This window comes from Molothrus ater, chromosome 12, assembly GCF_012460135.2.
Source record: "Molothrus ater isolate BHLD 08-10-18 breed brown headed cowbird chromosome 12, BPBGC_Mater_1.1, whole genome shotgun sequence".
In the NCBI taxonomy this organism is placed as follows: domain Eukaryota; kingdom Metazoa; phylum Chordata; class Aves; order Passeriformes; family Icteridae; genus Molothrus; species Molothrus ater.
Window position 1 is genome coordinate 11,129,710 of NC_050489.2, and position 72,089 is coordinate 11,201,798.

General features: G+C 44.7%; 1 protein-coding gene and 1 long non-coding RNA gene across 3 annotated transcripts; one reads left to right on the plus strand and one right to left on the minus strand.

Moving 5' to 3' along the window:
* Positions 1 to 32,249: 32,249 nt before the first annotated feature.
* LOC118691464 (uncharacterized) lies at positions 32,250 to 46,187 on the minus strand. 2 transcript variants are annotated; one of them, XR_004981003.2, is made up of 7 exons: positions 45,915 to 46,187; positions 45,215 to 45,270; positions 44,618 to 44,744; positions 40,907 to 41,011; positions 40,020 to 40,184; positions 39,687 to 39,818; positions 32,250 to 32,460 (listed from the first exon to the last, which is right to left on the minus strand). It is a non-coding gene; the product is annotated as an uncharacterized LOC118691464 (long non-coding RNA). The 2 variants fall into 2 exon arrangements; XR_008508586.1 differs by having other exon boundaries at positions 44,602 to 44,744.
* A 1,877-nt stretch (positions 46,188 to 48,064) lies between these two features.
* IRX5 (iroquois homeobox 5) lies at positions 48,065 to 51,361 on the plus strand. Its single transcript, XM_036390381.1, has 3 exons — positions 48,065 to 48,319; positions 49,510 to 49,915; positions 50,163 to 51,361. Exons 1-3 carry the CDS (start codon positions 48,071 to 48,073, stop codon positions 50,927 to 50,929), a joined length of 1,422 nt encoding a protein of 473 aa, XP_036246274.1. The 5' UTR covers positions 48,065 to 48,070; the 3' UTR covers positions 50,930 to 51,361.
* Positions 51,362 to 72,089: the final 20,728 nt, after the last annotated feature.

Below are 72,089 nucleotides of genomic sequence, written 5' to 3' on the forward strand. Positions count from 1 at the left end.
GGTCCTGTCCAACTCAAGCCATTCTATGATTCTCTGATATTCCTTAATGAAAAATACCTTGTATTACATACACAGCACATAAAACAAGGAAGCAGGTAATTTTTACATCTTTTGCTAAACAAAGAAAACCACTGGAACCCAAGTTCTATTTGGGAAAATAAAAAGAAAAAAGGAAAGAATCCATATTAATCAGTGCAACATTAAACAAGTTTTACATATGGCCCCACCCTCAACACTTCTCAGCCATCACTACATCAGTATAAACCTTACTCATTACTGATAGCAACCCTAAAGAATGTTTATTTCTTAAAAAATAACAATAAAAAGCAAATTAAAATGTAGCAGCCATTGACCAGCTGGCAAAGAAAAATGCTGCAATCTGTCAAAGGGGAAAAAAATATATGAAAAAAGAAGGGAGATATTAGGGCTGCAGAAAATAGATTTGCCAAAATTAAGGGGCCAGCTGTAAAAAAAGCATGCTGGAAAAACAATTACATTATCAGAGTGTCCCCAAACAAGGGAGGGAGAACACACTCAGAAATGAGTTCACTTCACTGTAGCCTCTCAAAGAGGCCTCTTCCTTTCAATGCAAGTTGTTAAAATTACAGCAATGTACCAAAACGTTCAAAATCCAAATAACAAAATGCAGAAAGAGCTGTGAAGACATTTGTGAGACCATTCTCTTATTCTCAGTCTGATCCATGTGTTAACACTTCCAAAAGCACCCAGTACCAGGCTGAGGCACTCCTGCTCCATGGGAACCAAAGCCCAGCACTTCTAGAGGCCCCATGCTCACTTAAGAAAAGTGGTCATCAGCTTGTGCCTTGGGAAAATAAACCAAAACCAAAACCCAACCAACCAGCCTTAACCCTGACCTCTCAAAATGCACTGCCCAGAACAAGGATTCCTGTGGTCCTGGCACAGAAAGCCCAGAGGTGCCTGAATTCAGGACACAGATCAGGGCTCTGGACTCAGAGAGATGCAGAGGCTTCCTTACAACATGGAGTAAGATGTCTCTTCTTGTCTTCAGGATTTTGTACCATCAAGGCAGGGGGACTTCTTTTGCCTCGAGTGAGACCAAAGACACAAGGAAGTTGCCTCTACAGTTTAGTAGAGCTTGTGGGGTTTTTTTCCAGATGTACTTATGTTTGATATATCTGGGGATCAATGTGTCTTTATGATCCAGAATTAGAGCATTCTTGGAGTTACTCTTATCTATGAAAAAGCAGCAAAGCAATTTAAAAAGTGACAGTCTTCAATGCTTGCTTAATATTCTACTTTTCTTTCTAATTGAGTGGGGAAAAGTACCTTCAGCTTTAATACTTCTTTCTATGGATTTTCATTCTCCACATTCCTAATATTTGAGGCACATTCTACAATCCTGTGAGAGGCTGCTGATTTTAGCCAAAGATGATAACATCTGTTACAAACTGAGCGATGGAGAAGGAGGTGTCAGCTTTCCTGCAGGTGAAGCATAAAGGCAGCGTCACCAGCTGACCACAGAAAAAGAGAAGGATTTGAAAGTGACAGAGATCTGCACAACCAGAGGCCTGAGAGGCAAAACTCTCTGGCAAAACTGCTTTGAGTTTAGTGGAATATGGAGCATCATGTTGTATGGTCATTGAGACCATGATCTCAGAAGGCTGAGTGAGGGTATTTTATGCAGAGTGCCATTGAAAGTCAATGCACAGTATGTAAAATTAAACAAGAGTAATCCTTTGCAGAACTGGGGCCATGTTTAGTTAACCTTTTGCAGAAAAAAAGAGAAATCTTAAGGTTATTTTCTAAGATTCTATTAAGTCCTGCTGTATTTTAATAGAAATGAGGATTTTGTTTCATTTTTGCTGCTCAATATTTACACAGTTGAAAAGAAAACAAAATATTAATCCAGTCTAATCTTTTTAGGATCAAAATCCCAAACAACACGTGTGAGAAATGCTGAGGAAGAGATAAGCAAGAGGGAAGGTCTCTTATATACAGCCTTGCATGGAGGCAAATAAATTTTAAGAGTTTAATGAGAGCTTTAGAGATTAAAAAAAAGACAAAAATATATTTTTTGCATGTAGAACACTTTGAAGAACAAGTTGCCTTCAAATTTCTGTCACTGATGACAAGTCAAGGATAGCATTAGGGAATCATGACCATAGAGATGCCAGAAAAATTAGTCAGAATGGATCATGCTGCCAGATCGATCTGCTTCCCCAAACCAAGAACGTGGTCTGGACAGCAGAGAAAAGGAAAAACACAAACCACATTTTTAGGATAAGGAACCAGCAAAAAAGAGAGTTGTTTTTATTAAAAAAAAAAAAAAGGAAAGAAAGAAAGAAAATGCTAGCCTAGAAATAAATACCAAAGTTTAAAAAAAGAAATAAGAAATGTGCGTTTCACCTCAACTGGCTGTACTGGAGCCTCAGAGCCAAGACCTCCATCTACAGCACCTCGACTTTGGCCACAAAGTACAAATCTGATCCCATCTTCTGAGGACATAATTGTGGCTTTTCCCTAAGAAAAGAATCCTTTCTGGATGCAGAGTCCATTTTCTCTTCATCATTGAACAACCTTTTGAAAACAAAGAAGTTGGCCAACAAACTGTCGAACTCTAAAGCTACAATATTTTATTTTTCAACTTTTATTCAACTACAAACGATAATGAAAACTCCAAAAGAAGTGGAACCACAAAGACAGCAGCATTCCAACCATCTATGGAAATCTTTGACAGACAGACATGAGCTGAAAGAGTCCAATGAGGCCTCTAGGGAGAAAACTAATTGTGTGTAGGTAAAGGGAGACTTTAGGAGAAAAAAACATCCTTTTCCATTTTGACCATCCATTGTGTTATGTCAGTTCAGTAAATGATGCTCGGGGTGAAAAGATATGTAGGAAGAATACTGTGCATTATTTTTCAAAATACAGAGAAAGAAATGTTACCAGGAAGCCACGAAAAGCAATATCAAGCAGAAGGAATATGTAAAAATTGATCAATGAAAGGAAATATTAATTAAGCTACTTCAGACAACAGAATGGAAACGTCCCGAACCCCCATGTTCACACAAAGGGACTGCAAATGATCAAGACAGCAAGGGAATCCTGGCCAGGACAGCCACAGCTGAAGCAGTTCTGTGTCTCAGCCTGTCCCTGTACCATCAGCAATTCCACTTCTTCAAACCAAGGCTTTTGGGACAATAGATGAGGCTGAATTCATCCCCACCCTCACCTTTTTCTAAGGCAAAGCAGCTTCAGAAGCAGCTTAAAGAAGGTTCAGCCCAAATCTCCCTTGTCATGTGGGAAATGATGCACAATTTTAAGCTTGGCATCCCAAGAGAGTGGCAGGAAAATGGATATCTGCCTTTGTCCCTGCTACCACGCTCCTTGTCATACACTCTTCCTGAGAAAGGAGCTTTCAGCAGCTTTCTGACAACGGGTTCTGAAAAGAAATGTGTGATCTAAAGCAAACCAAATGGGGTGCTGTTCTTGGCAGAAAGGGATCAAATCCCATGTCAGTCAGAGCACAGCAAACTGTCTTCCACTCTGTCAGCTACAATTTGCCCATTTCCTTCCAGCCAACTGTCCTCAAAAAGTAAACATCACTACACAAAAAGCAATTCAAGCTGCATCACCAAGTCAGATTTAGCTTATTCCCAAGTCACCTCTCCCAGATTCACTGGACTAGATCACTGCATTCAGGGTAATATGGTAGAAGAGAGCACACACAAACACCACACAGAAGATAACTGCACCCACACAGCCTCCTGCAATCAACAAAATTATGTATGGCAAGTTTTTAACTCAAGAAATTAGTTCTCTTTATCTTCTGACACAATGAGTTAGACACTGTCTCTAAATTCCCTTCTAAAATAATTAACTTTGCAAATTACATTTCTCAAGTTATCCGAACATGGCTAATTATGTGTCTTTCAGAAACACACACACGTAGAATGGCCTGGTGGATTATATGGCATTGGTTTTCTATAAACTTCCCTCTTGACTGGTAGGCAGAAGAGGAAAAGTCATGAGAGCTACTAAAAACTCCCAGCAAGACAGAACCAAGACCTGACAAAGACACAAGGATTTGTTTAAACCTTCTCTTGGACAAGAGTGGACACACGCAATTCATGAGACTTTCCTGGGACAATCAAGAGGAATTTAATTCCTTGTTACCTCTATGACAGCACAGTGAGTGTGTACAGACAAAGTTCTGGTTGCAAGGTTTGACATTTTCCCTGTTTAAGTGCTTCCTCACAGGGAGCAGGGCAGGAGCCTTGCGACTCTGACCCTTCTTTGTCACAGAGCATCCCTACAGAGTCCAGCTAATCCCAGTATGAATGGTCCAGGGCAGAGAAGTGCATGCAGTCCTGGGAGCACAGTTCTCACATGTTCACAAGCACAGCCACAGCAGAAGCATTCTCAGCTTTAGGAGAAAATGCAAGGGGATGCTCATTTATTTGTGTAGAACTCATCCCAGCATCCCATATTGCTTTTGTTTTCTCATTTTTACCTATGACACCACAGCCCTAATCAATGCCACAGAAATATGTATAAATCATGGCTAGCCTATGGTAAATTGTCATGGTAAGAACCCACATCAGAGACTACCAAGCTGTTTCTGTGCATCAGCTGAAGCAGGAGGGTCCAGTTCCTGTAACATCCAAACACTCCCAGAACTGCAAAGCTCAGGCATTGCTTTGGTGGCAAACAGAAAATGCTTCCCAGAAGTAATGGGGTTTATCCAAAGAGAGTTACTTGAGCTTGTGAAATCAACATTAAGAAATACTTTCTAGGAAAAACCCTGAACAATTCTGATAGTTTATGATGGGAGAAACATTATTTATTTGCCATGAGTCAGAACATGTATAATTAACACACTCACACACGTGCCCCAAATAACACACATGATTAAAATGGTCTTTCTTATTAAGAGCAAAATCATCATCCAAATTTATCTGTCACCTCACATGCAAACTGACTTACGTTCAGTAAGAATATATTGTCTGAGAGTAAAATATATTGCATAGAACATGGCCCACTTCAATCCCCAGTCCCTCCAAAAAATGAGCATTGTCAGTCCATTTCAGGTGGCCACATTAATGCTTACATATATATCTAAAACACAGTGCCAGTGCCCAAGAAGCTCTCTGTTTAATCACAGTCCTATTTCATGCATCACTGTTGCAATTCAACTAGAAATACATCCTTATGCAACACAAATACATGTATGGTTATTATCTGGATAAGTATCCGATACTGAGATGCTGACCTGTTTCTTTGTGGACTCTCCACTATGCTCAGGACCTTTGTCCTTTGTCCATTCTCAGTAGATAAATAGCTAGGAATCAGAGGAGACACCAGTCTCCTTCCACCTGTCCATTCAACTGGAAAGGTTCACAAAGTCTGCAATCAATTCCTACATTCAAATCATCACCAACATCGACAAGATGCTGAAAATTTATTTGGAGTGACCAACCTAACTGCTCTCTTTTACTTTGTCATTCTCATATGACTCACTGTTTTTGCCATGATTCCCATTTGGCAATGGGTACTCAACAGGAGTGCTCCATTTTTATTTTTTTCAAATTTGCACTTTTTATAGCATGGTAATGTCTCACTGGCATTTGAAAAAAATGTTCTTTTCCCAGATACCAAATATACTCAGCTGTCTGTGCGCAAAGATTGTAAGGTATCTGAGTAGATCAGCTATTTTACTTTTCCCTGCTGCATTAAGGGGAAAAAAAAAGGCAACTACAACATATTAAACACTAAAGCAGACTGCAAGGAGTAAGTTCAAAAGTGAAATGTTCCCAAAATCCAGTAGGTATCTGTAACAGCAGGTTTCACTTAAAGTGGCTATCACTTTACTAGTTTTAACAAACTTCAAAGTAAGTGTCCTAATGCTACTCATTTTGTGTGTCTGTTTTACATCAGTCACAATTCTGTATCATGGTTTCACTTCTGCCTGGTGCTTATAATGAATTTTTGTAACTGGAAAGCACATTTAGTGTATGGATTAAATTAAGAATGGTTTTACAAAGCAGCATGATAGCAGACATTTATGTTATTAACTCACTTTTTTACATATCTGCTGATATGTTGTTGGGGCATGTTAAAATATGGTATGGTAATCCATACCACATCCATCAGCAAGATAAATATACTTAACTGAAATAAAATCAGAGAATCAGAAATCAGTTTCACGAGGCTCTGTTTCATGTCACTGAAATGTGGGAACATTTTTCAAATAGAACTATTAATTTTTAATTCATTATACCACTTCAATTCAACGCAAAATGGCTAATTTTAATAAACCAAAGTGTCAGTGCTGATGGTGAAATCTTATACAGATGGAAAGCTATTCTCCTAGGAATGCAGCCTGGGAGTGATACCTTGCATACCAAAAAGGTATTCTCCAACATGGAATTTTTAGGCTATATTTGCCAGCACGTGGAGCATGCTGGATGATTTCACAGCCCTTGGTCTTTCCCACTCTGAGCTGTGGCAGCACCTACAGGGCAGCTCAGGGAGTTAAAGTCTCCTAAAATGAACCCAAGAGCACTGGGCGCCACACTTTCTACATTCCCTTAGAAGAAGTCAATCCTAAAAGAAACGTTGTGGCTCTACTTTCTGTAAGTAAAACAGCAAATAAAGAAGGAGCTCCTGATTCTCACTTACAACTTATTTTGCCTCAAGCTTCTTTCAAAGCCAACACTGTTGTGTGCCTGCAGTGACCCTTCTGCTTTGGGATAGAGAACGGCCAGCACAACAAGTGCAGACTGGGGTTCAGTAGGAGTTCATTGGAGACAAGTGGGTTGGCACATCTGGCCCACAAGACACTTGGAGTTCAGACACAGCCCTGAAGCAGTGATAACAACACAGTGAGCAAGGAGAAAAGATGTCCCATATGCTCTGTTAAAGGGGCAAAATGTCATCTTATCTTTTCAGTCTGTTCCATCAGGCATTAGTGTCCCTCAGTGCATACTCATCCAGTGCCAGGGGAGAGCTGTGAAGGTACATTTTAGTCCATTTCCTGTGCCTTCAATTCAGTCTGGATAGGATATTCATGAAAAAATTTCTCATTTCATCCCAAAACTGACATGTCCCATCATATTTCAGAGGCTAAGGTCACTCTAAGCAGTTGTTCATAAAAACTTTTAACCTGAAGAATTTCTTTTCCCCAATCACTTCCCAAAAAGTAGACTCATTAAGAGATGGTGTAATTAAGTCTATTTTTACACCTTTCATTTTACTAGAAATACTTGACTCTGCCTGGGCCAGTTACCCTGTTTCTGAGTCCTCTAGGACATGCACACAGTCTACACACAACTGCTGGTCACCAAAGATCACCAGCACTCATTTGTTGAAGGGAAGGCAAAAATCTTACAGATCCCAGGAGCAAATGGCCATATCAGATGCATTTCTAAGGCAAAATTAAACTATTCCTTAAGGCTGTAATAAAAACCAGCCATTGGAGCTTATTTTAGGAGCATTTCATTGATCCAACAGTATGAAAAAGAAAGGCTGAACTCCATTAGCAGGAAGAATTTTATCAGGCACACATGTATTTATGCTGCAGGACTGAAACTTGTATTCCCCTCTCCTCTTCTCCCTCACTACACAGATCTCGTCCCTGGAAGCGGAGAGCAGTCTTGGAAAGGCTGAGCCCTCTGTCCAAACACACACACATATTTGCCTGCCTTTTATCATAGAAGTTAGGTCTCTAAAGCCTTGTGTGGACTTATTTTCATTAAGGACACACAATGCCTGGCAGAACGCACTGAGGCAGCAGAACCTGACCCCAGGCCAGTCCTACTCCCTCCTTCGTGTCCAACTAAGTGGTGGTGGTGAGGGTGAGAATAGAAAATACACTTCATCTTTGCAGGATAAGTGGAATAAGGGGTGTTTATCTTTGATTTCAGATGCTAACAGAACCTCCCAGGCAGCTGTTGCTGCTGTTTGCCTCCATCCAGCCTTAGCTGAGGCTGCTGCTGATGGCCCAACACCAGAACTCAGCCAGCCACAGTGTGAATATACAGAATGCACAATAGCTACAATTGCCCATATTTTCCTGTGCCCTCCTCCAGGTACATGCAAGTGTGGTATTTAAAACTCTCAGACATCAGCAGTTTTGCATATCCAGACATCATAGCTGCCTCCATCCAGGAGGAATTATGATTTATTGTAATTTTGAGATTATACAACAGTTTAGTAACTTTAGAGTACAAACAGCTACTTTAATAAGCTTACAGATAAGTTATTAGTGTGGTGGAGAACTCCTTTGAAACAGTAATTTAATTACTCCCTCTCTTGGAGGATCTACAACATCTAGCACACATAAAAGGAGCCATCTCACGTAGTAACTTGTCCAACAGTTATAAAGATGTAGGGAGACATGAAAAGAAGATACTGAAATATGTATAATCACAGAGTTCAACAATAAGAGGAGTCAAAATGATAAGATATCAAGGATCTTTGCAGTCTTTAAATACTGCTAGAGGCCACATTAAAAAAACCCACCAAAATTATTTTCAACTGTCTGTATCAGTAGTTGAGTCCTATTAAATCAGTGTTTTTTTGGAGCCAGAATCCTCTGTCTCAGATGCACACAGCTCCACGCACCCTGATCCTAACCTACAGCTATCAGCACACACAAAGAGCAAAAGCAGGACTAGATGTGGATTTTAGCAAATCCCACGAGGGACAGAGGGCTGGACAATAACAGCCAAGCTACCCAAACACTACAGAGAAAAGAAAGGAAGGTTACCCCAAGGGAGGCATAGCAAATATTTTCATGGTATTTTTATATTTCAAGTTTATGGTGATGAAATGGAGAGTTTATTCAATTCATCTGGATTCTGGGCCTTGATTGTCCCAGAGACAAGAGCTCCATTTAGCAGTACCTTGCAAGTTTAGGTACTTGCAAAATCATTTCAAAGAAATTCTTGACAAATGTTTTGTCAACTTTTCTGAATGCAATATTCAAAATGAACCCTCTGTAGAAACAATATATAAACAAAGAAACCTGCTAAGAGGAGGAAACATCTTAACACTTAATTATTAAGTGAAGCCATAAATCTTGGATCTTTTTCAAACAACCAAACATGTTGCAAATATTTTATGCTCCAGATGAATTTTATAGAATTTTTATGAATTTTACTAGAATTTTATGAATTTACAGTTTTCAAAAGCCTGCACAAATAAAAGACTGGTGAAAGCTGAGCATTTGATACACATTTAAGTTCCTCTTCTTTTTTTTTTAAACTCAAGTAGGATAGTTCACTGACTGTGTAATAGTTCCTCCCAAGGTAATTTGCTATGATGCTAAAAATGTTCCCATAATACTAGAGCCAAGATTTTATTTTATGATAAAATTAAAAAGCGTATAAATTATGGGTTGCAAAATAACCAAGGATAACAATAATTTACGTAAATGTGTACTGTACAATACAAAGAAATATTCATTTTTGAGCAGCATATAATAAGATTAAAAAATCCTGCTGATTAAACAAATAGCCTTTTAAATGCATTTGGGGTTAGATGGAGAACCTTTCCAACATGAAATAGAATTCTGCTAAATTCAAAATACGAAAAAAAGAAAATTAAAGAATTAATTAGAAACAACAAGCTGTATTTCTGATCATGGCCAAGAATACAAACCAGGTAAGACAAAAGAGAATTGTATATGAAGTATTGTCTATCACCCACCTCATCTGCCTGTGTGATCAGAACCTCTGGCATGCTGCTGCTGTTGTCACCTTTTCATCTTCATGCCAAGCTGCTTCTGTTCCTCCATGATGCAGGAGATGCAAAGATGCACAGTCTAGCACTTGAGCAGCAGCCTCCTCATCCTCTGGAGCATCAGTGCTGGCTGAAGGCTCAGTGCCTGCTCCAAGGGCTGACAGGGCCCCTTTGTTGGCACCCTGCACACCTGAGAGCTTACCTGAGCCTCCTCAGAGGTCTGGTGTCTCACCATGACAAACTTTGTTCCCTGCAGAACAAAGAAAAGACAAGACATGAAGGCCCTTTCAATAGGACACTGACTCCTTTAGCTTTGCCATGAACTGTATTTGATATACAAGGGATCCTAAGCATGTGTGATATAGAGAGACTGCAACATTTTAAAGCCTGTGTAGAATCTTTCTCAGGGAAGGATTCTGCTAAACAAAAATTATTACAGCAACATTCTTCTGTTTCACAGATAAATCCCTCATGCACACAAAAAGACACCTGCACACATTCTGCATCAAATAAACAAGCAAGTCTCAGCAAGAGGAAGAGGTTTTTCTGAATGCACTCACTGCTACCACAACAGTCAGACTACCCTCCCTAGTCAGAGCACTGTGAGGTTTTCTTGCAAACACCAAACACCTGGTGCAGGCTGCTGCTCCCAGCAGCCTCTGAGCTCTGGAACCCATCAGAGAGCTGAGTGCAGCTCTCCAGGAGGGATGCCAGAGTGGTATTGGCACCACAGTAAAACTCCTCTTATTAGCAATGTGTTTATATACAAAATACAACACATTACACATCCAAGTAATTTAAGCTCGGGGCATTGTTGAACTCCTTCCTTTCCCACATATGTGATATTCCAGCTCCCACTAAATTCCAAGTTTCATCATTGTGAGGATTCTCACCTAGAGCATCCAGCACACATCTCTTCAGCCTGCAAGCATTTATTGCTGGACATGTGAGAATACACAACCCCTCCTTTTAAAAGCTATCCACAGACATATGCTATGCAACATAGAATTATTAAGAAAAATTCTTTCATTTACAATTATTAATCTAATTGTTTTTACTTTGGTCTCTGACTAAACATAACTTGACATTACTTCCTCGCCCCCCCCCAAAAAAAAAATGGTCAGAGTATCACTTTCCAAATGACACATGACATAATTTACTACAAAAGGGAAATGTTCTGTGACTAAAATGACATAATGTTGATTTCCATGCAAAGCATGGTCTCAAGGATTTACAGATAAGACAAAAATGACCACATATAAGTCTTGAGTTTCACTTAATAAATCTGTGTAGCAGATTTACACCAGCCATTTACACCCCAGTGAAGCCATGATGATCCCTGCTCACTCAGACACCAAAATTGATATCTGCATTTGGGGACAGTCCAGGTCTTTGGAAACCACAGTATGGCCTCAAATGCACACAAAACTCATCCTGGAGGAGCACCACCACAAAATAAGAAGTAACCTTCCATAACAGTAAATTCACAAGGTATATATGTTCAGTCTTTTATATGTGCTGCCCAGTATCAAGGTTACTGGGCAGAGAGCAGCTGTGTTGATTAAAATCTGAACACCAGATACCACTGATTTACTACTACATACTTTCATGGTACAACTTGCAATTACATCATATCTTGACCCACAAATGGAGCAGGAACTCAGATACTCCATTCATTATTTCCTGAGAATGCTGCACATGCCCAAACACTTCCAACAGCTTCAGAAAACCAACAGACAAATTGCAGGACCAGCTCAACTTCTGAGAAACAGGTCCAGCTCAGTTCCTGCCCTTACATCTCCATGAACAATCCCATTTGCTGTCAGTTGTGTTAAATGGGCAACTTTCTTACTAGTCAAGCAGAAAAGATGGGGTGGGGAGGGGTAATCCTGCACACCCAGTGGGACACGGCACCGGAGGAGCGAGCATTAAATTAGAGTGAGAGGTTATAAGTCTGACAGAAATCTGATCTGTATTCCCTAATTATGGAGGCTCACTTCCACAAAACTGACACAAATGTTAAGCCAAATTAAATGTTGTCTAATTAACTATCATACACAAGCCTTCAGAGCGGGATGTCTTCATGTTATTTAGCGAAGGAACACGAGCACTCGCAGATTATCAGCCGAGGCAGAGCTGCCACCCCAGCTAACTGTTACAAGGTGAAGCCATGCCAGTCCCTCACATCCCTTCCATGAGTCCTGCTTGTAATGTTTACAGGAAAAGGCACATCAGTAAACAGGGCTAACCAGGGAGGCAGGGCAGCTGCGATTCAGTGGCACCGGTGTCCCCAGCCAGGTGCCACAAGCTGTTATGAAAGGCTTGGCTGATGGGCTGAGGGCAGATTAAGAGAAAAAAAATCCACCAGTGCTGGTAATTCATGAAAAACTACACACTGCAGTGACAGCTACAAGTGCCAAGTGACAGCTGTCAAGGTAAATGGAGTTTGGGAAGCCTTTCTTAAAGGATCATCTACATGTACATGTGATTTTGGGGGGAGGGAAGAATTAAGTGTGAAGATTTTCATATCTATTTCCTCCATGGGGACCCAGGTGAAAAAGCTAATTTATGATGCTTTTGATTTCAGCATAATCATTCTGCTTTTTGACTGGAAAGGATAGAAAGGTATTTACTTCCTTCCTTTCAGATCTTGCATGGTGCTAAGCCCTTCCTGTGTCATCAATACCAGGAAGAACAGTCTTGAGCACGGGTGAGGCTGGAGGGAAGAAGGTGCTGAGGCTGGAGGAGCCTTGGGTGTGGGAAGGGAGAGAAGTGAAGGGAAACCATGCTATGACATGGTATGGGAGAGCAGCAAGAGATGCCCCTCACAAGGGCTGCATTATCTGCAAGAGAGACATCACCCAGATTAGTCTCAGTACTAATCCATAGTCTAGAACGGGGAGGAGCTGAGCAAGACAAAGCAGCATCTCAGCATGGGTCAGGCTGCCTTGGCACAACTGCTTTCCCAGCAGAGCTGGAAGGGCTGGGCTGCCCTGGCTCTGCGTGGGTAGCAGGGCTCGGCCAACATGGATCTGATTGATTTGAAGGGGTTTTGTTCCTACCACAGGAGGAAACAGCTGCAGCAGCCCGAGCAAATCAGCCACCATTTCCCATACAAATCACTTCTTATCCTGTCTTAGCTTCCTGAAAACATGATTTTGTTTGTTTAGGAGCAGCCACATTAAAATGCAATAGCCAAAGCACTGGAAAATTGATTAGTGAAAATTTTAGAAGATCTACATCCAGCCATGGTTTAATGGCTAACACTGACCATGCACAATGCAAACACACAGAGCTCTACTGTTTACATGCTCTCAGAGCATGGTAGGAAAGGCACCTCACAAAAAAAAAGGAAAATTGGGCAAGGAAAGTGCGAACAAAGCCTGCTATTAGCATAATTCTCTCTAATTGTTTTATAACTGTTAAATTGACAGCATAAAAGGCTCTACTATTATTACCAGCTGTAGTCTATCTCTCTCTATCCACCCTAAGCTTCCAAACACTCTAGTTACTCAAAACAAATGGAGCCAAACATTCAAGCTGAAGTCAAACAAAAAGGAGGATCTTGGAAGTTTAACACCCACTCACACCCAAGAACAAATAAAACCTTGCAAGGACCTATTCTTTCCTGCTGTCTCCAGTAACAAATCCATCTAAGCTGATGAAATTTTGCATTGAGCATCTTCTTGAACTGCTATTCACACCATTCCCAGGGCCTCACCCATAACAGATTGCTGCCAGTGTTTCCATGTCACTGTTTCCAGGAGATGTGTGTTGGGAGCTCATTCTCATTCCTGACTAACCACCCTGTATAGCCTGGCAAGAAACAACAGCACCTTGCTTTAAAACCAAGCACCTGGCCTTGCCCTCAGCTTCTGCCCTGCACAGATCCTCACCTGCAGCTGCTCTGCTTCCCCAGCAAGGCAGCCAGGGGGGCAGATCCTCACACTTACCCCAGGACAGGGGGTGGTGTCCAAGGTCCACTGCTGCCACATGACTTCTTCACAGAAAACAATGACATCATATTAAAAGCATTAACGTTGAAGGAAAAGTGGTTGAGCAAAAGCTATTAATAGAAGAGAGTCCACCAGCTGATTACAGCATCACAGAATGTGCTGAGTGGGAAGGGTCCCACAAGGATCATTGAATGCAAATCTGGCCCTGCACAGGGCCATCCCAAGAGTCCCACCATGAGCCTGAGAGCACTACACAAAACTGCCTTGAACTCTGTCAGGCTGGTGCTTCCCTGCTTCAGACCGCTTCCCTGGGGACCCTGTTCAGTGCTGACCGGCCTCTGGGAAAAGAACTTTTTTCTAACACCCAACCCAATTACAAGAGGTGAAGCCTGGCTCCCTTTGCAATCCAAATGATTAAGGAGCCCTGTCTGAATGGGATGATGCTGACAGCTCATGGGTGAGACTAGCCTGTGGAGCAGCTGAAGGGGTTTTCATTCTCTTATGCCTCCCAAAATAGTTATTTCCCAATTGCTGGAAATACCAGGATAAAGAAGAAGTGGTGCAGGTCTGGACATTTCTGTTTATGCTTTCTATTATCCAACACACCATGCTTCCCAAAAATAAATAAACTATAACCACTTTTGCTTTTGAACAGATATTCTAAACCCCAGTGTCTGACTGTGCACAGTGGAGTGAGACAGGAATAAGGAGAATACACTTATTTAGGGAAGGGGAAAAACAGTGGAGAAACAGGGTAAAAATGAAAGCAGGATTCCATTTTTCCAGTTAAGATGCAGTTTGCCTCCACTCTTACAGGTCTGATCCTTCCAAGATCAACACAAGCACTCAAGCTTCTCACACCTGAGTATCAGCATACATGACCTGACTTGTCAAACAAAAAAAACATTAAAAAAATAAAAGCATTTTCTCAAGGGAATCCAACACGCCCTGTTTCCCCTTTCACCACAGCCCTGTGTTGAACTTCTGAGCCTTGCCACAGGCACCTCTCCTTCCCTCCTGTCTCACACAGCTCCTCTGTCCCAGCCCAGGTGAGCTCTGCCCTCCCTGGCCTGCAGTGTCCCACAGCTGAGAGCCCATCCCACACCCTCAGCCTCCCTCCCTGACACAAGGGGGTCTGAGCACCTTCCTCTGTTGTGGGTTTGCCAACCATGGCATCACTTAAACCCTGTTAAAGCAGGGAGAGCACACAGACTCTCCCATTGTCCTCATCCCCATGCTGGAGGTCCTACACCTACACAGGATTGGATTTGCTCAGGACAATGGCAAATAATGCATAATTAAAGGCATAGCCCAAGGCCCCAATTGCTCTGGAAGGCAAACCACTGGCAACTCTCAAAATCCTTCTGAAGCCATCAAATACCTTTCATGTTATGACTGAAAACACCATTTGTAGCTCAGTGAGCAACTCCCTGACTGTGTGGAGTTCCCTGGATGGGCTTCATTTTCCTTCACAGGAAACTTTCTGTGCTTTCTAGCAAGATAAATGGAGATTCCCCAGATATCCAGAATCCTGGTCTGGACCCAATCAGATCCAGACCAACCCTCTCACATCCCCATAGTGCCTAGAGCATTCTAGAAACACAGCACTCACTATAATGCTTCCTGACAAAACAAATAGGTATTTTTCTGCCTAGCAAACAAATGTGGCTGATCTGCAGGTTATGGTTGGCAATGATGAGAATAATGTTCTTGTAATGAAGGTCCCTTCCCCACTTGTAGGTAACATCTTGTGAATTATATTCCAGTTTAAAATTATTTGCATCAGTGCAAAATTAGTAACAAAGTACTTGGAAGATATTGCCAATTATTCACATTGTGGTGTAAGAAACTCAGAGAAGTAAAGAATATATTCTGATCATTTTAAAAGAAGTGCTTTTAAGCAAAAATAAACCCCTTAGAAATATATAACTGAGTTTCTTTACCAATAAGCATCACACAGGGGAGGTGACCAATTTCCATGTAATTGACTACAGAGACACAACAACCTGCTGCACTGCTGAGAGAATTTTACCAGCTTACAGCTTGCGTGAACACGTGCTTGTGAAAATCTAGCAAAGGTAGATCAGCGCATACAACAAAAGTCTGATAATATCTATTGTTTTAAGGGGGGGAAAAAAAGGATGTTTCAAAGGTTTCCTGCAGTGACAAACTGCTAAGATCACCAGCCACAAACTTTCACTGGGTAGGAGATTGAGGGGAACTCGCTGCAGCCAGGCAGCCACCAGCAGTCCTTGTGTGCTAACTGGAGGCTGAAATTGTCCCTCTTGAAGCAAGCAGCAAATAATCCATGTGTCCCTTTTACCTACTTGTTCATAGCATCATCCTCTTAGATTTTGAGTTGAAGACAGTAGCACCACTGTGAGATTCCATATCCGTGGGGTTGCATTCCAGTGGAAGCCCAAGGCCAATTTTAAGGAAGGCTGTGCAGTCACCTCCTGTAAGAACATCCTCCCCAGCTTCAGCAGTTGTGCCAGGACAGCAAAACCTGCACCCTGAGAGCATACATTCCTGGTGGCCATGTAATCACCTTCCTTTTGACCCCTTCCCTCTCTCCCTCCTCCACCTTTTCCCTTTCCAGCCAATCTAAGGTTTCTTGGTGTTCTGTGTAATTTTTCCTTGTCTGAATGCTACAAACACAAGAGTCCCAAATTATCATATTTTTCAGGACAGATTTTTTTATTTTAAAGAATCATACTTCAGTGTTTAGAAATTAATATTTTCAAGGTATAGATAACATTTATTTGTACAGTTCTCTCCGACTTCAGCTCTGAATTTCTATAGAGAATAATCTGTGTATTTCACCCTTGCACAAGTAACGTGCCTCGCCTTTTCCACCCCAAAAGAAATGTAATAGCAACCTCAATCACCCAAAGAAGTTTGTAACATTTCCATTACAAACTTATTTCAACCTACCATTACCAAATTATTTAATTATCATAATTAGATATGAAGCTTTACTGTAAATCAAGATTAAACCGGGTTGTTGAAATAAATGCTACTATATTTAATTGTGGTAATTATTTTGGCTTCACTGCTATTCCTCAACAGCAAGTCTTCCAAGTCAGTATGACTGAATGATGTCTTTACATGGAGTTACCCAAGCTCACCATGCAGCAAACAGCAGCAGCTCAGTGTCTGAAGCAGAGAGCATTTTTCCCTGTGTACCTTGACTTCCAGTGAACAGATATTGATTTCCACTGGAAGCTAACAGCTCTTCATTTTTACCTTCAAGGTTTCAAATTAATCTGATAATGGTTGAAACCCATTCTCTTCCAAGGCATTACTGGTAGACACAAGGAGTTCCTCCCAGAAACATGGACTGAAGCCAAGAGATTGGAAGCGAGCAGGTCTGCTCACACTTTGTGTGGCTGATGAGGAGAAGTCACAGCCCTAACAAAGCAAAAGGCAGCAAGGGACTGTTATCAAATGCACTTCTACCTCTGCCCTGTCCAAATCTGCATCATGCTGCTTGTTTCAGCACTTACCTTTGAACTGAAGCACAATTCTCATTGTAGATAATAAAGGGTATTGCAAGGCTCACAGGAAGAGGTAACAAACTGCCTGTCCCTCACAACCTGTAGCAACATTTGAGGCCAGATCTCTGCTGCTGCAGCAGCCACACTGTATTAGCCAGATCCATGCTGTTAGCTTGTTTAATGTATACTAAAGGCAGGTACAATAAATTTGATTTGCAACCCGTCTCATTTACATGATGAAGGCAGTGCAATAAAATACTTCTGACATATTACACTTGCCTATGACATGATGCCAATGGAAAATTACATGTCCCACCATGCTGAATATGATAACATTTATCTGAATATGTATGCTGCTTTTTTAAAATCTCTGAACAATTCTAAACTTAGCCAGAAAACATAAGATAAAGCATGGATTGAAAAAAATACTTCTTTTCTCACCATCTCACCTGACTCTTCAAAATTAGCACAAGGCTCAGCAGATGGGGTCAAGCCACTTTCAAAAGGCATTAAGAAGCCTTTAGAGATATTTTTAAAGTAAACATACAAAATTAATCATAAAATAGAAACATTTCAATATTTATTTTCAATATTCTCTGGGAATTTCTTTTATGCAAGTCCTGGAAGAGCACAGAGAAGATTTAGGTTCATGCTGAAAATGAACTCATCAGCCACAGTTTTTACCCAGGGCTGGGGAGCCAAGGCCTGACCTCAGAATCTGCACATGAATCAACATTAAGCCTTCATGGGCATGCAGCATTTCCCTCTAAAGGCCTGAGAACGCTTTATAAGCACTAATGAATTAAGTGTCCAGCACTTGTGTGAGATAGGGAAACACCATCCTTCTTTGTAGGGACTGTGGGCAGAAGGAGGTTAAGTGATTTGTACAGGGTCACCAAATAAATCTGTGTAAGGCACAGCAAAACTCATGTATTCTGTCTCCAAGTCACCAGGCTTGGGGTGAGGCCATTCCTCATCTCCACCCCAGGCACACGAGGGCTGGTGCTTGAGTCACCAGGTGTGGGAGACAGAACCTCTCACACATACATTTCCCATCTCCCCCTAATTACTGGTACTTTAGAAATACTCACATTTTTACTGCTTTCTTCCATGACAAAGTCTCACTAGGCTTGGAAAGGTCAAAGTAATTACATGTAAATGTGTCATATGTGTTATAACACCCTGCAGAAACCAGTCAGGACTCTTGAAGGCCAAAGAGATGAGGAGTCTGTAGGGGACTGGAAGAGGGTCCATCTGAGCCTTTCCAACCTGGCTGTCACCTGCAGACACTTCCCTTGGAGACACACAGGGTTTCAGGCTGCTGAGAGCATTCTGAGAAACCAGAAAACCCTTGCTCTGAAAAATATTTTGTTTTTCTCACCAGCTTCAGTAATGAGATTAAATTAAAGAAAAATTTAAATTGAATACCCAGGGCAAGAAACCAACTTCCTGGTACTCTGATGTATTAAGCAAGGTAATCTCCCAGAGGAAGTGGCAGAGCCCAGATCGCTCAGAGCCAGACAGGGCCAAACAATCAGTTCCCTTGTCCTGAGACAGACAATTTCTCACCTGCAAATGGGCATTTTTCCAGCACACAAGCCCAGCCTTTAACAAGATAGGATTTTTTTTTTCCCTTTTGTACACTTACAAAGATGAAAAGGCACAGCCAGGGGAAGGGAGACAGAGCAGCCAAGAAGGATCCTCTGAGCTTTCCCAGCACACCCACCCCAGCCCTCAGCAGGGGCAGGTGGGCTCACACACAGGAGATGGCACAAATTGGTCAGTAACAGAACTGACTAAAGAAGTACAAGAAATCCACATAACCTCAAGTGAAAAAGATCATCTATTAACTGCTTCTGTGACTGCATGCACGCAGCCAAGTGAGATTATTTTACATAACTTTTATTTACTATTCTTGCCATATTTAATTAAAAATGCTTTCATTCATCCAGTTTCATTAAATTATCCATTACCTCAGAAAGGCCAGTTTACACTTACATTTCAGTTTGAAAGCTCAGAAATCTACTTGAGATCTGCTAGAGCAAGCAAACCAGCAGGAAAAGTTGCAAAATCAGAAGGAATAAAACCCCAGTGCTGCTTATTCTCACTGATGGCAAACCCAATATATTTAAAACACATGCAGAAATTCAGAACTACTCACAAAGTGGGTTTGAGCTGATGCTGGTGAATATCAATTGAATGGCTTTGCAATATGTAAAAGATGTACTGGGAGCCTGGTCTGGTCTGCCAAAGGCAGCCTTGGTAAGCTGATCTCCAGAATGTCAGTGACCCAGCTGCAGCACTAAACCCCACCAGGCACTGTGGGTCCTGTTACACCCAGCTGAAAGGCTGGGGCTTCAGATGTTTGCTCTTGCACAGGGTTTTAGAAACCTGAAAGAATTTCTCAGATGCCTTTTCCAACAAAAGTTTTCACTGGAAAGGAAGCAAAGGCGAAGCAATTGACATGATGCTACGTGGTTGTTTGTATTTATAAAAACAGTCTCTGTGCATTATTTTCCTCCACTTTTTAATCATCAGGTTTTGTCACACCCCTTATTCCCCAGCCACAAGGACCAAAGCAAGCCTTTGCTGGAGAAGCATGGATTGCCTGCACTCCCATGGGCAAGGTCCTGCAGAGACAAGGCTTTTCTGGGGACTGTAAGGAGAGGAAACAGTGCAAAGAGACCAGCTGTGAGACTTAGAATGATTTTCTACCACGTTGTTCTTGATCGTATTCCACAGATTACTTATTCAATCACTATTTTACATTAAAAAACATATAAAATCACTGTTAAATGACAGATAAGTTCAGAAACCAAAGCTAAGAAGTGTAGAGCATCCTGTGCTGTTGGTGTCCAGCCCAACTGGCAGGTCCTCCCAGAAAAATATCCCCATTTCTTCTGGCTAAACAATACTGACAACATAAAGCCAAATAAAATGTGGGACCAGAACCTGTGACTACAAATAACTTCAGTCAGTCTGGGAAGGGCAACCATCAGGCTTGGCAGCACAGGCTGTAAATATGTCCTTCACACACAGGCTGTCCAAAACCAGCAGGTTGTAGCAGCACTCTTAGTGGCACTGGGGACAACTAAGTGCAGCAAATTCCCAAGGGAGGTGGTTCTTCCCCTCTACAGGTTCTCATGAGAGCCCACCTGAAGCACTGTGCCCAGCTTTGAGACCCACAGCATAAGAAGACATGGACCTGTTGGACTGAGTCCAGATGAGGGCCACGAGGATGATCAGAGGGCTGGAACACACCTGTGAGAGCTGTGGCTGCTCAGACTGGAGCAGAGACAGATCTAGGGAAGCCTCATAGCACCTTCCAGTACCTAAAGGGGCTCCAAGAGAGGCGGAGAGGGACTTCAGGGGCATGGAGTGATGGGACAAGAAGGCATGGCTTCAAACTGACAGAGGGCAGGGTTAAATTAGATATGAGGGAAAATGTACATAGAGATGTTTAGATGAGATATTAGGAAAAATTACCACAAGGGTGGTGAGGCCCTGGCACAGGGTGCCTAGAGAAGCTGTGGCTGCCCCATCCCTGGAAGTGTTCCAGGCCAGGTTGGATGGGTCTTTGAGCAACCTGATCTAGTGGAAGGTGTCCCTGCCCATGGCAGAACAGGATGGTCTTTGAGATCTCTTCCAACCCAAACCATTCCAGGATTACTTGTGAGCTGCTCAAAGCTGCACATTTAGCTGGAAGATCAGCCCAAATGGTCACATTGTCTCCTTTCCCCCACAGGCACCTAAACCACTGCCAAATCCAGCAGACAGAGCTCTGAAGCTCCTCCTTTCTTTCTCACCTTCCTGACAACAGGCTACATCCACGGTGCCTGCACAAAGGCTGAGGCAAGGGGGTGCAGCTCCTCTTGCAGCACTGTCCTGCCTCAGCCACTCCCCCACGGCGGCACCTGCACCATCCCCAGCTGGGGCAGATCTGCCCGGCCACAGGCTGCACCTGAGGCACACGGTCCTGCAGTGTCAGGGTCACAAATGCAGCTCAAATGAAGGCGTCTTGTCGAAAATTAGACTTTTGTCCTCCAGAGAGCTCAGCACATGTACCCAGCTGCTCCAGCTTCTCTTCACCATGGAGCTCACTGCAGGGTTTATGCCTATCCAAGCCACAGGTTAACAAAACCCTACACCTCCTTCCTTTGCCTTACCCCAAAAGAAACCAACATCAGAGAGTGATTCTGCATGGCTTCAGCAGGCAACCCAGATGCAAAAGCCCAGCCAAGCCTTCCTTGCAGTTTGCCAAATTTCATCCATTTCACTGCCTTAATCCAGGCTGGTTACAAGATTTCAGCTTTTTCAAAGTTCAGCAACAAATGTGTAATGTTTCTGTCTATCAAGAATGCTAAGTTCCTTTGCTGTATTGTGTCTGATGGGTCAAACCCCTACTAAATCAAGCTCATCGTAAAGCAATACTAGGACACATAAATTTGAGCCTTTTAGTGCAGGCCTTTCATCAAGTCATAATGCTGTCCATGCAGCAAAATCTAGACATTTTGGAAAGCCTAATTGTAAGTTCAGGCTATGAAATGCTCATTTTCCTATTTAAACCTCTTTTTATCACCACTCCTTGTTGCCCTATGCTGTATATTGATTATATATATTATACAGCAAGAGATAATTGTGTGAAAAGAGCTGCGTGTCATTTGAGAAAAAGGGAAATAAATAAGTCTATTGGCAAGACTGAGACACACTGGGTGAGTACGTGTCACTCTTCCTACAAAAATACACAGTGATTGCAGGCTCTGCTGTAACCTAAATTGTAACAATTACAAAAGTAATTGTTAAATTACAAAAAGACATCAAACTCTCAGACCTCCCGGGGACCCTGTGCATTTGGCCATCCTCAGCAGTAAAATGAAAGGTGGGTGTCCCCTTTGTCACCATATCATGAAAACCAGACCAGGTGGCTAATCCTCCTCAGGGAACTTGAACCTTGGCAAAGCATCTACCAGAGGCTGAACAGATGCTCAGGCACTCATTAACCAATTCATTTCACCGTCACGCACACAAATGGGAGTGTAACACTGAGAGCCTCACAACTCTGCTTCCACCCCCACCAGTGAGACCCAAAGCCTGCCCCTCGCTCATTTAACATGGCCCAGGTCAGTGACAGGAGTTTAACTTTTCCAGCCATCTGGGAACATGCTGGGCAGCAGCACAACACAGCAGGAACCCAATTTCAGAGCTTTTGGAGCAGTTGGATGTAAGTTTTTGGATTATTTCAGGGACTAGCTGCTGTATTTATAACAAAACAGTAGCAAAGCCCTCAGATGCCAGCCTGCAAGCACTGTTAGGTGAGCTGCCACTGCCACAGCACTGGCAGGGGCACTGCTGCAAGCAGGACACTGGCAGCTCCCACCCACACAGCACTGGCAGCTCTTGGGTTCAGCAGGAGAACCCAGCAGCAGCATCAGAACTGGGTCCTGAAGACTGCACAAAGCCTGAGGATGACTTGAAGCATCACATTACAGTGGCAGGGTGGCTCTAATACCTCTAGCAACTACCTGAGGATGGGATTGTTAAAAAGAAAAGGAACAACAGAAACAACAACCAAACAAAAACACTCAACAGCAACAAGAAACCTTCCCACCCAAAAAAAAAAAAATACTGCAGGGGTGTGTTTACAAAATATAATTTCAATAATATAAATACAATAGGGGATATGAGCAGCAAGTCACAAAAAGCAAAGCAGATTTTTTTTTTCCTAAGAGTAGTTTTAGAAGTTTAAGCCATTAAATAAGAGGCAATATCTAAAAGGGACAGAGAAAAGAAGTTAACCCTGCCTCAAAATATAGTTAGAAACAGAAACGCTCTTATCCAGCTACTTAACTTTCACGTTAGACAATAACTGAAAGAAGAGCATCAGTCAGCAGAAGAAACAAAAGGAGCAGGACTCCTGTACACAGCTCTACTTTACTTTCAGCTCATTTGCTTTCTCCTAGCATAACACCAACAGAGAGCTGCTCCATCACCTTGGTAAAACCAACAAGCCACTGGAGAGTCATTCAGCCAGGGCTGCAGGAAAACTTCCAGCACTGCCCAGATATTTTTGCAGGTAAATCTCATTTTTTACACTAGGTTCACTTGTTTAAACAACAGAAACATCCATCAGTACAATGCTGGATGTTTGGTCAGTTAGATGTTTTCAAAAAATGTGGCTATGGCAAACACCACACCACTACCAACACCACTGCAGCTGCTTTGAAGAAGGTGTTAGCCTGAGTTCATATTAAAAACCACACTTTGAACATTTTTTATTTCCTGAAATATTATCTTAATTGGTGAAGTGCAATGAAATGTGCTAAAACTAAACCCTGCCTTAGGCATCAGGGGCTGTCAGAACAGCCAAGGCTGGACTGGAAGGAGGTCCCAAGGAAAAGTTTTGGTTTGTCTCTGCCTGTCTATGATCTGCCTGCCAGAGAGCTCAGAGCACAGTCATACCCACCAGGCAGCAGCCAAGGCTATGGAGAACCTTAGAAGTAATTTTAATGGTCTTTCACAGAACAAAACTTCTCTAAAGTTTGTATTTTTAGTCTATTTTTTTAAGGTAGAAGTTGGTGATGGAGTAGCTTGTAACATGGCTCTGAAGAGGCAATGCTGGTGGATTTTGGAGCCAAATAGGGGATTTTATCCTCAAAGGATGAGAAACCAGCAAAAGTCTGAGACTGCCTTTGTGTGTTTTACAGCACTGGGCACAGGGGGTACAGAGACTGGAAGAAGAGATTCCAAAGAACAAAAATAAAGCAGAAGGGAGAAACGCCTTTCCAGCTGCCAATCTCCAGGCAACTGAAGCCCACAGCCCCCCTCCCTCCCCATCCTCAGGGAGAGACAGACCAACTGCTGCAGGACTTACAGGAACTGATCCTGCCAATGACAGACACGACCCAAGCCTCAAAAACCTTCGGAAAGAACAGCTCTGTAGACACACACTTTAAATAAATAAATTAATATCTCATCCCAGGCCAGAATAGAGACTTAGACCACAGATCACTGACAAGACAGCCAGCAGTGGTGCTACTGTCATGTCAGTGCAGCTGTTGGCTCATCCACAGGAGAGGCTCAGCACAGCTCCCAGATGCCAGCACAGAAAGCTCAGTCCAGGTGCAGCTCGTCCTGCTGCCAGTCAGGGCTGCTGGCAAGACCCAGCTCTATTCCCAGGCCTCCTAATTGCATCAAAGGCAAGGAGAGTGGGAAAATGCCACCATTTCATTTCTGAAAGTAAGAGCTGATGAGGATTATTTACACACAGCAGTAATTCACAATTACATCAAACCCTTGGGTACCTTAATTCCGTGCATCACACAAATTACTGAGCACGAAGGGTTTCTAACTGCAAGTCTCTGGGAAAAAGCTCAGGGAGCTGGATCAAAGTAGGTGGGATGGAAGCACCCAGGAAAGCTCAGAGATACTCCACAAGGTGTCAATGTACTCAAAAAATGCTCCTTCCTACACTCTGAGCCCATAATTCATAAACCTCTTAGACAAAAGCTGATTTTCTCAGGATTCTTCACTTCTCAGGGAACAAAACTGAAGCTCCTGATTCTCTACAGAGTGACCTGCAGCAGAAAAAAGTGCTTGCAAAGCAGGAGAGCAGCAGCTGGGGCATTGCTGCTGCTGGCAGTGGCGCTGAGCAGTCCCTGCTTGCCTCTCCCAAGAAACAGGCTGTCCTGGGCCTGTGCCATCCACACACGGCAGCACATCCCTGCTGCGTGCTCAGCCCCAACACGAGCTCTGTCCTGCAAGCAGGTGCCAATGGAACAAAAACACCTTCAAGAACAAGTAGTCCATTCCTCTGCTCAATTGTCCTATTTCTGAGGAACAAATCAGTGCTTTAAGAAGGCCAAAGCATGCTGTGCCCAAGTACAGCTTTTTTTTTCTCTTATTTAGAGGTACACAAATGCCTTCAAGCTTTCCTCCTTCCCCTGCCATTCCAGGGGAAAAAGACCCAGCAAAACAGAAGAGAAATTAAGTCAAATGTGCTTTATTACTTATTAGTTGGTAACATAATACTTGTGACAAGCTGAACAGTTGTAGCAGGCGGCTGTGGAAGTCACTACAGTGTTTAGAACAAAAACAGGAATGAGAGACAGCTCTGAAAGGGAGATTTTAAGCACAGTTCAGCCATCCTGCCGTGCCCAAACCAAGCACTGTTATTCAGTTAATTTAGTGAATGAATCCCTCAGGGTCTCCAGCCATCTACCACTACAGCTCATTAGAGCCCAATATCCGACTTTTCATGTTGTATCACTGAAAGCACTTATGCTTAAGATGTAATTAAACTTAAAACAAACAAGGGCTGGTTCCCCCCCCCTCGGCTGCCCTGGGACGCGCCCCAGCCCTGCCCCACGGCCAAAGGCACCCATCTCTGCTGGGTTATTTGGGAAAACACCCCCTGCTTCCCACCCCACAGGCTGACATTTGCCCCAGCGTTCATCCTGTGAGCAATTAGAAATCTAAATACTGGGTGTAATGCCTGGCTGTTGGGATTTAGACTCTTACAAACGAGTAATGCAGTAAGACTTGCTGTCCAACGAGGTGTCTTATTGAAATATCCCAGGCTGGTTTGCTTGTCACAGCTGTCGTTTCAGCCATTTGCACTTACACTGTATTGCTTTCATTACAAAAATAGAAATTTGTGTCCTAAGTGCTGTTACATTACTAATGCTAAATATTTAATTCCCCGGGGTTCTAATTATGGTTGAGCACTGGCAACACTGATTCTACTTTTTAATAACAACTGTAAAAGCAGTTTGAGCATTTTTCAATTAATTAAATACATAGTGTACGAGTAACCTCTTGTCATTTTGCCCTCCAGGACCCGAGCTAATTTGCGTGGAATAAAATGTTTTGAAAATTAACTGATATACTGGTCTGATCATTGTTGTTCTATTAAATTATAGTCTGCCAAATGAGTGGTGGATAATAGTTACATACTGTACCGTTCCCTTATTTATGATGGCGTGGTGGTTTTTTGAAAAAAAACTTCTCCAGCACATTTCTGTAGAGCACACTGGAGAGGCCTAATTAGCAGGCAGGAGATGGTCTATGCACCACGGGCATCAGTAGACTTACAGTGCAGGGAGACTTCAGCAATGAAAAACAAAGCCTCTCTCCATTCTCCAGACCTCATTTTCACCTTCTTTCATAGCTGAAATTAAAAGTGTTAATTAAATGACTTTCTGCTGCATAAACTCCCATGGATTAGTTAGTAGTTTACACTTTAACACATGGGAATTGACTCACGGTATTAAAACCCACAAGTAGCTTAGAAATGTTTGTCTTCAACTTGCAGAACCCAATGTGAAAAGACTTGTCCATAAAATGAGTTTTTTGGACTACAAAGACACTTAAAAATATCTAGCCTGCTCATGCAAACAAGCAGGCATAAAACTAACTTCTCCTGCATACCTAACACAATGCTAAAATTATAAAGCGTATTTTCCATTTACACAGTCCTAGAAGTTTAGAACACTGACACACAACAGCACCTTCTGTATCCTGGTAAGGGAAACCTCTTGTCCAAGTCCCACACTGAAGATGGGGACTCAACCAGGAACAACTTCACAAAAAACCCTGAAATTTTGAAAATGTCTTTTCCACATGTTTATTCATAGCTGATGAAGAATGCTCTTTCAGCATGTATTTTAATAGTGTATTTTATTTTACAGTGTGCAACAACAGTAAGTTGAACATATTGCTTGAAAAATGCTTAAGGTCCAAACATTACAAAATATACAGGCAAAAGTCTGCTAGTTTTTGCCAAATAATCCAATAGTAATGACAACATCCTACTCTGAAATCATATGAAATACAGATGATAGATAAACAAGTCTATTTTTTCACAACTTGCAAAAGTATCACACGTGGAACATTGCACTCATCATACTGGTTAAAATGAAACCCAGCCTCAGTTTATGCTGAGTAAGATTCCTTGCTTGCTACCACAGCACTCACACAGTAAGAACAGCAATCCAAACTAAGCAGGGATGTGTTCCAGTTTAAAAAATAAATTAATTAAAAAGCCCCACAATATACTGCAGATTACTTTTCGTACCAAGAAAATTGAGATTCTTAGTCAGTATTGAAACACTTTTTGCCCCCCAAATAAATACTAAATAAAATATACAATCACTGTCAAATGAAAGTGCCCAGGTCAACCATTTGTTTGTAGGTGTACAAGTACATACATAAAACATACACATAGACAAAACACAGAGAACACGAGCAATGCATTGCAATAACAGCTCTCTTCTTAAAGACAGATTTATATAACAGCATAAAACTTGGAAGTTATCTTTACTACTATTAAAAGCTCCCCAGTATCTCTAGATGCCCTGCCTTCAATAAATCCTGGAAACATTCTGCTCACATACTGAGTTTTAAGGAATGTGCAGCATATGTCAGCTTCAATAAAATCAGTACAGTTCTTTAATTACTCCATTCACCCAGCAGCTACTTTAACAAAGTATTTCTCTGAACTTGTAAAAATGTAAAATACCCAAAAAACCAGTCATCTATGTACAATAACCACTCAGCATCTAACAATAATGGATATACTGAAGGACAAAACCGTGAGTTGTGCCAAGCCCATATTTCTCAGTGACTGACTGTAAAGCACTTTGAGTCAGCACTAAGCTTTTAAAACTCTAACCCTAATCAATTGTAAACAAAGAAATAAAGATCTTGTCACAATTGCAGTTGAGATGGCCACAATGCACAGAGTATCACCATACCATTTCAGAAAGCTCTAAGCATTCCCCCAAACAGAGTAACACCTTACCACGTCAGAAGGCTTAAAGCATCCACCCATACACCACTTCAGAAGGCTGCAAACTTCTGTCCTTCTTACTCTTTAGCCCAAACTTTTATACCCCTCATGTTGATGCACTGCACCTGTGTGCCCCTCCTGTTAATGCCCTGCCCCTGTGTGCCCCTCACTGTTAATGCCCTGCACCTGTGTGCCCCTCATTGTTCATGCCCTGCCCCTGTGTGCCCCTCCTGTTAATGCCCTGCCCCTGTGTGCCCCTCACTGTTCATGCCCTGCACCTGCGTGCCCCTCATGGTTCATGCCCTGCCCCTGTGTGCCCCTCATTGTTAATGCCCTGCCCCTGTGTGCCCCTCACTGTCCATGCCCTGCCCCTGAGTGCCCTCTGCTCCCTTTGGTGTTGCTCAGTGCCCCTGGGCACTCCATGGCTCATTGCTGTCAGTGCTGCTCACCTGCTGCTCACAGCTGCAGCTCATTGGGGATGAGGCTCAGCCCAGTCCCAGCCCAATTGTCACAAACTGGGCACCTACAAGATCTCACAATTATTTCTAAAATCTTAAACACTAGCACATAACTTAAAATACTTTTTCTGATTTGCACAGCATTCTTCCCAAGTAAAATATGGACTTCTGCATGAAAACAGGCTTGTATATACAAGCTGAAAAATAACAACACCTATTTAAACACATGAGCTAGTTATACCTGGCATTTTGGACTTTGGTGGTAATGTATTGATTGCCATAGAGCAGAACACATCCCTGCTGGCCAAAACCAAAGGTGCACAAGATTCAGAAATCTACACGGAGACAACCTCTCCCCTTCTCCAAACACTTCTGCCCAAAAGTCTTTGTGGTACAGGACAGCAAACACCATCTCCCCAGGCTGTAGGGCACTTGGAAAAGTACAACTTGCACTCATTTGGTGACAGCATGGCAACAAAAAGCCTATTAAACAGAAAAAGGCAGATAACTGGATACAATCAACTTGCAATCATTTTCTTGTAATGTGATAGTGAATGGATGCCAGCTAACTAATCTTAGTAGAGAGCAAACTTAATTTATCCACAGCAGGAAGTTGTCAGATTATTTTCAACCTAATAATTATTTCTAGCAGAAAGGCAATACTACACTTTGTAGAAGCAGACACTCTGCAGAAGACACTTGCCCTGAAAAAGATGTTCATGTGCTGTTATTAATGTGGATGGGGCAAGGATGGAGGAACCATAAGAAGCCACCTCAGCCAATGAAACACCCTTTAGTAGCAAGCAGTCAGGTGAAAGGGATCTTTGAAAAAGGCATTGCACTAGGAGATAGGAACATTCCCAATGCCCCTCCCAATCTTTTTTTGAAGGTAAGCTTAATTACCTTTGAGCAACTTTTCAGTGGAAGCTGCTATTCTATAAAGATATTTGCTACACTGGGACTTCTCACTCCCTTCCAAGCCAGAAGGATGTCTAAGGTGACCCAGTGTGACCCCAGGTGTTGCAAAAGCCACAGAAGCCAGTGAGGAATTCCTCTACCACCCCTGGTCATTTCTTCAAGCATATTCCTCTATAAAAATATTTCATCCTCATTCAAAAGATAGAAAATCTAATATTCCCTTTCTCATCATTTCTAATGATTCATTGGTCTTATTAAAAGTTTGCTCCTTGTCATAAACTGATTTTTATCTCTGTGTATTGTCAACACATATTGCTGTAAAAATGTTGTGTTATGTCTGGAGTATGCAAACAGTCATATAAAATCAAGTGCTCCATTACAGATGTAAAGATTATTGTCAGGAATGCACCTTTTATTCAATCAAGTTAGAACTGAAATTAAAGGAGTTAGAAAGTAACCATATAGTACCAGTTAAGAAGGTAAACTATGTTTTGTCCAACATATTTGTGGAGAATTTATATAGAAGTCATGTGTTTATAATAATAAACACACCATTATGATTGGGATTCCTGATAGATTCAGACCAAATTCAGCAATCACCAAAGAGCCAGGAAGTCTACTTGAAACCAACTTCGTATTTGGAATATTTATAAGAAGAAACTCTGCCTTCCCTGAAGTTTTACTTTGTTGGTTTTTTAGCACTAGATAAACAGTACGGCAGTTTAACTATAGTATTTGATGGTTTTAAGTGCTTGGATGCAAAATTTTACTGATCAGCTTAACATCCATGACAGTGCTCTATGTAAGATGTTATTTTGCAGTACTGGCTTACCTGTGTATTACCACTTAGGCAGGTAAATAGATTCCTAGGCAATCACAAGCATTTCCTTAAACATTTCAATCTCTTTAATAATCCATTTTAAGATAAAAAGAGTCATATGGATTATGGGCTGTCTCAGAGAGCTGGGGAGGTCATTTGCACTTAGCTCATGGTCAGGGGAGACGTGTGCCATCACTCCTGAACCCAGCACTGAGAGCTCAGCCACGGCTCAACCCTGGGCTGCTGGAACAGGGCACAGCTCTCACACCTGGAGCCACACCTGCCCCTTCCTCACACACCTGACACTTTATTTTCTTCCCTTCCATGTGTGCAGTATGGCCACTGCATATTCCTCACCCTTTACCTTAAGGACAAATAAAAGATAATGGACAGCTCACAACCTGAGTGAGCTGGAGGCTCAGTCCTTTCTGTGACTGTGTTCTTTTCACCTGGCAGTGCCCCAGGAGGAGACACAAGCAGTGCTGCTGCTCTCAGCTTTCTCTTGTTCTTTGTATGCCCAGGCTGGCTCTAGGAAGGCACCTACACTCCACAGCCTTTGCACAAGAAGGGTCAGTGTGGAAGGAGCTGTTCAGTGCACTGCTTTTACTCACTATGTCTCTGAGTACTAAAGATTATCCATACATTCTAATTTTGGCACAGGGAACAGCAAGAGCTTGGATGCCTCACCAGACTCCAGCATCTACTGATTCAACACTGTAGAGAAGCAACAGCAGCCACTCCTGCTGGAGCTGTTCTCCCTCCTCCACTCAAGGCAGCTGATGTGTCAAAAGCAGTTCTCCTGAGGCATGTGTTGGCTGAGGCAGCCTCTTTGATGAGTAAAGTAAAAAGTGTGCTCTCTAGATAATGCAAACACTTGTACCATTCCCACACCTTGACCAGATACATTTTCCTGAAATAGGTGCCTGGCATGTACACACACACACACACACCAGTTCTCTCCCCTCATACTAGCACACACAAGGACTAAGTCAAAGAGCACAGGTTTATTCTGCATTATCCAGGGTGTCCCTGGAATGTGAATATTATGTGTGACAGATCTGCACAGCTTTCTAACACGTCCAATTTTTACCACATCTGAGAGATGTAACTGCACCTGCTGAAAAGGCGACACAGCAGGGCCAGCCCTCAGCAACTCTTGTCAACACAGCACCCTTCCCAGACATGACGTCTGCACAGCTGGTCTGTGCATGCCCTGTCCTTTCATCAGACTGACCCAGGGCACTGATAACTAATATTTGATAACAGGATTCACTTTGGCTGAAGTCAGTCTGCGTGTGCTCAGGGAAACAGCTCCGTCTGCTTCCCTAGCAGGGAGAGAATGAGCAAGCAAGCGTGCACGAAGCCTCCTTCTTTAACCAGCACAGCTGCTGACAAAGGAGCCTGTATCTCTCGCCTTCTCTGAAGTTAATCCCAGCAGTTTAAAGCAGACTTGTGAAAAAGCATGAATCTGAAGTTACTCTGAAATGCTACTCCAAGGACACATTAGTTCCACTAGAGTCAAAGTATATGCCAGACGCAATAGGTCGAGTTCTAGTCGAAGAGATTGCACAGAAAGTAAGAGCTAATAATTCTTAATTTGGCATAACATGACATTCCCACCAGCTTCCCTCTCTCCTTCCAGTAATTGTATCTTGGCAGTATACATATTAAAAAGTCATTGCACAAAAGACACATGCTGTTGGGAAAAAAAACCCAAAAACCAAAACACCTTTCTTTGTGTTGTGTCATTCCAAAAAATGAAGACACTTTCACTGAAAGGGAAAATATGCTGATCAAAACAAAAAGGGGACAAAACCTCATTCATTCCTTATTTGTTTAAGAATTACTAAAAAGAAACATTTTTGTAGGAGGCTAGGGCAACAATAATTTAGACATTAATAAATTGAGCATTGTAACAATAACTGTTCAATTGAATAAAAGAATTCTGGCAAGAAACTTTTCACATGGCATTCAACAGATATTAAAATAAATGAACAAAGTATGCAAGTTAAATTACTTCAAAAATAATGACTTTCCAGCATTTTACCATAATGACAACATCCAATAAAAAGATACAATAGCACTGTGTAGCCTAAAAATTGTCAGTTTTATTTTACAAAGATGACTTCCAAAAGCATCTTGTCATGACAATTGAGTTTTGAGGAAAGACAACCTGATAAATAGAAGAAATTAACTGTCATTAAAGTCACTTAAACACTCCTCCTTCCTGTTATCCTTCTCATCTTGGCAGTAAATGATAAGAAGATTTTCAGGGAGGCTCAGTCATTGATGGCAGGACCTAGAAAAGAAACAATTTTGCATACAGTTATTCTCATTCCCAGGTTCCAGTTATTGCATTTCACTAACCTGCCCTCAATTGGCTTCCTTCTGCCCCTGGCATGGGCACAGTGGACCATGTACTTCATACAAATCACTGCTCCCTGTTACACCTTACCCCATGAAAATATCCAGGAGGCTGCAATCCTGTGGTGTTAATATCACATACAAAGGTAACAGTAACAAAGGTAACAAAGTCGCAGTAACAGAGCCCTGTTATCCACCAACTGTGAATTGCAAATACCAGCCAGTGCTTTAGCCAATAGGAACCAGACATTACTCATTATCATGCAGTTCATTGCTTATGGGACATGGTTGAACTTGAGCCTGTAACTTCTGGAAAATGCACCACTCATCCACAGGAACATACCAACAAAATAAATGAAGGACCAGATGCAACGGTTACAGGAGAATTAGTGAACAGGCAAACTACAACAGCACATTTCCTTCCCCTGTTCCCTCCCAAAAAACATTACCCAAGATTTTTTCTGACTAAGCAAGCAGCTTCAAGAGGAAAGGAGGGCATGGATTGGGCAAAGAAAAAAGCTCTGAGCCTTGCATATCCAGACTAAGTCCCGTGCAACCCAGGAGGTTGTGTGCATGGCAACCCCACTTCCAACATACAGAGTAATTAATTGTATTCCCACATTAAAGCTACCATGGCACACCTCCACCTTGGCAGATTTCTAGCTGGCTTTAATCCTTTCCACCCTCCACATGCCAGGTTCCTCACACCAACTGGCCCTCAGTGACAGCTGAGTTTTCAATGCCATACAGTACCTTGATGCAAATGGGTTTTGCCCTTTTTTCCACCTTTTGCTAGGCTACACTGCCACTTAGTCACTGCACTGACATAACAACTCCACCTTCTCTGCTGCAGTGCAGCTGTACATCCACTGATGTGACAATGGAAGTGAGGGCTTCATCCCTACAGGAACAGAGCTGCCTTTCAGTTTGCAACTTGCATCATTTTCATGCTGAGGACAGAGCATATGGTCCTTCGAAGGGACATCAAAATAAATATGACAGGTCAGTGCAATCATCATACTGAATGAATTCAAATGATGCCGTATCTAAAATGAAGTGTGTGCACATAATAAAGATTCAAATGACAAAAAAATTCTCCTACCCTTTATCCCTCTCTGAATTATTTATGAATTCTGCAACTCCAGCTGTTGCCACCAGCCCAAGGACACTACTTCATTTTGGGAATGACACTTCATATTAAAAGACAAGTTAACAAAAGAAAACAAAAAGAAGGAAAAAAAGGACACTGGGGGCCTTTAAAGACCACAGAAAAGCACAATACATCTCTTCCCACCTCTTACAAAGGAAAATAATCAACAATCAATTCTGTTCATGTTTCTCAACTTGTTTCCATAATTCCAGACAGAGATTTCAACACTCATGCATTAAGTCAGCCATGCCTTTTTAACCATTGCAGTTAAGCAAGACTCTCACAGCATCTTGGATCCCTCACATATTTTTATAGGGTTATCTCAGTCTTACAGTTCACCATAAGCCATATGCCAACACATCAAAGACTGATACTATCTGCACTACTGACACCTTTTAATACATAAAATGGTCATTCCAAAAGAATAAAATATTTGCATATACGGAATTGCTTTTGGGAAAGCAATAATTTGTCCACAAATTTAAACAAAAAGAAGCAACACCTTCAAAGTGAAGTTTAGGGCACAAAGAATTGGTTTCAAGTAATCATGACATTTAGATGAGCAAATTCTACACAGTGCTGTCTGCCTACTTGTAGACTGCTCTGATTTGGATTCCATCACACACTAGTTCTTAGATTTCAAATAAGTAATTTGGAAATGGGAAGGAGGCAGCATGGAGAAGGCTTAGCCAGTAAGCACAATTTCCATCACCTACATCAACATGCTCTCCTCTCTCACTTTAAACTAAACTTGTTTTAATTGGCTGGTCTGTAGAGCAGATAGATAACACAGAGGCTCAGTAAACAGGAAAAAAAAAAATAAATCTACCATTGGTTTGGTTGCTACTTTATTCACAATGGAATCAAGATCTGAATTGTTACACAAAACCACCCACTACGAGAACATACTGATGTATTGTGTTCACTGTGAAATTAACTGAGTCAAAATCTGCAAGTTGCTCAGTGCTGAGGGACATAGCCCCTAAACAGGAGCCCCTCATGAGTGACCAACAGCTTCATCTCTGCCACAAATGATATCATTCTGTTCTCTACCCATTATCTTAATTTCACAGTGTGAAATAAACTTTTACCTTTACCCAACTGAACAGCAATTGGGCTTATGTTCTGTTCCTGGGAGATCCCAAATGCCACAAGAACTTTTAACCACTTTCAACCAATTAATTACTTAGGATTTTTTCTTGTCTGAGGTTTTTATTTTCTCCTCCATAAAAATGGACTAACAATTGTCACAGTTCTAACACAGAAAGATGTATGAATAAACTGCAGAGCTTCCAAGGCACCATCATCAGACAGCTCCAGTATCACCCACAAATTAAAATAAAAAGCCAAAAATGCACCATTTGCCTTTAGTGCCAAGCACACGGTTCAGGCCTGAGCTGGAATGTCAGATATTCAATAAATAAACTCATCTTTGGGAAAGGCAGCAAAGCCAGAGTTGTTGCCTGTCTCACAAATGAAAAATGCCAATGGCTTGCAAGCAGAGATCTGCTGTTACTCAGTTTGGTACCATGAGCTCATGCAGCGTTATCCAGGAAAAGGAGATGTTGTTAAAACAAACATTTATTTGCCCTTCAGTCTACAGCAGAGCTGGCACCCAGCCCTGAACAGTCTCCCTCTTCCTCGCTACTGTGGGAAAGCTACTGAACAAGAATCCTCCCCTTCCATCTCCTGCTGTTGGCCAAAGAAACAAAAAGGCACAGAAACAAAGAACAGGCAGAGAACCTGAGGTGTGTAAAATGTCACTGAGCAGGAAGTTAAGGTTCTACACTGGAACATTTGTAGATCTCTTGTAACATTTACAAGAGCCCCAAATTCTCCTCTTGTCACAGCTATATATTTCAGTTTATTAATAATGATTAATATTCTACAGTATTTTGGAAATATGCACAAATCCTCTCAAAACTACAATTATTTAGTTGTAACCCACTCAAACGTACATCATACTTTTTTTTTGAAAAGTAGCAAATTAAAAACAGGAACATATCTCACATTCCAGGGTTGCCATTTAACTCTCAATGCCACAGGTTCTCAAGTGCCTCCTGAAATAGTTTCTAGCTGTGCTAAAGGAATGACATTTGGAAAAAAATCACCTGTGTGCTGATAGGAAAACATCCTTCTGAAGATTTTCACAAGCTAGTTGGATGAATTGAAGTTAGTCCTCAGAAAATAAGAAAAGTCGTCTTCATGCCCAAACATGCTCACTAAATGCTTCTGGCTATGACATTATTTCATAATTGACACATTACACACAAACAGCCCAAGAAAATATCTTTTTGTCTATGTCTGGATTACACGGCTATTTATACCCAGTGCTTCTGCAGAGCCTTCCCCATGTTGCACGATGCTCTTGAATACAAATGACCAATTGATCCTTTCACATGATAGGGTGGGGGTTTTTTTAGTGTTCAATACTTCTAATGTTTAAAAAAATTGTACCTCAACATGATCTTTAATCCTTACCCTGAACAATTTGAGTACATTCGTATTAATCTATTAGATGCTCTTCCACACCACACCTATGGTACTGCATAAATTACTGTAATTTAAATGAATTACTGCTTGAGAATTCTCATGTGGTAAGAAACATGCAGTATTATATGTTATGGAAAGAAAAATGTGCATTATGGTAACTAAGTTTTATACCACAGTATATCTAGGTGCTCATAAACCAGCCATTCTAAACTGTTGAAGGCCAAGAATATTAGACTGATCACACAGAACACACATCAGTATGTCAAGAAGTCAATAATAGGAAATTAAATCTACAGTTTCTTTAGATATATTCCAATGCCCATATTGAGATTCCACATTAAAAATGCCATTAGGCTAGCTGAAGAATATTACTGCAAAAGATATTTACACCTATAGTAGTTCTATCTCTGCCCTGGATAACTTGCATTTTCCTGTGTTTAATCTAGTGAAACATATTGAAGAATAAACAACTTGGAGAAAGAAAAAATAAACAGGAAAAAACCCCAAAATTCTTTTGTTACATTACTCCACATATTACCAATGTTTAAGGATGACTTGTTTAAGACTGCACATTTCAACTACCTAACACTAAAGAATGAAAAGCTTCTTGCTACAAGCTAAAAAGAAAGTCTTTACTATGCTCCTTGAAGAGCTCATTTTCACATTACTCAGGCTTCATTATGCTGAATCAATATTCGTTTAGTCACTGGGTTATTGACATATTTTAAAATAAAAGTATACCCTTCAGCTACTGCACTCATTACGGGTAATTTGTCTTGTCAGGGAGCAGGGAATATTATCCCAGTCTTTCAGGGGCTGACAGCCCATGGAAATACCTCCCCTTGGTTACAACTGTAAATAATTTTAAGGTAAAATATTGAAAAATCAATGACTGTTTCCTGCAATCTGTCACAAACAAATCAATCATAATCTGCACAGCCAGAGAGTATGATTTGAAGGAGATGAGAGCAGATGTAATTCTTGGCTGGAATCTCTCATTTCAAAATCACCTCACATAATGGTGTCATCATTTAAACACTTAGCAGTCACTGCAACTGCCACTCATAACATCTAGTTGGACAAAACCACAAGGAAGAGGAGGAGAAATGCCACTGCTGTTATGTAAACAAACACTTTATTTCAATGGTTGCAACATTAGCGAATTTCACAGATATAACAACAAGGCTTGCCCCTCCACAAACATCCAAGGTGCTTTTCCTTCTCAGTGGAAGACTGCCTATAAATGAGCCTCTCAAAATGCAAACCATTTTAAATTTTAAAACCAAACTATGCTTCATAAAAGGTGAGAAATAATATCTGGTACTAATACTACCTCTAAAAATATTTTATTCACTTCAAATTGCTCAGAACAGAATTATGCATCAAATTCTTAAGAGATTAAGAAAGGAGAATTATCTGAGGTACCTTTGTCTTTTTAAGAGCAATAAGGATTTCAATGCTTCTTTGTCCTCTACATATTACATTTCACATCTAATTTTCATTAAGCACACACTCACTCAACTTTAGGGTAGGAACCACTGCAAAGTATATGCGAAAGAAAGTCATAACCTACATAAATTAATTGCTAATATATTTTCAACTTGCATTCAAAGATTAAATGTTGTATATGGAATTACATCTGTATAAAGGATCAATTTATACATAAAGAATTAACTACTAAACTCAGAATGCTATAAACGACCTTTGTAAATGTGAATAAATTGTGTAAAACTAATCTATTTTTACAGAGAAATACTAATGCTTAGACTAAAATTATTTCCTCATTTGTCCCCCCACCTCACTACATTTTCACCCCAATACTACAGTGTTTAAAAGAATTCTCTGCAGATAAAACAGGATAAAACTGTTGTACAACTGCAAAATGCCTAAGCCTGCATTTTTTGCACAAACAAAATTTACAAATGCTCATGGAGTGTTTCCCTCTGGAGTCTATAATTTGAGCTCTTAATCTTTAATGTGCAGAGCCCGTTATCACATACTCATTTTAATCACATTAACCTTAGCAACTCCTAATTCTGAATATTTATCTTACAACTGTGAGACTAAGAAAAAAATGCAACCAAAAAGATGAAATTATTTCCTCTTTTCTTGAAAAAAATCCCTTAATACTGTTTTAAAAAATCAAAGAATAGGGCATATTGTACATCTAAGTAAACCTCTCCAAGGTTTGCCTTCCTTTAAAGCAGGCTTTAAGTCTCTTTATCTTCTACTTGGAAAACATACATCTCTAACTCTATTGATATACATCAAAACCACTATTGTTTGTAGCAGCTGGACAGATTCCCTTTCTCAGCAAAATAAATTATTAAAAAAAAAAAAAAAAAAAGAAACTGAAGTCTTAAAGAAGCAGTTAGTGCCTTAGAGGCTAACTAAGTGTAAATATCAGCCATGAAGAAAATCAGCTTATTGTGGGGAAAGGCCCCTCCACAGTGAAAGGAAGCGGGAGGAGGCAGTGGGTGAGCAATTGCTAAAAACCAAAGGAGCTCCTAGAAATGAGTTGCAGTTCCCCACTTTTTCCCTGGATGAGATCTATAATGAAGCTATCCAATGGACAGAGCCCAGGCTCCTCAGCCCCCTCACATGTTCTCCTGGCCCAGGGGCAGTGACAGAGGGAAGCCCTGCTCCCCAGACTAAGCCATTGTGCGAGGGGGAAGCGCGGCACGCACAGAACGCGCCGGCAGCTTCCGCCTGTGCCATTCCCCTGAGCCAGCTTCTCATTTCTTGTGACAATCACCTAATTAGGTGGGTCAAGAATTGCAGAAGATAGAAGAGATTCATTCTTCCTTACATGCCAGCTTTCCTATTTGTAAAAAGGAAGGCAATGGCTCTTCCACTCCATTGTAAGGCACCTAATAAATGTTAATAATAATTAAGTCAGTCACATCTCCCAGACAACACTGTCAGATCTTTTTTTGCAGTATTTCAGAACTATTTGGCTCAGGAGGGAGCTCCCACAAGCTCCAGACAGAAAAGGACTCACAGATTCCATCCTTCAATGCAAGAGGTCACAGAGGGCTGTGCCACAGCAGACATTTCACAAGCCCTGAGGAGCAAGAGCAGCACATGCTGCTGCACTACAGATGTTAATAGGTCAGCACTGTGAGTGCAATTTCCTGCTGGACAAAGCATTAAGATGCTCTAACAGCTAGCAGGACTGTGAAGTCTTTCTGGTTAAGAAGTTGAACTAGATTCAATTTCTTGAATGAAAAGATGGTTTGGGTTTTTTGTTTTTGTTTTTTTAATATCTCAATCAAGAAACAAAAGCACTACTGGTTATGCAAAGAGCTGAAAAAAGAAAGACACTGGATTTGAAGAACCTACGAGCATTTCCTCTAGTACCCACCTTCTCCATTTACTGCTCTCACTCATAATGTTAATTTAAGTCACTGGCATATGTTCATTTATTTAATGCAGCTCCACATGATCACTAAACAATATAGCAATGCCATATTACATCATGCAACATTACTGACATGACACTATTAGCAATACTATACCTAATGAAGTTTATAAAGTCTTCGTGTTTGGGCATTACAGAAAGATGAAGAATCCTGCTTTGAAACAGCTCCTGCCTTCCAATTCTGTCCTTCCCTTCTTCAGCATTGCTAAGACCATCTCACTGAGCTCATCTGGAGAGAACAAAACCAGAAAACAACATACTTATTACATGCACTGTGCAATTTTCTCAACAGAAATGGAATAAAGTTGATCTATCTGGAAACATTAATTCTGCATTTTGTAAGTGACTAAACCCAGCAACACAAAGGGAAGTGCCTCAGCTCTAATGCTTTGCTTAATGAATCATATCATACTCATAGCAGATTACTTACCATTAACTCTGAACAGGACTTAATATGGTTAAAAATACTGCAAGCCCAGGTGTATTCTGGCTTTGTACTAGGCCTCTTCCCATATTCAGGCAGGTACAGGATAGGATGGACTACTGGGTTCATTTTCCCCACTGTGCATCTCACTGCTTCTCTCTTGGGTGCAATCTGGAAAGGCAAAAAAAAAGGGATGTATGGAGAATGGGGCCTGGAACAAAAATACAGTATTTGTCACTAATTTAGACAGCATGTTTCTCTGACAAACAAGGATTATAGACTGAGCAATGCAAGGGTTTCTTCACTCATTGATCCTGTATGTTTGTTAAATCCCACAAACACTATGTTAGTGCCACATCCCACTGGATGGTGTTCAATCCTGCATGTTCCAAGAGGTGCACCACAAACAGGTGCCTATGGAAGTCCAAGATCTTAGGAACAGGGCAGTTTAATGGCATTTTGCTAATGAAACAGTGATAGAATTAATCACTTGCTCAAAAGCACAGGAGTCTAACAATTATATGAGCATGGACACCAATTTACATCTGAACATTTCTGAGACAAGCAGAGTTCCTGTTAGGTAAACTGAGGCCAAGGTTACATGAACAAATCTAGGTCATAGGATGTGCCAGAAATGCAAGGAGAAAACAAACCCAGGTCTAGCCCTTTGCGTGCTATTAAGTTTTCCAATCCCTTCTCAGCCAGCCTAAAAGTCTCTCCACCCTACTGCAGCCTCCTCCCAAAGAATGGATGACCTGGATGACCTCAGCTTAAGTTTTACTTAGGGACAGAGCAGCACAGTGTATATTACAGGGAATATCAGCTGAACTTTAACTGATGCAAGAAATTAAATACTGAAATAAACTTAAGAAAAAGCATAAAGGAAAAAAAACCTTTAAAATTACTTCTGAAACTTAGGCTCAACAGAGCTGTCCTCTTCCCAAGAGACATTCAGGAAACATAATGCCCACAGGAGCTGGGAGACAGCAAGGTCCTTCCTAGATAAAAGCCAGAAAGTCAGCACAAACAAAGCAATTCTCACACTGCCAATATCATAAAGAAGTCATAGGCACCTTTTTATAATGACAGAGTATTCTTAATAAAAGCTTCAAGCAGGTTTTACAGCTGCATATTATCCAATGAAACCAGTAATAAACAGCACTGTAGAATTATTTAGTGCAACTCCAATACGCCGAGAGTCTCAACCTGGGTTTTATTTATCACACAGGCTAAAATGTTTGTTCTTGGCTTTACAGTAGCAGCCAAGCCTGTAGCTATCTTTTATCCCAGCACACTGCCATCTGGATATTGATACTTTGCTATGGGATATGAAAGAAGAGCATAGTTACCTAATACAGCTTAATTGAAAACACAGGACCTACATATTACACCATGCATTATTTTACACAAAATTAAATCTGAAGGGCATGAAAATTTCTGTAGATGTCAGCAGAGAATATTTCAGAGGTAAATGCTGTGTTTGTCATCTGCGCTAGAAATGCTAAAAAATACTGTGAAAAATATGTGCTTACAAGAAGACAAAGCTTGTTTTTGCTCTGTTGGGAAAAAAGAAATTGCTCAGAAAGGTGCATCTCCTTCAGGAAGAGCAGGAGAGTAATCAGTCACATGTTTATTAGTACATTAAACTCTGTTATGGTGATCCATATTCACCTTGAATGGTCCAACTGGTTTGTTTTTCTCCTGAAGCAATGATTTAATAATAAAAAAAGAAAAAAAATATGCTGGTTCTACCAATACATTCACTTTAATCTGCAAAAAAACAGCTTTAAGAATCATCTACATCTGCACCACTCACATTAAGGAATACAGACTAAAAAGCTCTAATAAAATCCCAGAAATTAGGAACTGTTAAAAAGAATTCCTTGGGTGTAAGGCCAGAAAGGCTACCTGGCTTTATGCTTCTCCTCAGAGAGGTACTGCTGAGCTCTTGCAAACACCAGTCATAAGGACTGCAAATATATGGAAGTAAAGTAGATAAAGCACAAAATCTTTGGAACACAACACTGCTATTAAGACACTCATCTCTAACACCCACACTGAAGGCCAGATTCCAGCTGCAGGAGCTCCCACCACGCTGCAGAACCTGCAGGCAAAAGGGAATTTGCCACCATGAGGGAAGCTATGGGCTCATGTAGATCCCATAAAGCAGCACAGGGAGCCACAGCCATCCTTCCCACTGAGCTGCTCCTCATTTGCTGTAAGAGCCAACTAACAGTAGATGTGGCTTGCTTTAAGTGAAAAACTTGCTCTAGACATGAAAGAAAGCAGTTTTTCATTTTTCACTCAGAGTCTATTTTCTGCATATGTCCATGGAACTGTAAGTAAAATAAACCCTAAAGACATTCTTAACTTAGTCCATACTATGCCAACAAATTCAAGCAAATAATGCCATTTAAGTTAATTACAGGAAACTTCAAGGAAACTGAAATGCAGTTTCAGGTTCTCCCATGATACTGTCAAGATCTTTGGAGTTACATGCTCAGTACAATAACTAGGTGCTTGAAAGACTTGTCAGCTGCACTTTTCTATTTTATTCCACACACTAAAAAGGCTGCTGAAGCAATTTAAAAAAAAAAAAAAACAAGACTGGAACTGATAATCAGGCTTCTTTTAGCAGACAAGAAGTGATCTAAAATAGAAAGGTTTGGAGAGAAAAGCAAAACTACCTAATACCCAAATGCTAGGCACAGAAGAGTAATTCTAGGTGTTCACGAGTTTACACCTCACTCTCAGACCACAAACACAGAGAGTGTGAACAACGAGAATCTTGGGCAGAGGAAGTGCAGGAAGAAGAAACAACAGAGCAGCTGAGGGTGTCTTGCTCAGAGAGCTCCTCCTTTATCCAGGCTGAGAGCCACAAAACACCAGCACTTCCACGGCACCTGGAAGTCCCAGCACTGCACCTGAGGGAAGCAGCAGCAGTGTCTGCAGGAAAGGGCCCCTAAGTTTTTTAGCCAATATTTTACACGCATTTTTTTAGCTCTTGCCCAGTTAATAATGTTTTGATTTAAGACAGAAAGACACAGGCCCCTCCCTCCCCTTTGCACACTAATTAGTTTTACTTCTATGGTAGTGCAAAGATGAGAAAGAAAATTTTCTCTTCATGCCTAATTAAAAGAATGAATATTCACGTGTATTTATTTTTCTCTTATGAGTTGTTAATACTTTAAAATATACTGTATGAAACATCTCTTATCAGATGTTTCCAGCAGCAATTTCCCCGACCATCTGAGTCTCACAGATTTTTTTTTAATAGGACAGCTTTAACTGGAACAGGGTCTCTTGTAGAGAGAGAGTCTCTTGTAGAGAGAATTACTATTTAATTCTTTTTGCTTTAAGAGGATTCCCTTTAGCATCACGTACATAATTGTTGGGTAATATTGTCCCAAATTGAACTGGAGAAACAAATTCAGTGTCTAAGGTCAGGTATTCTGATAAAGAAATATCAAAAAGGTTCTGAGAAAACAGCCTCCTTCTCATCTACCCCTGTAAAAAAAAAAAAGAAAAAAAAAAAAAAGTTGAAATGATCTCCTAATGCATCTCCCTTCATAATTCATGCCGAAAGATGACATTTTCTCAGGATCTTAATTAAGATAATGATGAACACCTGTGTCGGCATTCTTTGGCAAGACAGCATTATCCATCATAATCTTTTAAGTACTCTCAAAAAAACCCAACAAAATCGTATGACGGAACCAATCTGTTGCCTCTCCTTGCACTAAGTTTTACATCTCAGACACACAGAAGAACGATTAGATCTCTAAGGACTGCAATAAAAACAGGGTCGTTAGATTTTAAAGTTTCAACAGAAAGTAGCTATTAAATTAATTAAATTAAGGTGTATCATATCCAAGATAGCCAAGTTTAACTGCATTCACTATAAGCCACCTGGAACGAAACCACTTACAGTTAGAGCCTACCAAGAGCTCTACTTTTAAACTATAGTTTGCTGTTACTTCTAGGATCATTCTGCCTCTTTCCATTTGTTTCTCCCAGAAACAAAATATTCTCAGCTGATCCCTACTGTACATTCATGCCCTGATTTATTAAGCCATTTTATGCTGTACCCCATTTGCACAATCTAAATGAAACCATGCAAAAGAAACCAGTGTAGAAAAAACAAATATGCAAATCCAAGTTTTGCTATATTTTGGGTCACCTTTTGTGCAGTCATCTCAGATCCAAGCTCCTCTCATCCCAAAAACCCTACTGGAGTCCAACTACTAAACTAACCAATGACCCTTTTAACTGCTTTGCTGGACCAACCGAACAAACTGAAGGCTATAAAAATAGGGATTTTAATTATTTATTTATAGAAGCTGAATCTAAATTCACATGCCTAAATTTAAATAATGTCAACAGGGCACAGCCAGACTGTAAATCTTTCCCACTATTAAATAAGATTTTAAGGGCAAGCATTTTTTCTATTGCATTAACAATTTATCTTCAAAAAAATTATGAGAAAAATATAAACAGTCCAGAATTTTAATATCAATCTGCACTGTTATAGTTTCATTGGCAGCTGCAAAATACACAAAAACTCCTAATACCAAGAACTCATCCATACCTTCAAATGCACGTACCTCCAGCAAAATGCAGAGAAGCAGGAAATGTATCCTCAAGCCCCATGTTTGTTAACACCACTGATGAACAACATAAGAGTCTTGAAACAAACTTCTTATTTCCCTTCCATCAAGTGGTTGAAAAGTCCTGCAAAGCAGATTAGTCTTAGGCTTTCACATTTTAATATGCTGCTATCACAGGAAAAAGTTGCTGTGACTAGTCATTCAGTAAAGCTATCAATGTGCAAATAAAGCAGAAAATAGAGACATCCTTAAGAAATGAGTCTCAAATTTGATATAAAGTGAAGGTGACAACCACAGCAATAGAACTATAAACTAAATGTTTCAATATCTTGAATAATTATCTACAGTTCTTTTAAAACTGCAAAGAATATAATAGTGGCATAATGTAGTGAGAATGTCAGTTTGATAGGCACTTACAATCCTGACGGCATAAGAGTCCTATCACTACCGTTTATTAATCAGCTCTGGTATTATGTTTGCAAGGCATGAAAGTATGCATGAACTCACCACAGTTTCCAAAATGTATGCCTACAGAAGAAAGATTAGTGGAACATCAGAAATAAAGAGGGTAATTTTACATGACGTTAACCTTACCTCCTCTTCAAAAAAGTCAGATGCCATGGGAAGATGGTTAAAACTTCTGCTTCTTCCTACAAAGAAAGGACCACGGAAAAGCAGTTAGTTATTCTACTCAAATTTAAAATGAATGTTAAATGTATAAAACTTGACCAGATGATATCTCACTCCCCGAACAAGGGGGATTGTCAGAGGATTATGACAGAAGAGCTTTCGAGTGGAGAAAGAAATGGAGTGCTCCAGAGCGATCGCTATAATGAAGCCGGGGACAAATACCGGTGACACCGTGCAGTCGAAAACTGATGAAAGTGCACACCTGTGTGGATTGAGCATGTAAGGGAGCGTGCGAGCCGGGGATGGACCCGTCCCGTTTACCGAGGCAGAACCACATGGAGTTTAAAGAGACGAAATTCCGCACACCGCACATTAAAAAATTAAATTAAAAAGCCAAAAAAAACCAAAAACAAACAAACAAAAAAAAAAACCAAAACGGAGGGGAGGGAAACGCAAGAGCATAGAGGCAGGAACGGCCAGACCGAGCGCGACTCGGCAGCAGCCGAGGAGGAGCCGAGCCCGGTGCGGCCCCGCCAGTCCCGCCCGGCGCTGCCGGGACCAGCGCGGGGCCGGGGCCGAACCGCGCCGCCCGTCAGGGGGCGCCCCGCGGCGGGGCAGCGCCGGCACCGAGCGCCAGAGCGGCCCCCGGGCCCCGCTCCCTCACCTCGGGCCGGGCCGGACTCAGCGCAGCCGGGCTGCTCCGGGCCGGACCGGACTCAGCGCAGCCGGGCTGCTCCGGACCGGGCCGAGCCGGGCTCAGCGCAGCCGCGCTGCCCCAGGCCGAGCCGGGCCAGGCCAGGCTCAGCGCAGCCGGGCAGCTCCGGGCCGGGGGCGGCAGCCACGGCCCGCAGCGCCTCCGCGCGCTGTCCTGTCAGCACCGCCTCCGGACTCCGCCGCAACCGCGCCCGTGCTGCCGCCGCCCCTCCACACCCCGCGCTGAGGGACAGCTCCGCGGGCCCGTGGAAGAAGCGGAGCGCCCGCCGCCGGCGGGGGAGCAGCCAGTCATGCGCCGGGACGGCCGGGGGCGGGCCTGGCGGGGCCGCGGCCTGATGGGTACTGTAGTGCAGGGTAGGGTACGGGGGTGACGCTGCTGTACGGAGGGCAGCGCCCGCCCCGCCGGCCTCGGTCCTGCCGCGTCCCCCCCGAAGGCAGCGCGGACAGCGCGCCCTTCCCGCCCAGCCCCGGCCCTGCAGCGCGGCCGCTTGGCGAGTCCCAGCCTGCGCCCGGCTGGGGGCTGTGGATGCTGCCGCCGGGACGGAGACCCGGAGAAGGAGGGAGGGAGGGACGGAGAAAGCGGGGCGGCGTCGGTGTCGCCTCCACGGCGACACGGGGAGCTCCTGCCCCGGCCTGCCCGTTTTAAAACACAGCCCTGCTCCTCGCGTCTCCGCGTTCGTCCCGCGGGGGAGCGCGGCGAGAGCATTAGGGTCGGGAAATGCAAAAGTTACAAAATAAAATAAATTCTGAAAATATAAGTCTTATGCTATCTTCCCCCTTCCCTCAACCGAGAAAGGCACGGCGGATCCTTATGGCCAGGGGTCCGCGGCCGCCGGAGCAGCTCCTTTCCTCAACCGCAAGGGAAAAAATATGCGAGGAGGGAATAAATCGGGATATGTTTCTATTGAGAAATATATCTGGTGGAATCACAGGAGATTACATCTTCTGATCGGCAGGGATTTATCCCGGTTCATATGGTTTTAATCTGCTTTCGCCTCGACCCTTCATGGAGCCGAGGGCGGGGGGACGATACCCGGTGTGTTCTTAGATCCGCGGGCAAACCCTCGCTCTAAGCGGTGTCTGCGGACCCATCTCAGTCCCCTCCGCTCCCCTCCGGATCGCCCTTCTCCTGCGGCCGGCGCTGGGAGTCTAAATCCGAGCCCTCCGCGCGGCTGATCCCCGCTCCTGGCCGGACCCCGCCGCCGCTCCGCCCGCACAGCCGCCGCAACAGGTCCGGTGGCGGGGTGGCCCCTGCCCGCGGGAGTGACCGGCCGAGCAGCCCAGGGACAGGGCTGGCTGCGGCTCTTCCCCAACGAAAACCTCCTTTTTTGTTAAAAAAATCAAAACTAACAGCACCAGCAGTCCGCCGTATATCCCACCTCCAATGATTTAGCGGAGGGAGGGGCAGGGGCAGAGAGCACGAGGAGGGGTGGCTGTGAAGAGGGGGAGCCGGGCGGCTAATAAATCTTATTAAAGATCTATTTTTTTTTCATATACTGATTGGCTTGCATTCCGGCGCAACGCGGCTCCGCACGGTATTTAGCACATGCAGAAAGTTGGAGCTGATCTTAAATGGCTCGGAGGTGACTGCAATCCAGGAGCCGGCGCACTTGAGCCTCTGAGCGCTGGGGAGGGCCAGGGAAGCGCGGAGCCCTCCCGCTGGTTGGGCCCGGCCGCGGCAGCCCAGCGGGGTCCTGCCAGTCCTTCCACTGACAACACCCCGCGAAGGAGGAGCCTCGCCGGGCCGTGCTGAAGGCGTCAGGAGCTGCAATTTCCAACTTAGCATCTTGGCAGGACCCTTCGGAAAGCGAGAGCGAGGAGGAAGGGGGAAAAAAAAATCCCCCCAGTGCAAGGGGGAGAGAGAGAGAAAGAGAGGAGGGGGGGAGGGAAAGAGGGGAAAGCAAGGGGGGGAGAAAAAGGAGGAAGCGGTGCCCGGCTGCAGGCGAAAGCGGAGCAGCAGCCCCGGCGCAGAGCAAGGTGCCGCCTCTGCCCAGCTGGCGAGGGCGGAGAGGCGCCCGCGAAGCCCCGGCCGCAGCCGCCCCAGCCCGGCAGCGCGGCGGCTCCCTCCCGGCGCTTGGGCTCCCGGGTATATGTGCGCGCCTGGCCATGTCGTATCCTCAGGGTTACTTGTACCAGCCGTCAGCGTCCTTGGCTCTCTATTCCTGCCCGGCGTACAGCACCAGCGTGATCTCCGGACCCAGGACCGATGAACTTGGGAGATCTTCTTCGGGCTCCGCTTTTTCCCCTTATGCCGGATCTACCGCCTTTACCGCCCCTTCTCCGGGTTACAACTCCCACCTCCAGTACGGCACCGACCCGGCCGCCGCCGCCGCCGCCGCCTTCACTTCCTACGTGGTAAGAGCAGCCGCGGGCAGCCGACACCGCGCCGGGCACGACGGCATCCCGTGGGCGCCTGTCCCCCCCTCCCGGGCCTGCTTTTTGTTCCCATTTTATTTTTGAGATCTCGGGGACAAAAGGGAGCGCGGCTCCCCGCCTCGCCGCCCAACTTTCCCGCATCGCCGCCGTGCCCTGCCTCACACTGTTGCTGGCGGCAGCGGCGGGCAGGGCCGGGCGGGGGGGAGCCGCCGGCACGGCCCGGGTGAGCAGGACCATGGCAGGCAGGGACTGGTTTCATTCCCTAAAAAAATAAAAAATCAAATGTATAAAAAACACCGACAATAGTTCTGCAACAATTAGCTTGTTGTGATTGAAAAGGGAATGAATTCAGGACGGGTCGGCGATGGGAGAAATCCGGGTGATAAATCCAGGCAACTTTCCCCTGCCCGGCGATAATTAGGCTTGAATATTGCAGAGCTCTAATCCCATGGCCGCGAGCTGCTCCGCGGGGCTGCGCGGGGAAGGGAAGGGGAAGGGAAGGGGAAGGCAGGCACTGCGCCGCCGTGCGCGCCCGCGGGGCACCGCGGGGCCAGTCCGAGTGTGGGACATCCACACCGCAGAGCTGCGGTCACAGCCAACGCCCCTCAGTTCCCCCCAAAAATCGGCGACTTTGGCTCAGCTTCTCCTCTATGTTTAGGGCAGAGTTTCTTTCCTTTTTCTGTGTCATTTTCTTTTCTTTAGCATTTTATTTTTGCCCTTCTCCCTCCTTTTTTGTTTCTCTTTTATCTTCTTTTCTTCTCTCTTTTCTTCTTCCTTTTATTTTTCCCCCTTCCGTCCCTGGGCAGGGAGGAGCGGCCCAGCCCGCCCGGCCGCCTGAGCCCGGCAGGTTGTCTGCCGCGATCGCAGCGCGGGGGGGAAGGCTCCGGTCCCCCTGCCGCTGTCCGCCCCCACACCGCGCTGCCCACTTGCTTTTCCTCTCCTGCATTTGGGGGAGAACCGCTGGATTGCTGCAAGCAGCCGGCGGTCTCCTGGGCCCTTCCTCCCGGGAAAGAACCGGGGGACAAGCCGGGCAGGGCCCGGCGCTGGGGGAGAGGCGGCGGGGCGCGGGCAGGGGCTGCGGGCAGGCCCTGGTGTTGCCTTTGCCCTGTCATTGCCGCCCCGCGGCCGCTGACCTCGCCCCGCCGGGCCGCTGTCCCCTCTCTCCCCAGGGCTCGCCCTACGACCACACGCCGGGCATGGCCGGTTCCCTGGGGTACCACCCGTACGCGGCGCCGCTCGGCTCCTACCCCTACGGGGACCCCGCGTACCGCAAGAACGCGACGCGGGACGCCACGGCCACCCTCAAGGCCTGGCTCAACGAGCACCGGAAAAATCCCTACCCCACCAAGGGCGAGAAGATCATGCTGGCCATCATCACCAAAATGACCCTCACCCAGGTCTCCACCTGGTTCGCCAACGCGCGGCGGCGGCTCAAGAAGGAGAACAAAATGACCTGGACCCCACGAAACCGGAGCGAGGACGAGGAGGAAGAGGAGAACATCGACCTGGAGAAAAACGACGAGGACGAGCCCCAGAAACTGGAGGAGAAAGGGGACCCCGGCACTCCGGACACAGGTAGGACAGCGGGCCCGGCCGGGTCACCGCGGCCGCGCCCTCGGGGCTGCCCCGGCCCGGTGCGGCGGTGGCGGGGCGGCCTGTTCCCCCGAGCATGCAGCCGGGGCGGGGGGAGCCGGCGGGCAGCGGAGCGGGCCTGGCCACGGCGGGGACCGAAGGGTGGGCGGCGAAGTGGGTGGGCGGGTTTGGGGGCGCAGGGCGAGACCGAGAGCTGCCCCCCCACCCCTGTCCTTTCTCCCCCTACCAGGAGCGGCGGATCCCAAGGCAGCGCCGGGCTGCGAGCGCCTCCAGGAGTCCCCCGGCCCCCGGGAGGCCGAGAGCGGCCTCAGCGACTCGGATTGCAAGGAGCTAGCGGAGGAGCGGCTCGACGGGCCGCCCGTGCCCCACAAGGCGCCCGGCGCTTCCCCGCTGGGACCGTGTCCGGCGGGCCGCGGGCCGCCGCCGGCGGGCGGCGAGGAGCCCCCGCCGTACCGCCCGCCCTCCGCCGCCGCCGGGCCGCCGCACGCCGCCGACCTGCACCCGCTGCTGCCCGCCGCCACCGGCGCCTCTGTCATCCACTCGCCGCAGCAGGCGGCCCTCGCCAAGCCCAAGCTCTGGTCGCTGGCCGAGATCGCCACCTCGGCGGACAAGGCGAAGGAGGCCGGCGGCGAGGCGGCGCCCCCCGGCCCCGCCGTGCTGGGCGGCAGCGGCCCGTCCCGCTCGCCGCCGCGGCCGCGCTCGCCCGCCGCGCAGTGCCCCTTCCCCAACGGGGCGGTCCTGCCCCGGCCGCTCTACTACACGGCGCCCTTCTACCCCGGCTACACGAACTACGGCTCCTTCGGGGCCCTGCACGGGCACCCCGCCGGCGGCCCCGCCGCCGCCGCCCCCGGCGCCCACTTCAATGGATTAAATCAGACTGTCCTCAGCAGAGCCGAGAGCCTGGCTAAAGACACTAAAATGATCAGGAGCCAGTCCCAAGTAGACCTTTGCAAAGACTCACCTTACGAACTGAAGAAAGGTATGTCCAACATTTAATATCGGCTTCTCCTCCCTAACCCCTCCTGGGACTGTGGTTTTGTTCCTTTTTTTTTTCCCCTTTTTTAATTTATTTGAGAGAAATAATAAATTGCTTTGGCAGTTATTTTTCCAGTACCAAAAGAAAAACAAAACAAACAGAAAAAGACCAGCTCCCCCCTCCCTCCCAGCCCCTCTTCAAAAGTTTATAGAGTCTATTTGAAATGGCTGGTGGAAACCGCCCAGAAATGTCTTAAGCAAGTGAAAAGCAAACGAGTGACACGCTCTCTCACACACACACAAAGAAGAAAGATTTGTATTAAATCTTATTCTGTATATTTAATGTAGCTTTTTTGTATTTAAATTGATAATACAGTATCTTTGAAGTAAATTATGAAATCAAGACAACTGTACAGGCATTAATGTTGTTTTCGTAATATAAATATATACATTTCTGTGTCTTTTTCCGAATTGTTTCATAGTTTTAAAATATATATATACAAGTTTAATTTAATTTTTTATGCCTATTGTTTTTTTTTCCTTGGGTGTGAGTTAAACTATAATGCAAAAACGAGACAAAAAAAGGAAATAGGTTATACGTATTAGATTTAAAAAAACCCAAACCTGCAGCCGCCTTTGTAAAATGCAAATATTTAATTAAAAGAGATTTTTAACAGAATCAAAACCACTCTCTTTTTGCAACGGGCAGATACGTGCATAGCTGCGGAAAAATAAAAGCATGTCTTAAAAGAGACGCGGGGCTCCATTTAGGACCTCAGAGTAGTACCTGAAGCCTTTTTGGAAGTGGCAGGAAATTTTTAGAGGTCAGGGGGCTGCGGAGGCGAGAGCCGCCCGCGGGGCCGGGAGAGGCGAGCGGCAGCGGGACGGGGCCGGGTGCGGGAGGGACGCTATTCCCAGAGGTGAAGCCTTAAATCAGGCCACGCACAAAAGCACTTGTTAGAAACACCAAATCGAAGCGCAGTCCCATCTTTTAACCTAATTACTTCCAATCAGTGTCGTGTTTTATGCAAAGCAATCAGCTGGTGAACTTTGCTAATGAGTTCGATTTTCTGCCAGATTTAGCCCGCGTCGCTGCCGCGGCGGTGCTGCGGCGGCAGCCGGGGCCGCCGGCTGCCCGGGCGAAGGCGCTCGGTGCGGCGGGGGCGGGCGCAGCCCCTTTGCCTTTGCCTTTGCCTTTGCCCGCTGCCCGGCCCCGGCGCGCAGCCCCGCGGTGCCCGGCCCGCGGCCTGGGGCGGTCCCGGCGGGGCCCGCGGGCGCGCAGTCCCGCGCAGGGCCGGCCGCGGGCGCGGTGCTCCCGGCGCTGGCAGGTAGGTGTCACACTCGGCCCGGCTTTGGCTCCCGCCGCCCGCTCGGCCGTGCGGGAGTCCCGCGGGGCCGCGCTCCGCTCCGCGCTGAGGCCGCAGAGCCGCGGCCGGTGCGGGACAGGGGCCGCGATCCCGGGGCAATCCCACCACAAGTCCCTGGGGTGCGGGGACAGAGAGCGCCCCGAGCCCCCTCCGCGCCGTTCTGGGGCTCCACAGCCCGAGGCAGGGGGAAGCGGGTCCCCGAGCGGATTAGGGGCTCCCCAGCGCAGAACCCCCAACCAAAACTCGGCTCCCGCTCGTGGGGCTGCCCGAGCAGCCCGGGTCCCCTGCAAAGGAATAACGGCGAGGACTGCTCCAGCACCCGGCTGCGGGAACGGGTCCCTCCTTGTTCAGTGTGGATTTTGGGGTGTCAGCTGTACGCCGACATCGACACTGCTGATGTGATGAGAGTATGACTGGGACCTCTGGGGCTGGTGCCGAGACACCTCTCCGTTTGCTTGGATTTTTTTTTCTTTACGAGCCAGATAATTATTTTGTAATCTCCTCAACTTTGTCAGAGCCATTTATATTAGCTGTAACAGGTTTATTCATGCATATTTACATTTTACGGGAATTTAAATAGTAGTTTGTATTTTGAGTTTTAAAGATGCAGTCTATATTCGTTTGGTTATACGATTTTTGGTAGATAATTTGGTTTAAAATCAAAATTGTTTCAACTGAACGTGCAAAGAATCAGATACTCCTGGGACAATAGTATGTTATTTTGTCATTCTATTAATGATAAATGATTATTTTAAAAAACGCTCGAATTCCTCCGTTGGATATTTCATTTCCAGTCAGTGAGACCTGCAGGAAGGAGTATTTTTCGCGCAGCAATGAGCTTTACTGGACTCACCTGCCTTGTTTGAAAGGGGATAAAGTTCTGGCGGCGAGGGGCAGGGTAGCGCCGGCCCGGGTAGGATCAGCCCCGATGTGCGGGCTGGAGGCAAAGCGCCGCGGGCCGCCCCTCGCCCGGGCTGTGCCGGCCCCGTCCCCGTCCCCCGGCGGAGATCGCCTGCGGCGGAACTCGGGGAAACTCCCTGGCGCCCTGAGCTAGAGGGAGCGACAAAGCCCCTCAGGACCGCGCTCCCGAGACAACAGGTTCCGCAGAGGAACGACTAACCTCAAAATAAATAGGTTTCAATTATTCATCTAGCTATGGATTTTTTTTTTAAATTGTCGTGCTACCTTTCCACAGCTGATCTTCCGATCTCTGAAAAAGCTATTTTGCAAAGCAGCTTAGGAGCTTCGCTCGTTCAAAAGCCTTATTCCTTATACTCAGGGCTATTCTGAATAGGTCTATTAGCGATCTCAATACGGTTTTCGTTTGATGTATAAATTCCTAAGGGAATTAACCGTTTCCTTTAGGTTGCAGCCTGTCGCCTATTTTAAACCATAACTATTATTGTAACCCAAACGATTTCATACAACAATTTTATCCATCACCCTTTTCCCCTGCCACAGGAGATATACTGTATAGCCATTCTTTAACATAAGCACGAATTTACCAGTTTCTTTCCCGTAACAGAGTAGGGGGGAGGGGGCAGCGTTCGCCTTTTTTGCCTCTGGCATGTTAATTTGTTGTTAAGAAAAAAGAAAAAAAAAAGACGTGAGGATATCTTAAAATAAAAATAACGCCTGCTGCCAGTTAGAGCTGCCGTAGGTTACTCGGGAGCAGCCGGGAGCGACTCTCCCGCTGGGAACGGAGCCCTCCCGGGCCGCGGGCTGCCCCGCGGAGCTTTGGGGAGCGAGGGCTTCGCTGCCGCTCCGAAGCGCTTTTTGGGCAGGTGAGGGGGAAGAGAGGGGATGGAGGTGGGTTTGTCCAGCCTGGGCTTTCATCAGCTCGCCTGGCAGCAGGTGCTTGCCCAGGGGTGCAGGTGGGAACGGCCCAGGCTCCGCTCCCGGTAGAAAGCGCTGGCCCCTTTCCGTGCCCGCTCCCTCCCCTTTCCGTCCCGGGCCCTACGGCACGGCCCTTGCTGGGGCGGGGGCGCCGCGACCCCTACGCCGCCCGCCTGGACGGCGCGGGTGGAGCGGCGCAGGTGGCAGCGGGGCCGCCCTCTCCCGCAGGTGACAGTCCAACACCCCCCACCAGCCCCCAGCGCTGCCGACAAGCGTGGTGGCGTGGCTGCTCCGGCGGGGCACACGCGTGGGGCCGCAGGAACAGCTCAGCCTCCAGGTCCCGTCCGCGGACCGAGGATCCGGGACCCCAGAGGAGACAAGGGGGGCTCCCGGCGGCAAGAGGCAGCTCGCCGGGCAGGGAGCGCAGCTCGCCTCGGGGAGCCGGGGCGACGTTCCCCTCCTTTCCCTTCCCAGCCAAGCGCCCTGACCCCGGGGAAGGATGAGGCTTCCCCGGAGAAAGCCGGGCAAGTGTCCCGAGGTCAGCCGTGCCCGTTCCGATGGGCCTACCGACACCTCAGAGCGCCCGGGATGAGGGACCGACCCCAGCTGGACTGCGAGCCCAGGGCTGCAGCCACCGGTCCCATCCATCCCAGCCACGGCAAAATTCTCTCAGTCCTGGAAGCAAAGAGACAGAGCTGGGGGTGCGATCCAGCACAGCCCCCGAGCTCCGGCAGGGAGCCCCCCGTACTTCCAGCCCCGATTCTCAATCGCGGGGACGGAGGGCGAGAGAGGCGGGGAGCCTGGCACAGCCCTGCTGCTTCCTCCTTCACGCTTAAAAACAAAACAAATCCTAATTTAGACCCTCAACACCCCGGACCGTGTTTACATCCCCCCCGCTGCTCTCCCCGCGAGTGTTGCCTTTCCAATTGTCACGATTAACCTACGGGGCTCCCGCTCGGCGCGGAGCCTCCGCCGCGGCCGGGACGGCGCGGTCGCGTCTAATTGGCTTATTGGACCTCCCCCGCACACCTCCCCCGCCCCGGCAAGAGGTTCTGAACAGCATCTTCTCTTGCCGTGCCTAGGAAGTACGTGAAAGCCCCTCCGCCAAGAAAACACGGGAAATTACACGGTCAGCAAGTTTAAAGGAGACGAATAAAAAATATCACAGGGGTTTGCAGAAGGGAAAAGTACAAGAACTTCAACCAAAAACTGAGACGAGTTTAGGAAAAAAACAAAAACGAAAGAAAACAAAAGAAAATTCGTTCCCACGGCCCGGTCCGGCCGGCGCCCAGCGCCGGTGCGCAGCCGCGGGTATTCCTCAGCCGGAGTGCGGTGCGCCCGGCTCCGCAGCGTTCCGCCCGGCTCCGCAGGGTTCCGCCGGGCTCCGCAGCGTTCCGCCCGCCCCAGCAGCAGCAGCCTGGCTCGGGGCAGGCTTGGAGCCGCACGGGAGTGCCGGGGAGCCCGCCCGCCCCCCCCCCCCCCAACATCCCCCTCCCGCTCCCCTCTTTCTGTGACCTGCCACGATTATTAGTAAGGACATCTGTGGCTGGCAAGGGAACAAGTGTTACCAAAACCAGAACCGGCTGTTTTTCCAAATGAGCAATATGTTAATTCCTCATCCCCCCTCTGGTTTCTTTAAAACCTGGCACAAATACATCAATGGCGGAGAATAAGGAGCCTTTGCAGAGAACAAGTGGCAGTTTTGAATTTACCTTTTGTGTGCGCCTCAGATGCAATCTTGAGGCATTTTTTCCCTTCTCTCCCACAGAAAAAGAGTGTTAATCTGCCCTATCTTGGGACCCAAAAGGATTGGAGTGGAGTAGATATTCACTGGAATCACATAGGGGAATAAGGGTCTTGCTTTATTGAATCATCAAATCCCAGGAATGAAGCTCTTAATTAATTATGGGTGCTAAAAATTCAGGCCAGCTGTTTCTTTTTACTTGGCTCTGACAGAGAAAGACAAAGTCTACATCGAGATCTTCTAAGGCGCATTCAGCATAAATCAGCGCCCTCGGCGGCGCTCCCGGCCGCGGCGCGACCCGGCGGTGACAGATGGCGCATTGTCCCCGCATTCCTCCACCGCGCCTCCGCGGGCGCGGAAGCGGCCGCCCGGCGGCGCGGCCCGACTCAAACTGGGGACCTTTCTCTGCCACGGGAAAGGGCTAGCCCGGGACCGGGAGGGATGAACGGGCCGCGCCTGGCCGAGGTGCCGGCCCTGCCCGACGGGGCGGCCGCGGCGGAGGCTCCTGCGCAGGCTCTGCCTTTTCTTGCCCGAGAGCGCTCCGCAGGCGCCTCCTCCGCCCCGGCAGTCCCAAAGGGCCATTCCCAGTCCCTGCCCCTGCTCCGAGGCTGCGGCTGGAGCCCCGGCACCGAAGGCTTCCTCGGCTTCCCTCGCTGCACCCAGCACCCTCGGCGATGCCTCTGCGGGACCACCTAACGCTGGAGCGAGGGACACGGGGCCCCCCAACATGGGCCCTTCTGCTTTTCTCCCGAAGGCAGAAGCGTTTCCCTGCGCGGCCACGGAGTCCCCCGGGAGGGCTGCGCCGGGCCCCGCAAGGGGCAGGAGGCAGCGGGGGTCGCAAAGGCGCGGAGAGCCGCGCAGGAGGTGCGGCCGCGGCCCGCCGGGTCACCTGCATCCCGCTCCCCGTCCCCTCTTTTGGGGGTGACCGCGTTCGCTAAATGCCCAGTACTCAACGGGAGCAACCCGCGCTATTTCCATGGCCAGTTTGCGGGCGGGGCTGCCCGAGCCCCTCTCGCCTCTTCCCGCACTTTAGTGTCAGGGAAATCTCTGCGGGTTCACCTCGGCGGGGCCCAGCTCGGGAGGCTGGTGCGGGGTGCTCAGCGACCTCCCGGGGTCGTACCCCGCCAGGCGCTTCAGCCTCCTCAGCCGAGGATCCCTTCACCTCCAACTACCAGAAAATAAATGTCCTCCGCACGGCGTTACTCATCTGTTATAATTAGAGCATGTGCGAACTCGCAGCGTGCCGGGAGCCCGGCTCGGGTTGATGCAGGCACTTGTGCAATAACCACCTCTTTCTGCCGTGGCGCGGGCAGCCCGGCAAGGGCCGGCTGGGGCCGCATCCTGCCCCGAGCCCGTCCTGGCTCGGCTCGCCCCTGCGTCCGCGACGGGAAGGGAGCGGCATCGTCCTGATACTTCTTTTTCCCCGAAATTGGCTCTTATTTGCCTAAAGCTAACCACAGACCTCTCCACGCTCACGGCTGATGGATGCAAATGTAAATGTGCACTTATTTAATTGGATCAGGTCCCAAGATAAAAGAGATAAACGGCTCCCAGTTTGCCAAGTTATTTTCAGAGGCATGCAGTGATGTGTGGAGGGAAAGTTAATGAAGAGGAGAAGAGACACACTGTACTTAAAATACCTCAGGTCTAGACTCGGGGAGAGGGAAGCATCGAACTCCGCCGCTGCGGACCGGCGGGGGGCTCCGCGCCCCGGCCCCGCGCAGCCCCGCGCAGCCCCGCGCAGCCCGGCTCGGCGGGGCCGCAGGTACCGCACGTAGCCCCTCGCCCAAGCCGCAGCGGGCGGGGGGAGGCTGCGCCCTGCGTGGCAATCAATGCTCTTCCCCTCTTCCCTCCACCAAAATTGTTCTCCGTTCCTGCCCGTCTCCCCTTGTTCCTCCCCGTGTTCTACATCCGTATGCATGAGACATTAACAGACGGTTATTGATACAAACATAGTTTTTGTTGCTAAAGGCCTTCCAAAACAAATTCTCCGGCTGAATGCCAATGTATGCATGTTGGCTGGTGACAGCTGATTAGTGAAATGATTTACGGCCAAGTTAAAAAAAATGATACTGTCAAAGGCAGCAATTTGAAAAAAAGATAAGACAGTACAGCCTCAAGGCTTCCCACTGTAAAGCCACCCAACAAATCTAAACCTACACTACAAATACCTGAAACACTCAAGGAATCAATTGGTTGCAGATTAAATACAGTCTGTATTCTGACTCGCCCTGGTAATCTGTTACTCTCCACAGGAGCAGCCCCTCGATTTATGCCTCCAGCCTCACCTGCGGCAGGGCTGGCTCCTGCCCGAGCTGCCCTGCCGGCCTCCCAGCATCCCTGCAATCGGAGACTTAGGCCTCCTTTTTGTTTCAAGACTTTTTCTCTCATTAATTGATTAAAAAAATCCCCCTTCCCTCATTTCTCTGTAGCTCTTCTTCATAAAGAAAGCTTTTGCTCTGCAATAAAGTAAGAGACTTTGATCCCAGATCATCCTCTTAGGCCTTCCAGCTGAAATCAGCGGAGAAACTATGTGGAGTTATTGTTCGCACTTGCTGCACTTCTGATTCAGAAAGGGCTGATTTATTAGCTTGTCAAGGGAAGCATTGTTCAGGAAGGCAATCAAAAAGCACTTACCTAGCTAAACTAAAATTACTGCCTTTTCAGTGGCTAATTTGTATAACTCCCATGGAGGAACTTGGGTAGTGTTTGATGAGGCATAAAATGATGATTAATGAATTTATTGGCCTGCTGCTCATCAAATAGGAGTAGTATATCTTTCCCCTATTGGGCGTTGGGTCTAATGCTACATGTCTGTGTAAAGCAAGTCCAATATGATCTCCTTTTTAGCCCCCTTTTAACCCCCATGACCTGAAGAATATCACCGTGTAACAGAGGCAACATCAGGGGACTGCAAAGACAAAGAGCCCGTTTGATAAAACGCTAAATGAGAAACGCGAGGAAAGTTGCTGCAGGGACAGATCTGCTCAGTTTTCGGCTTTCAATCACTTTGACTACTGAAGTGGGAAGAATGTAGAAACTAGATAAGGTGTGAGAAGCGAAAAGAAAATGATAAACCAATTTTAACTTTCATAAAGGATCCAGCCAAACAACTTCATTGCTACTTGAAAGAACGAGCGAGTGCGGGAAGTGCTGGGATTCCCGAGCAATCAGGCATGCTGCAGCACCTCACCACCCAGCTGTGCATGGAGACACGGGGAAGATGCCCCCAAACTGGCCATATCCAGGGACAGCATGTAACCTGGTTGGTACTCTGATCAGATTTGCTGCAACCATTTGGAGCTCATACATTTAATGTCCTTTTTTCTCCACTAAATCAGGTTTCTCCTCTGCTCGGTGTTTAATGCTCAAATCACTGTTTTGGGGCTAAAGGCTTCTGAGAGAAATTACTTACTTTCTCCCTTTTAAAAGCCCTAAATACTGGGGCCCTAATACTAAATTAGTTGTGATTCAGTGCCCACCTGGATACACATGTGACTTACAGGGTATGTTATGCTCTACACATTGCTGCTTTGAACAGGTTGAGACCCCCATAAATGTTGCTGATATTTCAAAAACTTGTTAAAATAAGTTTGTCTGAGATTTGGAGTCAGAGATCTTCACAGGAATGAATCAATTTAGCTCTTAGCTTCCATGCACAATTCCCCCTTCCTGCAGCTCTGAAGCTTGTCGAGAGATCTGCAGCTTGCATGTCTCCCAGTGAAGATGCACATGCCTTATCTGGAGCCTGTTGCCAAAAAGGCAGCATGTCTCATTACCTTTTGAGGTTTCTCAGAAGTACCCTCAGGCCTGTGTGTCAGCAGCCCACCGTGCTGAAGACTGAGAAGGTGCAAGAACATTTTGCAGAACTGCTGATGTGATCAACACTTGCTGGATGATGTGATGTATCAGGCTCCAATAAGGCTTAGAGAAATGGTAACGTGGAGGTACCTGGCAATCCCAGCAGCCTGTCTTCCCTCTCTGCACCTTCCCTTGGTGCCTCTGGAGAGCCAGAGCACAGCCTGCTCTGCGCTCCTTCAGAGGTGAGTCAAGAACTGAAAGCAAGCTGTAGATGATCCTTCCTTTTGCTCTCTTGTGTTACAATGCAGTCTTTTCTGTATTTTTTTTCTTTCCATGACCTGTTCTGTTATGGGCTGTATTAGATTATGTTTCTGGAAAGCTGCTTGGGAATTGACTGAGTCAAGTCTAGATCTCAGCCCAGGAAGGCAGGAACATTGCTCTCCTTAATTTTAAGGGACTTTAGCACATATTTTCTGAGAAATTCTTAAATTTGGCTGTTCCATATTAGATAAGAACTGTGATTTCAAACATTCTTGTTTGCAAAATACAAGGTATGTAGCAAACCAAGAATTGTTCATTTTTCAGATCTGTTTAGAAATAGTTTCTGAAATGGTAAAAGGAATATACTCCTGACCAATCTTTAGTTCATCAAAACAAAACTTTCCTGTGACAACACACTGGCTTCCTTGACAAAATGAAAAAGGCACCCACCTTATGTTAACAAGATCAGAAAACATTTATTTCAATTCTACCAATTGGTATTTGTCTGAGACACTTTTAGCTGAAATGATCTTCTGGAAAATAATGTTTATAAACATCCTTGAACAAATAGCACTCTCCTGACACAAGCCTACCATCAATGTACCTCTCAACAAGCTTTATCTACAAGTCCTTGACTTGTGACTGCTTTTACAAAGGCTCTCTGTTCATTAGCAATTTAAGGTCACTTTAAGTACTTGTGTCATGAGCACACAGCACAGCCATAAAATATATGTATTAAATGCCAGCTGCATTAATATAGGGGTTTATTTTCCTCCACTTGGCTCCCCAAAGCAACACGATCTTACACATTGATGAAAAAAGACATAGTTATATTTGCATAATTACAGCAATATTGTAAGTCTTTAGTGCAATAGACCTAAGAGGCTGATTTATGATTAAATATGTATAGCTAAAAGTTACCATGCTGGGTAGTGTGCATAGCATTAGACAATGACAGTTTTGGGACATAATTGCTTTAATGTGGGCAATTAAGACTAAGTGCATGTGATTTTAGTGTCTGCCCTACATTCCTCTGAATGATTACAATGATCAATACACATGATTTGTAAGTCGCTTCCTATTGATCGAATGGTAAAATGTTTGACCTTCCTTTGAGGAAGTAATTTGCTAAATTATGACACCACGTAAAGTCTTTCTTGGTTCAGAGGTGAGGGGTAATGGTGCTCAGAATTAGAAAAAAATAAAATAATTTTCCCCCCTTTTCCTGAAAGTCAGTCTCTGTAATGTCTCCACCAATTTTCTCTGACTTCACCTGTGGAGGGAGGAGTTTGGCACAGTCGTCTTTGAAAATAGGGAAAAAAAAGGGAAAAATTGAATTGCAAACTCATTCCATCTTTGCAAGAAATCCTCTTCATGAACTTTATCTGTTTACTCTGTGCCAAATCATGAGGACGTTCTTGACCACAAGATCTCTGTTGTTTGCAAGCAGCTTGTGAAAAATGTGCAGCAGCAAAGTTGGGGGAGCGGAGCACACGGTGAGTGCCGTGAGCGGCTGGGACTCGTGGCACAGCTCCCTGGGCTGCCTGCCAGGCCTAATTTAGCTTTGCATGCACAGGACCAAACAGCCTTCACTATATCACATTAGCAGGTACGAAAAGCAAACCAACAGTGCTCATGAAAACACTTTAGCCAATGAACAGTAACTTAGCTACAGCTGAGGACCTTCCTTCCATGCTAGCGTTGCCATCCTAAATGCACACAGTTGCAAATTAGATCAAAATTAGTTGATACCAATGCAGTGAGATGTGTCCTGTTCCAGGGGTTCACAGAATCACAGGCTCAACTAGGTTGGAACAGACCTTTGAGGTCATGGAGTCCAACCTGTGACCTAACACCACCTTGTCAGCCAGACCATGGCACTGAGTGCCACATCCAGTCTTTTACTAAACACCTCCGGGCACAGTGACTCCACCATTCCCTGGGCAGCCCATTCCAATGCTCAATCACTCATTTTATGAAGAACTTCTTCCTAATGTCCTAAAGCCTAAACCTCCCCTGGAGCAGCTTAAGGCTGTGTCCTCTTTTCCTGTCGTTGTTTTCCTGGGAGAAGAGGCTGCCCCCCACCTGGCTGCCCCCCCCCGCTGTAGAGAGTGATGAAGTCTCCCCTGAGCCTCCCCTTCTTCAGGATGAACACCCCAGCTCCCTCAGCCACTCCTCATAGCACTTGTGTTCCAGACCCTTCACCAGCCTTGCTGCCCTTCTCTGCATGTGCTTGAGCAGCTCAACGTCCCTCCTGAACTGAGGGACCCAGAACTGGAAACAGCACTCAAGGGACAGCCCAACCAGCACCCAGCACAGGGGAGGAATTACTGCTCTGATCCTGCTGGCCACACCATTCCCGATACAGGCCAGAGCCATTGGCCTTCTTGGCCACATAGGCACCCTGCTGGCTCCTGTTCAGTCTGCTGTCTAGTCTCCACACTCCATCTCAGAGACAAGCCTTCCCAGTACAATCCACTCTTCCTGCACTAAAGCTCCAGCATCAGCACACTGCCCTCACCATGGCCAGAATGCTTCAGCAGCCTGTGCAAAGTTGCAGTTGCCCATGCAGATCAGGCTTCAAACTTCAGTTCTTCTCCACCTTACCCAGAACTGGGGCATCCCAACCTCGAATGCTGTGCTCAGCCTCCCCCTTCCCCCAGCTCCTGCCTTCCTAGTCCACCCTAGGTGAGGAAAGTAGCTGGAACACAGCTACAACATGCTCACTTCCACACTGCTGGCAAAGGCAGTGTAATGGACTAGAAGGACAGAGACACTTAAAATGATGATGAAGATGAAAACATACCACAAATCATGTAGCTAGCAAGAAACATCCTATTTACTGGCTGTTGTGCCAAGCACACACGCCGTAACACAAGCTCCCACTCTTAAATCCTTTCTGTAAGGAGAAGACAGCATCAAAGAGTTCATAAATTTCCTAAAACAGCCGTACTGAACAATGAATTAAACTACAAAGCAGTTGGAATTCCTGGTTAGAAAAAAGTTCAGTCAGACAAAAGGCTGACTTGTTGGAAAACTGAAGGTAAATCTGCTTGCCAGACCTAAGAGGACAGGCCCTCCTGGAGCTCACCAACCACTGCTGAAGCATCCTTGGATCCTGGTGTCCAAGCATCATCATGAACAGATGATGCTTGGACAGCAGGTAGAGACAGACTTTCTAGGATGAACAGGACTGCTCTGAAAGTCCACCCTTTCCCACCCCTAACTCTGTGCCAGTCCTATGCCAGGAGTGAAGGGTATGACTCCAAACCATAATCATCTTGTATCTAGATTTTGAACATTCCTTTTAGGTTTCTCCCAGGGTTTAATGACCCTCACAGAGACTTAGATGTTTCATTTTTAAGAAATCTTACAGACCAAAGTTGTTAAGGCTACACAGTATACTATAGTCACTCTTAGCTGAGATTAAAAAACCCAAACATAAGACACAGCCATGGATAAAGACTAAATAGATAATTTTACACTCAAATTTCCATTTTCTTATTCATGGTATCATTCCTTGGCAGTAATCCATTCCAAACAGTTTCCCATGCAACAAGTGCTCTAGCCTTTGGTCCCATTTCTGGATGGCTCAAGTTGAGCTAGCTGATGATTATCACTGGATAAGAGGACAAGAGGATGGAAAACTGGTAGTGGCAGTACTAACCAAATGTTAAACATGAGAAGCCCCAGGTAGGGTAACTTGGTGCTGAGAAAGTTGTTTATGCTTCATTTTGGAAATTTTCCTAGCACAATGTACTCAGATAGGTTTCCATTATTTTTAATTTAAACAAATTCTTCTTTACTCATGAACACTTCCCTTGCTTTTCCATTGAAATATTTATGGAATAAGATAAAAACCCATTACCCAGGAATGCTCATAGTCACATACTTAGCTTTAAACATAGAGCCATTGAACTTGATGAGACTTCAACACACAATTAAACTGCACACTTCAGCCTGGTCTGGTTCCTCACACAGCACTTTATGTAGGAGATTCAGGTTCAAAAATCTGTTTTTTTCAGGTGTGAAATAACATCAAATATATGATTAATCAAATGACTACATCAAAACTAGTTTTTCCCCAACTAAATTACTAGATAAGATAAGAAGAGAAAAAAGGAAATATTAAAATGTGTCAACATAGGAATGGAAAAAGAGAAAGTTTAAAAGCAAAACTAGTAGCAGGATTTGTGGTATTCTGCAAGTTCAAAATGCAACTGACACATTTCTTTGTTGCTGTTAATTTTGTTTTGCCTTCATATTAACTGCATCTCTTTGATGAATATTTTTAAAAATAAAATAATGGTTATCACTCAGGCTGCTTTGAAGTACTTCTGAGTTGAATGACTGGTAGCATTTATTGATTTCATAGTGTGACACTAGAAGTTTTGATATGGGATTTTAAAAAACGATATTTGAAGTTAAAAGAAGACATCTTGATTAAAGCCAGAACAAATTGTTTGGCTGAGATTCAAACTCTGGTTCACATGCCTTTCCAAGTTTGTAGATTCACTTGCTCACTAGGAAAAGCCCATATGCTTTCAATGGACGAGTTCAAAATTCATGCCATGGAAAGGCAGGAAACTGCTTCAAAGTTGGGAACCAACAGTCCAACTTAAACCCTAAGGGAAAAATACACTCATAGGCATTAGATATAAGAATGAGGTAGAAAGGTCTTGTGTTTAAGGGGTTCAGTTCTGAGGCACAGACAGCGTGACCTTGAACCAAATCCCGTAGTCTTCTGTGCATCCGGTGCCCATATGCAAAGTGCTGATAACATCATTCTCATCTTCTCCTGGGCAGGAAGCTGTGAGGATGAACAGCAGCTCTGTGGGGCTGTAAGTCATAGGGCTGGCTGGACAGATGATCTGTTGGGTTATCACTTCAGGTCTCAGACTGCAATGAATGCTACAGATCTGGTGGGTACAATCCCTCCCTGCCAGCAGCCTGGGTAATTCTGGTTCAAAAGGTACCTCAGACTCCACCACACAGGGCACTGAGTTTCTGTGCTGGCCACTTCTACTGAGATACCTGATGTGTTTCTCCAGGTGAGGGGGGAACATTTAACCAAGGACTCCATGCCTGAGGGCTGCTCAGTACTTCAGGGTGAGCAGAGCCCTGCAGCTGTCTTCTCCTACATTGGGTATTGTCCTGTGTGGCTTAAAGAACAAGAGTGGAACTAGTTCTTCAGAATGGACCAAAAGCACTAAACCTTTACAGAGATCATCTGCTCAAAAGCCACGTGGGTCCTTATTCTTTAAATAACTGACCTAAAGCACCTGCTCATAAAGCAGTTTCTGCATCTTGGGAGATGATCACCACTTCTTTTCCTGACCTTCTTCCATTGCTGGTTTCACCAGGGATGAGACTGACTTTTAAAGGAAAAATTTGCCAGTGCCATTTGGGAAGGTTATGAAGAAAAAAAAGGAAGTTGTCAGTTTTAGCAGTGGAAACTGCAGTAAGTCACCAGCAGGCTACTGACCGAGTTGTTAAACTCAGGGGGAAAAAAACTGTTAGGTGAGCTGGTTAATATCAAGGCTCACCACTGACTTCTGCATACTACAGACCATGTCAAAAGCTTTCCAGTAATCAGTAGAGCTTAAGAAAAGTCTCTGATTAACTTTTCTTTCATCTTTCTCTTTTCCATCTGGTGTTAAAGATCAAACCTTCAGTTCCTCTACTCTTTTAAGCCTTGCCTGTTTGACAGAAAACCTCTCATCCATCTTAAATCTAGTGTGGGCTAGAATGTCTTTCAGCAGTGGCTAGAGGGTAGATATATTATCAGATAGTAACCATATTGCTCCCTCTGCTTTTACTTTAGCTCTGTATTTGTTATTATAGGATATATCTGGGGTTTGTGAGTGTTCAGCCTCTATCCCTCTACTGCAGGGATAGTGCTGCTAATGCTTTGCAAATCACTGCACTATTTATTTCCAGTTTAGTAATGTCCTATCTGTGCTTTGCATAACTTCTTCCAATTTTACCAGCAGCCCAGAATACTTGTCTCCTAGGACTTGCAGCATCTGCACTCTTTAAGACACTGTGATGTGGGAATGATGGTGACTTTGAGAGTGCTGGGGCTGTAACTGTTTCAAAATGCACCACTGCTGATTGTCAGCTGGGTAAAAGCAGCATCTTCCCCTTCCACAGAGACTCCAGGAGGATGGGGATGCTCAGCCACCCCTTGGAAATCATTGCCTGCTTGGTGGGATATGGGTAAAGACTTCTGGAACTGCTGGGGTTGATTTACACCTGCCATGGCGTCTTCCATGGCACTCTTAGACGTATTTCTTAGCAGCAGAAGAAAAGCAGCTCTATGTGTTTGCTATGTGACTTACCCAAAACAGAGAAAAAGGTCACACCTCCCCAGCACATTGGGGCCACCAGTTAATATAATAGAGTACTTGGATAATGGTAAATATAGATAATTACACGATCATTACATTTCTCATTATTTGAAAATGAGGCATCTTTTTAGGAAGAGAAATTCCATTTACTTCCTGGCTCTACCACCCAACATCACTTTTAAGCTACGACTTCATAGTCCATGTGAATTATCAGATCTACTCAAAATATCATTTTCAGGCTAGTTATTGTACCAGAGATTCATAAAATGTCTTAATGACTTTGCAGAGGGAGGCAAAACACTTGAAAATTAAAGATGCTAAAAGATGTGGGAAAAAGAGGAAAGCTGCCTCAGGCAATTTACAGTGGAGTGGTGATGACATTCTGTAAAACAGCAAGCAGTCTGTGAAGGCCAAGTTGTTTTTAGAGGACAGTGCAGCCAGCAGTAGCCAATCTACAGACACTTGAAGTGCACAATACCAGGGCATCTATTCTGGTTAGCTCTACTCTGGTCCTGTGAACTGAATTAACATATTAGGGGTAGCCCAGAACAGCATTATCTCCTGTGGTTTAAACAAAGGGAGCACATGCAGTCTGTGTGCCATCAGATCTCTCCGTGATATAAACCACTGAATAGGAACTGGTAAATCAAGAATTTTTCTTCACTGGTGCTCAAATTAAACACTTTTTCTGTCATACCTATCACAGGATTTTTTTGGTTAAGTATCTGTGCTCCATAAGCATGACACAGCATTGGGTCAAAAGCTTTTTCATGCAGCCTACCCTCTCTCTCAAAGGTGTTGGCCTGCAACTCCATGCCTCCATAAATCAGAGTGATGTAAACCTGCTCAGCAGACCAGTTTCAAATCTTAAATTTCCAAAAGAAGTAGTCAGACTGATCTTGAATCCTTCCTGTCTGTAAGGAAAGTTAACTGGGACCTTTGGAGGGAAAATGGTATGATGCTGTATGTTTGAAGGTCTTTCTGCCTTGCTTTTCTGAGCCTGGACTAAAGAACTGGGGTGCAACATCTTCCTGCTAGGAAGAGTAGAAGAAAGCACTTTTGGAAACAGTTGGTTCTGTGTCTGAACCAAAGCAGCAGCTCTTGCCTGGTGCTGATCAGTACTTAATATTTCAGGAGATATGCAAAAGCTTATTTTTGGGCAGATGTAAGCAGCTTGCTTTCATATCCTGCTCCCTAGCAGTTAGAGACTGATTTACATCCTAGAACACATGGTTCAATTCCTTTTCACTATGTGTTGTATTATATATAACATTAGGTATTTCTGATTTCAATATAAACATCTAAATCTGAATCCTAAATCTCAGTCTGAACAATTTGCTGTGGCAGACAGGCCCACAGTTAAATCATGTGTTGTGTAAAAAAAGCATTTCCATTTGTCAGTGCTGAATTTCATACCTTTAACTATCAATTTAGGTGACACTGGAATTCACTTAAAACATTTCTTCTCAGTGTAATAGACCCTATATGTGAAGTTCATGCTCATATGGCAATCAATTGTATTTACAGTTATAAACACAATTATTCTGCAGCACCATGCTACAGTTCCTGCAGCTCATCTTAATGTGGATGCAAGGGTTATTATTACTGAGGGCTGAGAGATGGGTTAAAATAATAATAAATACAAACATTCTGGTTAAATAGGAGGAGAATGTGAAGCATTAAACCAGCTTTGGAAAGGAGCAACTCCTTTCAGTTTTCATTGGCTCATATCATTAAACTGGGGGCATGACTCATCCATCACTACAATATTTCAGATTTAAAGCAGCACAGCTTTGATTGCAGGACAATTCTGATAGAAAAGCCAAAGAGATATGATTGTGGGACAGATTTCTCATTTTTAAAAATTTCTTTGTTCTATGTTACATGCAGATTACAGAAATGTTTCATGTTACAGTTTGCCAGACTGCATTTTATTTGCTGAAGGGAACTAACTGTGGAATTAAATGAGCTGTTCTGAAGTTGAGAGTGTGCACAGGCTCCTGGGTAAATGCTTGGAGAATACACTACCTTCCCATACTAATTTCAATTCTCTAGATAATATTTGGATAGCAAAATATGTATTTTAAATGTATATTTACCATCTCAGGAAATTTAAATGACAGCACATACCTCCTCTTTTGGTCATAGGGTAAGTACTCATTTTGATAAATCTAAATTTCCTGTAACTGGCTAGCAGAGTAGCCAACATATTTGTCTCACAAAAGTGTTTTCAAGATTAATGTGTAAATAGTTTGCACTTCTGTGATGTGTGCAGTCCACATAGTTATTACAACTTATTTCACACATTAAATTAAAGGTTAAAATACTCTTTTCCCCCCCTAGTCATACAAAACTCAAATTCTTTGGTTGTTTTTGTTTTTTTTTTTTTTTCCCATTCTTATTTTAAAATTTCTAAACTATAGTTTAAGTCTAGGGAAAATTCATTCCTGCCTCTCCAAAAGCATGGAAAGATGTCAAGCTTTCCAGAGCTGCTGTTGATAGCAGGAAAACCAACACAATCTGGGCAGAATCATCATCATCATAAATAAAAGAGTAATGTTTTGATTTTGTGTTCACTATAAATAATGAAATAAGCACCTGATTTTTATCCAAAAAATTAAGAGGCATAATTAATTCAGGTATGCTTCAGGGTAATTCTAACATGCACTCTTTGTTCTTGTGTTTTATGTTCTATTTGCCTCAGTTGCTAGGATGTTACTGCAGAATGATGCATCTTGAGATGGGCACTGCTGGGTGCTGTGGGTGTGACAGGGTATCCCTGTGAACTTCACTTCTCCTTCAGAACCTGAGAATTTTGCCAAGCTTGGTGTGATCCCAGCCTCCCACACCAACCTGCTTTTATGAGGTGGAATGAATGAATGAATGAATGAATGAATGAATGAATGAATGAATGAATGAATGAATGAATGAATGGGTGGATGGATGAGTGGGAGACTCCTGCACACCTGGAGGGAGGGCAGGGGTGTGAGAGGCCTCCTTATCCCCAGCAGGGCTGTCCCCAGCCCAGGACAGGGACACAGCCCTTGGGGACACCTCAGCAGGGAGAAAATACTGCCTACACTTCTCAGAGGGTGAAGGAAAAGCAGCTAGAGCTGAGGCTGAAGGACCAGAGATATCTCCCTGACACCCTGAAGCTCTTGTGAAGGTCTGCCCTGTGGAGAAGATGCTACAATACAGCCCAGAGGAGGATGAGAAGGTTCCTCAGTCACCTTCAGTCCTTTCTGAAATAAAAATACTCCACTGTCCTCCTGGAAGAAAGCAGTTCTGCTCCAAGAACTCTGTTTCCTAAAAGCTTCATAATCCCTCCACCATAGAGCTGTCACCTTTAGGTCAGTAGGAGCAGGTGAGTCTCCAATTCCAGCCAACAAATTTCATTAATCTGTTCCTTTCCTTTTTTGCCAAGTGAAGATTCATTATTTTATCAACTTCTGCTTGTTTGCTAGCACTCATGAAGCTGATGAATCAGTTGCAATCTACTTTGACTTGTGCTTACTGGCACTGCACACCAAGTCCTGAGGAGCAGGAGGGATGTGAAGCCTCCTACAGTCTCCACAATTATGGCTCTCTTAGCTCATGAGTTAGGAGGGAAAAAAATAATGTCACACAAAGGCAGTTCTTTTATGGCTCTTACAACTAATTATGCCAACTCAGATTCACACAGGCAACAGCAAACTGTAACAGTGGCTGATTTTAACAGTGTATCAAGGAAACTGCTCTTAATGTAATAATAGTCCTCACTTCCAAAGCCCACATGAAGCAAATTAAGTCCAGAGAATCTACATAACTGATTATATTAGATGGTTTATCCTGGTATCAAAGTGCATCAGGTAGGAAACAGACACAATTTGTGTGATAAAATTAGCAGCAAAATTTAATCTCTCGTTCCCACACATGCACAGTTGCATCCTAGAACTGGTCTGCATGAAAGCAAACAGAAGCAGCCAGGGATTTGGGGGCAAAGCCTTTGGCTATCAGGTGTAGCTGTGTTGTGTCCATGAGAGAAAACCCAAGTGCTCAGGAGGCACTCAGCCTTGCAGCTGCAAGAATAACCACTGAGTACTGCAGGTTAGAGCACTCCAGTCAGTCCATAGTGCCTGAATTTACTATCATCCAACACCACGAAATCAGTCACAGAGTCTACTCCTCACCACACACCTGGTACAGCATCCCCACAAGTCCTGTCACAGGAAGAGCAAACCCCTCTGATTTAATGCTCAGAGTTAATGCAGAGCACCCTGCCGTTCTGAGCAAGTCTCTTTACCCTACCTTTGTCTCACTATCTCTACTTTTAGGGTAACTTTTCAGAGCCAGAAAAGCTGAAAGCAGTGCCTTGCATAGATGGCCATGCTCAGACCTCTCTGGTAGCTTTGCCCTGCAGAGCAGCTAAATTGATCAAGCAGGGCCTCATGCCTCTGGAGCTCACTTCTGTGCAGTGGGAATCAATGGTAAAGATGGCCGTATGTCAAAAATTGGATATATTTCTTCCCATGTCTCTAGTCCTCTTTAATTTACTAAATCTATTTTCCATACTGAGCTCAAGCCAATTGCAGGAACTCTATCTTAAAGTTTAACCATTCATTCCTGTGTCTGCAAAAGATGCTCTTTTCCATGACTGCTCCAGTTCAATCCCATCTCTCATTTATTCTGTCTAGTTTCCCCTTTAACTCATGTTTTGTCTGTCATCCCAGTTTCTCTCTGCATACAGAAAACAGCCTGGCATGGAGGCTCTGCTCTTCAGGGATGCCCATGGAAGGTGTGCTGTTCTTCTGTGAGCATCCCTTTGCAGCTCTGGGCAAGTGGGCACAGTAAGAACACCCTCTGCCAACATCCTGGGAGCCAACCCCCCAAAAATGTGCCCCTGACTCTCAGATTTGTCTCTGAGAAGGCTTTGCCCTAAACTCAGTCACCCAGTTCAAGGCTAAAACTTCTCACTCAAAGAAATGAATCTACTACTTTAACCTAACTTTTCCTTGATTGGGTTGAAAGGTTAAGTGGCAACTGAGCAGGAGTTTAACCTGAGAGACATATTATGTACTGAAAGGTACCTATTATATTTCATTTTAGATATCATGTAAGAGATACTTTGCATTTGCTGAAGTCACCTCCTTCCTTCTCTGTGCTGTCAGCCAATATTTTGAGCAGTCCAGAAATGGTTTAGCCAAAACACAGTCTTTAAATTGCAAAACATACTTTTTATGCATACTCCACTTTCCATTTTGAAATGACAATATAAACCTCTTTCATGTAGCTGAAACCTACCCTTTTGTCTCTATACTTAACTCACCCAAATTATACCTGAATGCTTGCAAAGAACTTTAGGAAGAATATTGGTCTATTCTAAGACTTGAAGGAAATAAATATTGTGAAATATGTTTTTCATTCCCTTTGTTCTGAAGTTTTATGACTAAGTGCTGTGCTGGTAACAGAGGTTTATCAGGAATGCCTGACTTGTCCAGATCTTGAACTCTAATAAAATAATTCAACAGAGCAAGAAAAGAAAAGGGGGGAAGGGGGTAGAAAAGGGAAAAAAAAAAAAAAGAAAGAGTAAGCCAACTACAATACATGAAAAGTCTAATTGTTACTTGTAACATACGGTCAGTGTTTCCATCACAGCTGTAAAATAAAAAAAGCTGATGTTGAGCTGGTAACATCTGCTCTGTATCCCATGATTTCTATATTCCTGTTCACACTAGCTAGAGCTCTGGCCTTAATTATTTAGGCTTGGATCCTACTGGTTTTGGGTTTTTTTTTTTCTCTAAAGACAGATGCTCTTATTGAAAAATACATCTTGCAGAGTTGAT

Bases quoted from the DNA above. Each gene is read 5' to 3' on its own strand.
- IRX5 (XM_036390381.1), top strand. From the start codon at position 48,071: ATGTCGTATCCTCAGGGTTACTTGTACCAGCCGTCAGCGTCCTTGGCT. The intron at 48,320-49,509 runs GTAAGAGCAGCC...CTCTCTCCCCAG, and splicing joins CCGCCTTCACTTCCTACGTG to GGCTCGCCCTACGACCACAC. The intron at 49,916-50,162 runs GTAGGACAGCGG...TCCCCCTACCAG, and splicing joins CCCCGGCACTCCGGACACAG to GAGCGGCGGATCCCAAGGCA.